Raw genomic sequence first — 72089 nt, 5'->3', positions numbered from 1 at the left:
GTCAGAGCCCCCTTGGTACCTGGACAGGTGGGAAAATTAGCTCTTCAGGTAGGCATACCACCTCCAGGCTCGTGCCACCCGTAAGACGGGATGCTGTGAGGTGGACATGATTTTCATAAGTAGCCATCTTTGTGATGGCATACTTAGGAATTCCGGGACACAGGAAGTGGTCATATAGGGGGTGTAGTGGCCCCAAGGGTCAGTAGCCAATTGGCTAATACCCTACACTCCCCTAACTCTCCTAAATTCAGTATTATGGAGAGCTCCTGGCATCAGAAAAGCCGATCCGGGCGAGAAGAGAGAGACCACCACAGAGCCACATAATCAGAAGGGAGAGACGAAGCAGCTGATCTGGTACCAGTACCTCCAGCCTGTCTGCATCACTCGTCAAAAACTGTGCCAAGGTTATCTTGTCCTGAATTTGTTGACTCCAGAAACATGGGAGGACTGCCTGGCTTCAAAAAAGACTCAAGACCACCTTCCCTGAGTAGCGGGCCTGTTCTGATAAAACTCCACAAAGAGAAGACTCTGAGGCCTCTGGAACTGCCAACAGCCAACACTTGAAGCCACCACTGCAACTGTTGTCTCTGGCCCAAGTTGCTGTGGGCCTCCAGTGTCAACAATGTCCCCCAACCAGTGGCAGCTGGTAGATTTCAAATGTGGTGTGGCGCAAGCAAGACTGAGTTGAAAGAAGTCATGTGAATGGTGCTCCCTCTCCTGGATGCAATTGTGTATTTTGCTTAAACATTTTTTTTAAAGGGTGCATATGTTACACTTCTGCATGCACCATACTGCACACACAGATCCAAGTCTCACCCTGCACTCAGACAGACACATAGCTCTCTGTGCCCTCACTCAGATGCAAAGCTCACCCTGCTCTTACACAGCAACACTGCTTTCTGCACACTTACACAGCTTATCCTGTACTCCTAAAGAGACACAGCTCACCATGCACTCACACCAGTACACAGCTCACCTTGCATTTAAAAGGACACATGAGTCACATCAACACCATTCACCATGCACTCACAAAGGCTCACTGCTCACTCTGCTCTCTCATAGATACTCACCTTGAACCCACAGGTACACTGCACAACCTGAACTCATACAGGTACTTCTCATCGTGCACTCACGCATGCTCAGTGCACTCACACTGGCACATTGTTCATCCTGCACTCTTAAAATTCAGTAATGAAGCATTCCAGTACTCTCTTGGTCTGGATTAGGGAAGGACAAGATCTGCAGCAGGAGAGAAGCTGATTTATGTCAATAGTTCATGGAATCCTGGATTCTGTTGCAGTCATTGCTGTAGAATAATTGGTGTCTGCAATAAATGCAATTCACCATGGTTCATTTGTTAAAAGGAAGTCACACAGAACATTTAACAAATGCAGTTCTAAAAGGCACATTTTACTAAATGCAGCTCTCTGTGGACAATTAATGCAGTTACTGTGGAGCATTCAACAAGTATGTTTGACTTTGATGCAGTCAATAAATAAATGTGGCCTTTGAAGCATGCTTTAAGGATTAGTGAGCTGATCCCTCACTACTTACCAATGCAATGAACCAGCGGTCATGAATTCAAATCAAATCCTGCCAAGGCAGACATTCATTCTTCTGAACTCAGTAAATTGAGCATCACATTAGATTATAGTCACAAATCTTACTTACAATGATCATAAAATGCAGAAGTCATGCATGAATAACTAAATAAAAAATGAGTTCAAAGTGTTGCAGTGGTCTCCTCTAAGGTCCCTACTTGTGTTGATGTCCCCAAGCACCCTGATCCTCAGGGCCAGGCTGACAACCAAAATGTTCAAGCCAAGCCTACACACTGCAGGATGCTACAAGTGGAATCAGGCTAATGGGGCCTGTACACCATGACAAGACTTTTTAGGGTCGGACTGACTGTAGAGCTATCAGCAGTGCCTGACAGGCTGGTCTCATAAGTCATTGTGGAGGCCAGTGTTTTAGAACTTTGTGGGCTTGTTCCATGAGTTGCTGGGTCCGTTTTTACTGTTACTTTCTCTGATATTAAAACAAAGATTCCCTGCAGAATTTATATTTAAAAATTAACCTACCTCAAAGATTTTACTCTGTTGCCTAATCATATATAAAGGTAATTGGTATTTTTATAAATTGAATCGTGTTGTCATTTATTGATCTTTGTGTGTGTTTGCAAATGTCTTGCACTCCTCTGTGTTGGGAGTAAGATTGCTCGACCAAGCTACCCCATAATAGAGCACTTTGAGATTGCACAGCAAACCCCTGTCCACTCGTCAGGGAACCCCTAGTCTTTTTACACAGTATATCAGATTCTTGATACATCACATAAACAGCCAGCTTCCACCTCGTTGCCTCCGCTTTTCCTGTGCTCTGGCTGACAGCTTGTGCTTGCTGCCACTAAGACAGGAATCTGTACCCCTGCTAGGAGGTGTGTACCCTCCCAGGGGTCAAAAACAATAGCCTGGAAGAGAAAGAGGTCATATCTCTCTCCTGGCAGGCTGGTTGGTGAAATGGCACATCAAAGTGGTGAGCTTCAAAGTCTGCACAGTCTGTGATATGCAACCAGGCAGCCTCCCAAAGAAGAAAACAGTCCTCCTTCTGCCCCCAGGCACATTTGTACCTGGGCAGGTAGGAAAATTATATACTCAGATGGTGTGTACCCCCAGAAGGCTAACAATGCCACTAGGGAGGGCCACCTGGTCTGTACCATTATTGAAGACTACTGCCATTTTTAAAAGTGGTAGAATAGTGGGTCCTGGGTAGAAAATGAGACCTACACACCTGGATGTGTTCACCTCAAGGGAGTATTAGCCGCTGGGGCTAATACCTCATTGGCCACTTGCACCCATACCCCTAATGCCCTTAAATCTTGGAATTAAGGGCAACCCTTGACACCATAGCTTCAGCTCTGCTCTGACTTGCATCCAGGATAAGAGAACTGTGTCTGTGCCAACAGGGCTGCACATACCAAAGTAGTGATAGTCTGCACCTGTGGTAACCTCCTGGAACTGTACAAACAAGCTTTTTCCTGGACCAAACTCGGTTGTCTCAAACAGAGGGACCCCTTTGAGAGACAAAGGCATCACCGGACTGCCCTGGATTAGTGGTAGTAGTCCCTGCACCCACAGTTAAAAACAATTTACTGGAACCAAAGACTTGCTGGCCATTGGGCCTTCTGAGGGATCGCCCAGAAGTGGATGGTCTAGTGCATTTCAGGAAATGTAGTCCTGACCTCCACAAAGTTTCAGGCAGCTACCTTACTCACCAGGACCTCAGGATGTTGAATAAACTTTCTACTGTGCTTACTGCTGCCAAGACTTGTTGGTCACCAGTCTGGCAATCACCCCCTTTACTCAATGCTGCACCTCGAGGCAACTCCGCAAAAGTTACATCAGCAGTTGCTTCATTGTCTACTTTTTGCACCCTGTTCCCCACCAGCATCATGTAAGTGGTAAAACAAGCTCTCCGTGGCTCCCTCTTCAGCATCAATGACCGCCAGGACAACTCGGTACCCAGGCTTTTCAAGCCAGGAAAAATTGAACTGACTGTCATGCCTTGGTCCTAGGACCAGTTTCACCTTTACCCTCCTTGGGTTCCTTGCAACTTGACTTAGAAGGTACCGATTTTCTCTACCACTTTTTCCCATTGACCACAATGCAAAGGTTCTGCAATAGTGAATTGCTGTGATTTGTGTTTTCTTCTAAAATCCATACCTCCAGCTACATGCATCTGATTTTGTTCATTTTGGTGTCTGAATTAGGAGAAAAATCTGCATTATTTTTATAAATTGGTGTTGGATTTCTTTCTAGTCGTGTCAATTACTTATCGTCCATGTTGTTACTCTGAAATGTTTAACAAATGTTCCTCTAGTAAGGCCTGACTGGTCTTTGCTATTTAACCAAGACTGAGCAAAGGATTTATTATTGTGAATCCAAGGACCATTTTTGGGTTATTGTGAGGGTATTCCAGGGTGAAGCCTAACCCCTATCATCACATAATACTCCACCTTTCTACAATCACCATTTATTAGTATGGTTGCAGACACCACTTTTCAGTAAAGATTGCTTGGAAAAAAAGCACCCCGGTCCATCCCTTTGGTAAGGGCTGTGTGGTTTTACTTCTTGATATACTTTATGTCTCTCATGGGAAAATCTACACATTAAAGAAACCCAAGGTTAGGTATTCATCAACAACACTTTATCCTTCTCTAGTAATCTTTTATACAGGCTTGAATTTAATCAAGTGAGGTGACTTCTGTTATTTTACTTTAATTACTTAGCTCTGTATGTAGTTGTGCTACATCTGACACCCTAAAATGTTTAGAAACTATATTAAGTGTTTTCTTACTTTTATTCTTATTGTTATATAATTGCTTTTCTTGATACTGCAAGACAAGTAGCATTTCTGTAATGTTTACGAGTGCTACCATCTTTTAAGAAACGTAATCCAAGGTGGAACTATTGCTGCACAATTAGCATCTGATATACATATGGATATACGCTACATTAAAGGGTCAAGAAACATAAATCATCCAAAATAAGGCCCTATGATGAGTCATGTTAAAGACCAAAATAGAATAGAACTGGTTTACCTCTGTGTAAATCTATAATCTTTGTATTGTGTTAGAGGCGAATTTGTTTTTGGGAGATATAACAAGCAGCTGTATAAATGGTGCGGAAAAACACTTTGCTGGGCATTAATTATCACTTGTAATTGTTTTCATTCTTTAGTACAGCTGTGTCTTTCACTAAGAGTTGAGTGTAATAGATTATTTACAATTTCATATTAATGATTTGTGACCATCCAAATTGGAGGAATAGGTCATGTGAACTACATAAGAGTTGTGTTATACTATTCAACATTTCGAAGATTGTGCAGATGTGAATGATTAACATGTCTAATATGACAGTGACAGTAATAACAACATATGCCAACAAAGGGTAGCAGTGGGTCATTAGTTAGTTAGCTCAAATCATGTATCTGACAGAGGGGGGACACCCTACATAGGATAGTGAATCCAATCTCAACTATGTGTTGTGATGCTATCTCAATGTAAGTATATTTCCTGTGTAGAAAGATACCCATCAGTTGTCGATCCTGGTCGCCCTATTCATCATTTGGGTTCCTTCACACCGGGAAGGTAAGTTATTAAATGTCCACTGTAGACAGCAAGAGCTCACACCTTTGTCTGAACAGTGGAACCCAATAGGTGTTATCATGTACTAAGGTATGAAGAGACAACTGTAGAGCAGTGCAAGTGAAAAGTGAGAACAGTGAAATGTGATATGAGCAAATAAAATTGGGTAGTAGAAGGATAAGAAACTTTATTAAACACCTTAATACTCCCAAGTCAATAAAATGCGTGCGATAATAGTGGTTTGAACCTATAACCACTAATATTTAGGTACGGTCAACATGTTTCTGCAGACTTAAAGTGGAGCCTCAAGGGTATCCTGCTGCTTTCTTCAGGACCATGATCGCGACTGCTCAATAAAAAGGTGAAAAGAAGAGACAAGATATCACCTGGGTATTTAGTGGATCTTCATTCTCCTCGCTTTTGTGTTTTTCAAAAGTCATCACAAGAAAGAAAGGCGCCCACACAGATACATGAAAGGAGACAAACAACCAAACAACTCATTGGTTACATAATCCATAAGTAATGTGCATCACTAATTGATTAACAAAATACCAATCTTATGTCATGAAATTACATCCACACTTTCCTTTTCGTAAAGTGTCCACTCTCACTTACCTAATTAGGAGGAGAGAAACGCTCCACCCCACCTGGCCACAGCTCAGGTAAATGGAGCCCCGCACTGGTGAGCAAAAAAGAACATTAAAAGCAAGGGTTACTTGGACATGTCAGAAAACCTGACTTCATTACACTACCCCAATTGTAGCAGACAAATCGGTTTTAGCGCCTCTATGTACTCATGGATAATGAAGAGGCGTCATCACTAACTCTGAGCACTCGTATTTACTTTTATGGCGTATCTTCCTATACCCATCAATTTATTGACAAAATATAGGTCTCACACAGTTAAAACAGACATCCGACATAGTGTAATGAAGTCAGGTTTTCTGACATGTCCAAGTAACCCTTGCTTTTAATGTTCTTTTTTGCTCACCAGTGCGGGCTCCATTTACCTGAGCTGTGGCCAGGTGGGGTGGAGTGTTTCTCTCCTCCTAATTAGGTAAGTGAGAGTGGCCACTTTACGAAAAGGAAAGTGTGGATGTCATTTCATGGCATAAGATTGGTATTTTGTTAATCAATTAGTGATGCACATTACTTATGGATTGTGTAACCAAATTACCGTTTTGTTGTTTGGTTGTTTGTCTCCTTTTATGTATCTGTGTGGGTGCCTTTCTTTCTTGTGATGACTTTTGAAAAACACGAGGGCGAGGAGAATGAAGATGCACTAAATACCCAGGTGATATCTTTTCTCTTATTTTCACGTTTTTATTGAGCAGTCGCGATCATGGTCCTGAAGAAAGCAGCAGGATATCCTTGAGGCTCCACTTTAAGTCTGCAGAAACATGTTGACCGTACCTAAATATTAGTGGTTATAGGTACAAACCACTATTATCGCATGCATTTTGTTGACTTGGGAGTATTAAGGTGTTTAATATAGTTTCTTATCCTTCTACTACCCAATTTTATTTGTTCATATCACATTTCACTGTTCTCACTTTTCACTTGCACTGCTCTACAGTTGTCTCTTCATACCTTAGTACATGATAACACCTATTGGGTTCCACTGTTCAGACAAAGGTGTGAGCTCTTGCTGCCTACAGTGGACATTTAATAACTTACCTTCCCGGTGTGAAGGAACCCAAATGATGAATAGGGCGTCCAGGATCGACAACGATGGGTATATTTCTACGCAGGAAAGATACTTACATTGATATAGCATCACAACACATAGTTGAGATTGGATTCACTATCCTTTGTAGGGTGTCCCCCTCTGTCAGATACATGATTTGAGCTAACTAACTAATGACCCACTGCTACCCTTTGTTGGCATATTGATTGTTTGGGGGCTGTAGCGGTGAGAGGTCTTTAAACATCCCCTTGGGCCCTCTTCTCCCCATTTGTAGTTAAGTAATAACAACATACAATATTTCAGTCCAGTTTCTAAAACATTGAAGGTGTCCCAAATTTGGTAGAAGACTAAGGGCCAGATGTAGGTAATCTCAATTTACCTATTCTTAAATACCGAATTTTACAGATTCGGTATTTAAGAATAGGTAAATGGGATGTAGATAATTTTTCGATAAAAATTACCTAATCAGTAAGATTCGGTAATTGGTATTTACTGATTCGGTATTTACCGAATCGGTAAATACCGATTCAGTAATTCCCATTCATTCCTATGGTCCTGGAGGCCCATAGGAATGAATGGGTATTACCGATTCGGTAAATACCAATTCGGTAAATACCGAATCGGTAATAGGGGGAACCCTTTCAAGGGTGGCAGGGTGTCACATTGACACCCTGTTGCACCCCTGAATAGTGCATGGGTGCATATGTGGCACAGATACATGCCCTAAGGGGATGTATGTCTGCCACATGGCACTGAATAAAAAGCAAAAAATTGCATTTTAAAAGGAATTCGTTATTTACAATCAACTAATAGTTGGTGGTAAATAACCAATCCTTAAATGTAAGAAGCACTCACTTGAGTGCTCCCTACATTGCAGATTCAGTAATTTAGTGATTCTGTATTTTAGGAATTTGGTAATTTGAGAGACGCGCGAGCGCGTCAACCAAGATGGCCGCCGCCACCGGAGCTCCGTGATCCTCGGAGCCTTTAAAATCAATTTAACGACGAATTCCTGTCATAAAGTCGGCGGAAATACCGGCGCTTGCCTCCTGATGCATATTCTTACCTGTGGAGTTGTTGTCTGTCGAGTTTCTACCCCGGAAATGTTTTCTCCAGCCTCCATGGTTTCTGCTCCCAGCTGCTCCTCCAGGTATTGCCGGAATTGAGTGCCTGGGGGCGGAGTAATATTTATGACGGAGGCTGGCTTGGGCCTAGCTCCGCCTACTGTCCTGTTTAGCTGCTGCACCTGGGATTTTACAGAGTTTTTTTGGCGTTTTTGTCCTTATTTACTACTTTTTTCTCACATTTTGAGGTTATTTTTCCTCATTATATTTATTCTACGTCTTAAGGAATATTTTTTCACCTCAAAATGGATTCTAAGAACTTCTCCACTAATAAAAGGAAGCAGCAGGTTTCTCCTCCTCCAACCAAATCTAAGGTGGTGGAATCCTCAGAACCTTCTCTTGCCCTAATTTTGGAGGAAATTAAAGCCTTACGTATGAATACTGACACCATTGCCTCAGAAGTCAAAAATGTTCGTAAGGATATGGCTTCTATTTCGATGAAGGTGTCAGATAATGTCATTAAAATTCAAGATAACAAAAATAAGTTGGACGTTTTTACACCTTTAATGGCCAAAATTATTCCAATGCACACTCAGCTGCTGGACTTGGAAAATCGCAATAGGCAATATAATCTTCGCATTTTTAATTTGCCTCAATAAGTTGAAGGGATCAATTGTCGGCTCTATCTTGAATCTCTTCTACCTGGTCTTTTGAATATTAAATTCACAGAAAAATTTGAGATTAACAAAGCCCATAGAGTCCCTTCACACAGGAATCCTCGTCATACAAAACCACAGCAAATGATTTTTAAGGTGCTGCATCATCATCATTTGGTTATTATTCGAAAAGCTGTGAGAGAAATCCTGTCATTGTTGGTGAATGGAACCAAAATCTTCATCCATCAAGATTTTGCTAAAGAAACTGTGGCTATTCATAAAGAATTCTCTTCCCTTCATCCACAGCTGAGGAGCCTTGGTTTCAAATATGGACTATTTGATCCTTCTTCAATGCGTGTCTGGAAAGACAATGTCTCCAAATCTTTTCAGCGTCCAGAAGATCTTCGTCTTTTCCTTGAACAACAAGCTCCTCCATCCATGGATACACAAGATCCTAATTCTTGAATTGAGTTTGCTGACTTCTTGAGGCACGTTTATGCATACATTTCTTCATGGGCTCCAATGGTAGCTGGCCATGCTTGAGGAACGGGTGTGCGTTTCCTTGTCTTTATTCATGTAGCTTGTTTGTGCCTTACTCTCTCTTTTATGTTTCTCCCTCTCCTATTTTTCGCTTAGAGTTACTCTTTTAACCTGTCTTTCTCTTCCTTCTTCTTGTTCTCATTCCTTTCTCTCCTTTCTCTTAAATCCTAATGGCTAATATTTATAATATTAAATTTGTTTTTCTTAATGTAAAAGGTTTAAGACACCCAATAAAACGTATGAAAATTTTTGATTATTTAGGTAATTCTAAAGCTGATATTTGTTTTGTCCAAGAGACACACGTTGAAGATAAAGTTTTAAATTATATGAACAAAAAGTGGGTAGACTCTATTGTCTCTTCACCTGCTAAAGGTAAAAAGAATGGGGTCGCTATTTTCTTTGCCAAAAGACTACATTGTCAAATTTTAAATAAGATTTCAGATTCTGAAGGCATATATATTATAGCCAAAGTCAAAATTCATGACTCTATTTTCTTTTTGATTAATGTGTATGGCCCTACAGCTGATGATCCTGTTTTCTGGGCTACTGTTACGACTGAAGTTCTAAAGTTGGGGAAAGTTCCCTTGATTTTTGGGGGAGATTTCAATGTTTTTGCGGATCCCTTGTTAGATAGATTATCTACCTCTAGATTTAGACCATCCAAGACTTTTCATGCCTTTAAGACTTTTCTTCATACCACCAAGTTAGCTGATATTTGGAGATTACACTATCCCACTGGTAAAGAGTTTTCCTTTTTCTCCAATCCTCATAATTCCCATTCCAGAATTGACTATTTTGTACTTTCCCCCTCTCTCATTCAATTTGCAAATAATCCTACCATTGGTACCATTGACATATCAGACCATGCAATGATTTCATTTGTTTTAAATGTTTCATCTTCTTTTGCTAAACAATCAAGATGGCGTATGAATACTGATATTGTCCTTAATGACACTCATAAACCCAAATTGTTCCAAGCGATTCAGGGTTATTTTACATTCAATCCGGAAGGCTCTACCTCTATTACTAATCGATGGGATGCATTTAAAGCCTATGTCAGAGGTACTACAATTTCTATTATGGCACTTGAAAATAAGAAATTTAATTCTAATGTCAAATCTTTAGAGAAACAAATAGCTCATTTTGAACGTTTATTTATTACGTCTAGTGATCCCCAATATAAACTAAAGCTACAAAAACTAAGATATGAATTTAATGCTATTCTTAGTACAAGAGCTGGGATTCAGCTTTCTAAGTCCAATGCTAAATTCCGCTTTAACACCAATAGGTCTGGTAAGCTTCTTGCTAATTATTTACGTATCAAAAGGGATAAAACATAGATTACCTCCATTCAAGGCCCTCAAGGTAAAATTGCACTTTCCCATAATGATATTGTTCAAGAGTTTTTAAATTTTTATTCCACATTATATAATAAACCAGATTTTTGTGATAAGTCTATAATTGATGCCTTTTTGAAACATTCTGATTTACCTCATATTTCTACCTCTGATAAACTTGGGTTAGATTTGCCTATTACTAATGATGAAATCCTATCTGCCATTAAATCGCTTCCAAAAAATAAATCCCCTGGTCCTGATGGCATCCCTGCCGAGTTCTATAAAGAGTTTCAACATCATCTTTTACCTTATTTGTACCAGATTTTTTCTCAATTTCTTCATCAGGTACCATTTTGGGCTCTTTTTCTGAAGCATTAATTGTTGTACTTCCTAAACATGATAAATACCCTACCCTTGTTGCTAATTATCGTCCCATTTCTTTGATTAACCAGGATTGTAAATTATATGCTAAAATTATTGCCTCTAGGTTAGCTCCTGTCCTTCATTCTATCATCCACCCTGACCAATCTGGTTTTATGAAAAATAGATACTCAGCTAACAATACGAGAACGTTATTACATATTATTGAACAAAGCTCCACAATTCCTGTACCCGCTGGAGTTATGGCATTAGATGCAGAAAAAGCTTTTGATAAAATTCATTGGCAATTTTTATTTAAAACTTTACTATCTTTTAATTTTGGACCATCTTTTATTCGTATGATTCCTGCTTTATACTATGCTCCCACCGCGCGATTATTTATTAATGGCCAGATTTCTAACCAATTTTCCCTTTTTAGAGGAACTCGTCAGGGTTGCCCCCTATCCCCTCTTTTATTTCTATTGGGAATTGAGCCATTTCTTAATTTCTTTCGTAATTGTGAAAACATTCATGGTATCACTATCAATGATGTTACTGTTAAAACTTTGGCTTATGCTGATGAAGTGTTATTATTTATTAGTAATCCTGCTTCATCTGTTCCATTTTTGCTTGATATTATTTCTAAATATTCAACTGTGTCAGGTTATAAATTAAATGTTAGTAAAACTGATTTTTTTCCGTTAAATATGTTATGTACTCCTGATATGTTATCTTCCCCGGATATTGTCTGGCAAAAGAGTAAGTTGAAATACCTTGGAATATTATTTTCATCATCCCTCCATGCTACCTTGAAATTAAATTGTGAGTTCATTCTTGAGTATATTAAGCAAAAAACTTCCAAATGGTCTTCCCTTCATCTTTCCTGGTGGGGGAGAATGGAGTCTATTAAAATGACTATTGCCCCAAAAATATTTTATTCTATTGCTATGATACCAACTCAATTTCCACTCAAATTTTATAAAGATATTGACAAACTATTATCTAAATTTCTATGGAATAATAAACCTCCCCGTATTTCCTATAAAAAATTAAAGATTCCTAAATGCCAAGTTGGTTTTGCCCTCCTTAATTTCTTTCTATATCATAAGGCATTTATCCTAAAACAATGCTCGTTATGGTTTAATATTTCCCCTATTGTTAGTCCTCCTATCTGGTTTCATAATGAGACTTCCCTTGTAAAACCTTTTCCTTTACTGTCCTTGTTAACTATGTCTCCTACCTCTAAGATTATACATTCCTCTTCCATAATCAAATCATCAAGATTAATATTTAATGATTTAGACTCCAATTTTGCATCCCCTTTACTTTCTACGGTGCATTTGTCCCTATGGCACAGCGCCTTAATCAAATTATATAGGAATGTCTCTTTTTGGTCTTCCTGAATTGCTAAAGGTATTTTTTATCTTAAAGATGTTTTCTTAGATGATGCATTTATTCCATTTAATCAACTCCAATCAAAATTCAATTTACCATTATCAGATTTGTTAAAATATCAATTTCTTTGGGATTCTATTTTAGATTCCTTCCCAAATGGTATTCCTTCTACAGTGTCAGCTGATTTTTTAATTTATGTCAATACTGTTTCTTTGTCTTCTAACCTCATAACGGCTATGGAACGTCCAGCTCCAGTGCTGGACGTTCCATTGCAGCTATGAGGTTCGAACGTTCAACGGCCGACGGCAGCACTCCTGAGGTAGTGGTGCCGTCGGCCGCCAAACATTCGAAGCACTTAAGAGGTTATAGCAGTTTCTGTATTTTATAAGAAACTTACCGTCTCTTTAGGCTCCAATGTTGATACAAATTCCACTTTTTGGAACACTGAGCTATCTTTGTCTATATCAACGGATTCATGGTCATTAATTTGGACTAATAGTATTTCTGGATGTTTACCAGTGTCAATTTATCAAACCAATGCTTATATTTTGTTTAATTCTTTATGGACTCCATTGCATTTATTTAACGCTAAATTATTACCATCAAACCTATGTTGGCATTGTAATTTACATCCTGGTTCTTTACGTCACATGTTATTTGATTGTCCTATTATTATGACATTTTGGTCTGAAGTATGGAATGTGATATTGAAAATGTTACCTCTTTCTGACGTGCTCTCTTATAATTTGATCATATGTAAATCAGTTGGTTTGAGTGTTCCCCTTGAAGATACTGCAGCAAAGTTATTTAATTTTTTGGTTTCAGCATAAAGCATCCTCTACCATGGTGGAGATGTTATTTTTAATCCTTTTGGTAGGATCTTCCTTTAAGGGGTGATAGGAAATTATATCTCCTAGGTGTCTAAGGCATTCCGAGCGATATGTATCAGTATCCAAGATAACTATAGCGCCGCCTTGTCCGCTGGTTTTATTGTAATGTGGTCATCGGACATAAGGTTGCGCAAAGCCACTAGTCCTTTTTTTGGTAAGTTAGAGTAAGTCCTCTGTTCTTTCTCAAGTATACCAGTAAAGTCATTACTTACTGCTTTTTCAAACCTAAATACTTGTGGTGGAACCATTTGGGTAGGAGGATAGAATGTAGATTTTTGTCGTAGACCAGTGTTGGTTTCTGTGCTCTCTGATCCCTCTTCCTTATCTTTGAAGAAAAGGTGTAACCTGACTTTTCGAAAAAAATTAGCTAATTCCCATTTGGTCTGGAAAGCGTCTCCACTAGCTGAAGAGACAAAGCCTAGGCCCCTGTTAAGAACACTTTCTTCGTCTTTACTCAAGGTCCTGGAGCTGAGATTCATAACTAATCTGTCTTCACACTGGTCCCTGCTTGTCCTGCCTGTTTCTTCTTGGAACTGCGAAGACAGCGAGGAGATGGTGGCGGACTCCAATGAACTTGGGCTCTTCGGTTTCTGCGTCATCCTCTTGGAAGGCCCTGGCCAAACCCTAAAAAAGGTTGGTTAGGATAGTTCCCCTGGAAATTAGATGATTGAAAGGGCCCTATTGGTCCCATGGGACCCATTGAGGTAGGAAAAGGTGGTTGCCAAGGGTTAGGTTGCCACCATTGTTGAAATGATTTGGGGGGGCCACCACGCCATCTGGATCGTTGATTTCTGTTGCGCCCTCTACCTTGTTCGTCACTCTTCATGGATGTGTCTGAATCACTAAAATTGGACCTATCCAGGGCTCAAGTCCTAAAAAAAGAAGTGGGGGGACGCTCCAAGTTAGGTGGTGTCACCGGACGTGACGTCAGGAAATGTAGTCCCCTCTAATTATCAAAGGTTACAAGGCGATGGGGGCAGGTTGAAAGGGCAAAGCAGAATGTTTACTTTGGAATTCATCACCGTAGGGGAAATTAAAGCTGCGCTTGTTCAGTGCGTATTTATTGCCCACAGTAAATTTGCCGGTCTCCGTCAATAATGCTGAATACATACTGACCTTTTCTAATATACGGCTACGAGCGCCAGTATAACATACTAAACTGCTCCATCAACGTGAAACAACTTGAAGAGCTCTGTTTGTCTTCTCTCGACAATAGGAGGTGAGGTTTGGTGAGTGCTGAGCTTGTGTGCAGGTGCAGACTCGGGTACCAGCTCTATCTTTTGGGCAGGGGGGCGGCGTCCACCCGGTAAAAAGCCAGTAAAATAAGCGGGGGTGCCGTCCACCCGCGTGGTACCCCGACTCGAGCCCTGGACCTATCCTCAGAAGAGGATGAGCCATAGGAGGATCCTAACCTATGCCCTTTACTATTGTATTCTGGGGGAGTGTAACTATCACTAGAATATGGATATACTTTCTCATGAGCAAATTTGGCAAGGTCTTTTTTAAATTTCTCAATCTTTGTGAAAAGTATGCTATCTTTGAATTCCTTATTGCTTTTGTTAGATTCATCCTGATTTTTCTTAAAGGATTTGCTCGTGATAGTTGTTTTAATTTGAGCTTCTAGTACCTGAATCTCTATTAAGATGGTGTCTGCCACCCGCTTGGCTGTTTTAATAATTAAAATAAGCCAGTCGCGCGTACAGCGCCATGCAATCAAGGACCATTCTTTTTAAAACTGTTTATCAGTAAGGAAGAGTCTTGGAACATTTGTAACCAGTAAGCCTGTAGGGGCACAGTTGCCTCTCAAATATTCTGCCATCACAACCCCATGGATAACTGTGCGCGAGTGTGATTTTTTCAAACCTAGTACTTTATACCAATCATCCTCATTACTAGTTACGACTGAAGGAAGACTGTCCAGAATACTAGGGTTCAAGGATAGAACTGACTTTAGTTCATCATCATTAAAGCTAGGCCCCAATTCTCAGCCATGACTAATGTCAAACGTATGAAAGCCAACCAAATATGCCGTGAACAAACAATAAGAAAAAACAGAGCAAAATCGCACCACATGTGCAATTTTCATACAAGGTCTAGACCTAATGCAAGACCAATACCGCAATGACCCACAGCCATGGCTGCTCAAGAACATAATATAACACATTTTAGGTAGGGTCAGAGGCAAAAGTTTAAAGACCACCGGGACACAAAGCCCCTCAATCATAATATAACAACAACAATGACCTGGAGTCTAGATATAGATGGAGAAACATGTATTATGCAAAACCCAATAATATCCTAAAAAAATATTCAATAAATTTTCGGATTCCCATCACTCACCATTCCAGGTGACATGCTTCATCATCTGGGTCTCCTTTAATAGTCAACCTAGTGACTATAAGGGCTACAACTCTACCCTATTGATGGAGGAGCCCAAGGATGTTTTATAGATCTGTACTTAATAGTTCAGTCGTACAGATGTGAACAGATGTATTAATTGAGTGAATGGGAAAAGGAGAAAAAGGGTGTATTGAATATTTTTCAGGATATTATTGGGTTTGGCAAAATCCACGTGTCTCCATCTATATGTAGACTCCGGGTCATTGTTGTTGTTATATTATGAATGAGGGGCTTTGTGTCCCGTGGTCTTAAAACTTTTGCCTCTGACCCTACCTAAAATGTGTTATATTACATAATGTTGTATGGCAAGTTCTCCTAAAAGGCACACCATGGTCTCAATAGGTATGGGCTTGAAACAATTCACTCTCAGTGGCACAGCATTTTGCAGGACTCTAAAGAAAGAAACATCATGCAGTAGCTCAGAAAGTCACATTACATCTTAAAACATCAAAATAATTTTTACAAATATGCCTATGCATTAATAGTCTGTGTGTTGGGTGAAGCAGAAGTTAAAATGTGACTGTGTACTAAGAGATGGTCATTTTGAAATCATGGCCTACACTAATAAATGTTAGAATAAATGCCTTCAACTTCACATACATATTAATTACTTTCATGCTAAGACTATTACATAAAAATACCTTAATCAATTCGAATGAGCACTTGAGGGTATCACAAAGAGGTCCACCCCTTGATTAGCAGGCCAAAACATGGACAATATGTTGTGGCAGCCGTTACATTCCCATTGTCTTCCTCAGCAATGAGGGAAAATAATGTATATTCTGAGCAAGATATGTACTTCTAACTGCATCGGTATCCAATCAGTTGATTCTGCAGTGTACTAGTGTAGCATCCTGCAGTGTTTTAATAAACAACTAGAGTGCTAATATTCTTATTCATTTACAAAAGTATGGCACATTTGAAGCCATCTTGATGTAATCCTAGCTGTAAAACTGAAAGCATTTCCTACAGTGGATACAGCGTTAAATGAAGAAATTAGAAAGCTTGATAACAAAAACATCCCCCAAGATGGCTGTCCAAGAAAGGGAGCTTTGAAAATAGAGTCCAAATATCTCCCAGATGTACCGAAATATAGTTCAATGACTGAAGTCTGCAAAAAGCTTAAGTAATTCATGCAACAGATATTCAATTGAGTGCCCCGCCATGCACTGTTAATTACCTCACACATTGCTTCACTCCAGACATGCTCTATAACACCATTCATAACATAATTGCAACATCAGTAATGACATCATTAGTAAAACTGCCTGGCAGGACATGAGGTATAGTTATTTTAGGGCATGAGTTATAGTTACTTGAAATTACTATAACTGCTGAATTTCTGTTGTTATGTTAGTTTAGAATGAATGTTTTAACTGTCATTTTCAACTAACTATAACATCTGTTTAACATTTGTTTTTTTCAGTGAATTTCTACGGTTGTTTTTTTTAATGTAAAGTAAGTTATTATAACAATTTGTAACTATTATGTCATTATTACCTTTGTTTTTTTCAGATTTTCCATGTCTGTTAACCAAAAATAATCTTTCCATTGCCATGTGTGATGCGGGGTTGGGCAATCGGCCTGCACCCAACCCCCACAAGCCCCGCAGGTGCCCAACCTTTTGCTGTGGATGACCTTGGCTGTGCATGGTGGGGGGTTGAACACAGGGTCTGGCCTGCTTCCAGGCCCTCTGCCCAAACCCTGTGGGTGACCAACTCACTGCCACGCACAGACTTCAGCCATGTGTGGTAGGGTGTTGGGATCCCAATCCACACAATCAGGGCCTGCATCCAACCCCACTTCCCCTGCAGGTGCCTTACCTCCCACAGCACAAAGTCACGCAGAGTGGGGTTGGGTGCAGGGCTCTGCACCCCAACCCCATGCACAGCTGGCTATGTCATGTAACAATATAAAGGGTGTAATTTTAAGTAAGGAAGACTGACTGACTTTGTCAATGGGTCCAAATGACTGACCAATTGGCTTTCTCTAGGAGTCAGTACATCAACATATAAAAAGGAGACCATTCGGCTTTGTCAAAAAATGACCAATATTTATAATCAAATATATATTTCATAAACTGCACTGTTTTGTCACAAAATATTTTCAATAAAGCATATATTTTTTTTTTATGAAACATTTTCATTCTTGAGTATTTTTTATTATTTGTCAGCCATAGAACTAGTAACTAGAGATAAGCCCGTTCAAGTAAGAGCAGTGGGGCTTTGGGGCCGGGTGGGTGGAGTTCAAAGAACGAAGGAAAATGAATTATTTATTTAATTTTCTCTTGTGGGTCGCCTGTCGAAATACCCCCACCTGGCCCGCCGCTCTTAGCTTCACGGACCGCAGCAGGTAGAGATCCCTGCACACCAGCCAAAGAGCATGCAACCCCAGCTCGGAGTGCTTTAAAAAAATATGATAAGCTCTCCAGGCCCATGCATTCAATGACCAAGGAGACTTACTGTGTTTCTAACCTCCCGACTTTGACACCCCTCCCCATCAAAGGTAATACCGCTGGGGGTTGGGGATCCCAGGGTCCTGGAAAAGGCATGTGCCACCTGTCCCCTTTTAAAGCATTATGCACCCGCCCCGCCAGACCCGGGCCAACCCGGGGGGGGGGGGGGGCGGCGTTTAAATCGAGGGCACCCTTTAAATATGTTACAGCAGATCCATCACTGCAAATCTTTTTTTTAAATACATTTTTTGCCCTAATGAGGGTCCACCCAACCAAGCCTAGGGGAGCAAGATATCCCTTCCCTGCCCCCTTACATGTTTGTAAAACTTATTTCAGGATAGGAGACTGAGAGCCTGAGCCCCAAAATGACTGCCATCACATCTTTGTTGTCTCGAAAACTATAGACTGAAATTACACCAAATCACAAAAAGCAAGCTTACTCAACCAAGATATTGCTTTCTGCCAAATTCAGTGTAATTCTGTTCAGACGTTTTGGCTGTAGCTGTGTCTAATTTTCCTCTTTAAAAAATGATTGGGGAAAACGTGTTTTGGGACCCCCCCTTTTTTCTCAACCCCGCTTGCCGGATCACCCCAAAACTTTCCAGAAAGAAGCCATGGTGGATGAATTTTTTATGGAAAGTTTCTTGAAGATTCTTCAAACTGAGCCAAAGTTATAAGCAAGCATAAAAAAAAATTCTATGGAAACATGGTCTTAACAAGAACTACCAAATACCTTCTAGTGTACCCAAACCCCTGCTGCACATGTATTTTTGCTGTGCACAGCGGGGTTTTGGCACATTGCCTGGCTTCTGGCCAGGCCCTCTGCCCAACTCCCTGTGGGTGCCCAATCTCCCATGGGCACAAAGTCCCCCACAGTGCACTGACTTCAGTGGTGCACAGCAGTGAGTTGACCTTACGGCCAACTGATTGCAGGCAGCCAACCCCAACTGTGCATGGCCTAAAGCCAGCACAATCAAGGTTGTACACAAGGTGCTTGTATTTGTTTGATTTTTTTTGTATGACAGTATTGATATCAGTTCCGTGGCGCCATATGCTGGCCTCACTGGGAACAGTGATACGAGATGCTGGCCCCGTGGTATCCGTGACTTAAAATAATTTTTATATTTTTGTCTAAAGAAGATGTTCCTTTAGGATCTCCCCACATGGCCCTCTGGGTCGGGATATGGCCACTGTGCTCCCTTATTAGGTATTTCAGAAAAAAATCAGGTCTTTGGACTAGGTCCCTGAGTTCTTAATGGTAGCTGCAGTATTTTGTCAATGCTACAGCAACCGAACCAGATAATTTGTTATTGCAGCAACAGTACCTGGATTGCAAAAGCAAAATGACTGCCAGGAGCAGAAGCTCCCTCAGAAAAGCAGAGAGGGCTATTTTTGTGTATTTTTTTGGATCCTTAGACGAGACCAACTGTCAGGACCACTAATTGTTTTCTGAGGGTTAATACCTTCATGCTCAAACCCAGGTCCTCTTGAAACGCTAATTTGTCAAAAAACAGTAGAACAGATGTACACAAAATCACAAAACGCATGCTTTCTGAGAAAAGTTCTAACTTTATTGCAAAATTAGGGTAATTCCGTTCACCCATTTTTTCTGTCTCGGAGAGCAAAGATTCTTATGAGAATTAACATGGGAAATTGCACTTTTGGGAAATTGTGTTGCTGGATCAGTGCAAACTCTTCCATGAAGGAGCCAAAGTAGTTAAACTTTTTTCGGCAAGTTGTGTGCAGATTGATCAAATGAGCCAACATTACTAAAGAAACAAAAATACCGTTTCTAAAGAAAGTCTGGTCAAAATATGACTACACAATAGAGATAATGTGTGGTTGATATTTACTCCCAGTGATGTCATGGGATTTAAAAAGAGCAAATTATGTCAATTCTGGTACTCCTATGATTTTACGAAATTAAGCCAATGAGTTTTAATGACTGAGTTCAGGGATGCCTTACAGTTGCAAATTGATGAAAGTTTATTTAAACAAGGGGATGAAAAGAGTAGAGCCAAGCATAGCATACTTTCTACCTTGTCTTTTAAAGACAGAATAATGCAGGGCAGTAGTGACAAGGCTGCAGAATCACAAGAAAACGTTCTAAAGATCTTCGTACCACACCCAACCCAACCCATATAGGGCATATCTCAACCCTACACTTGCCCAACAATTCATGCTGGCTCAAACCTGCAATCACTCTGTACACGTTACAGCACTATGATGCAAGTGCCTGTTACACACTGTAAAGGTGTGCCAGATATTATAACATTACCTCCTACTTCCAGCTGATTGGTTGAGGCATGTCACTCTGTGCTGGCACCTTTCAGCTGCTGATGCAAATGTTGTCAGATAGCCAGGAAAATTAAGCTTGTGTTTTCAGATGGAACACGATGTACACTTCAAGCAAAATACTAACAGCAGCAGAGATTAAGTCGTCCCAATGTCATTTGTGGGAACGTAATCCAGTCCTGCCTTTTTACTTAACAGGCCTTTGTATTGTATAAAATATAGTTACACATGCGCCACTATAAATAAGTGAGTATTAATTAAAAAATGGAAAGTGCTTTTGGAACAAGACCCATGAATGTTACTCGACCTTATCACTTTCAGAGGTCATTGGTTGCAATGGTTTCACCCGATTTAATATTATAAACTTCCATTGTAGTAATTGAGCGACCTACAATGGATGAAAAACTGTGTCATCTACTCTTGTAATGAATGATTGTGTATAAGACCTACATTTGTGCAATGCGACTGCTCAATTACCTATTTGGTCTATAATGAGTTTATTAGCTTCCAGACAATTACATTCTGAGTTGCCCCTATCTACATTCAAGCCTTTGATGTTCAAGATACACTAAGATCACCATCAGCTCGGCACTCTTCTACTGAGATATTTTGCTTCGGACTTTAATGTGCTGTCTTATCTTTTTCCACCTGCTGTCCACTGCTCTCTCTCTCCCTCTTTCCGAACTGCTTTCCCTTCCTAATGTTTTTTTCTGGATTTCAGCTGTATTTTGAAATTGTATATCGCTGCATTTTAACCCTAATTTCCTCAAACCTTGTTAGACTCCTCTGGAGATTCATGATTCAGCAAACGGATTCGGACAGATTCAGGAAACAGGAGTTTTGTGACACCCCTTAGAAGTTCAATTAAACACACACATGTTTTCTTAGGTCTATCTTGATGATGCAGCTATTTGCAGGAGCTATTATTTCCAATTTGCAGAGAGTGGGATTTGTGTCAGCTCTCTTCAGCCATTGGCATAATCGTATCAGCAGCCATATAACAGTTGCTTAGAGACTCTGCCAACTACATCTTCGATTAGCCCTGTGGAGTATTCTTCTCTCAACTCATGGTATTGGCTGTTTGGTGTATATTTCCACCTCCGTGAAGACATTCCCCATTGAAATGAATGAGGGGCTATTTGACATCTGAAAAGTACATTCAGTTATCACACTTTTTTGTCACGTTCAATCATATATTTCATATATAGATTCCATACATCAATAAGTCTTTTTTTTATTTTTCCACTGCTCTGAGGGTTTTTAATGCTTTTGTTAGGACTAGATTTAAATCCGTCCAAAACATTGTGGCTCTCACTTTCACATGGAGACAGCCTTCTCTGAGTAAAGCAAATACAGATCCTCTGGCTCCAGCTTTACCAACCACTCATGGTTACATGCAGGTGGCTAGGAAGAGCTATAACAAGCAATGACAATACATCGGATTCACCTATGTAGTGACTAAAGAGCTGTTTTCATCAATCATTATCCTGAAGAAGGAAAGAGCTCCCTGACAAATAACACAGGAATGGAAAGGATGTGGCACATCGGCCAGAGCTGCTGACTCAGAGAGCCGGGGATCCCGGTCCAAGTCTTGTTCAACATGCTGTGATTTTATGCCCATCACTTAATCTCTTCGGGTGATAAATTGTTATATAAATATGCTGCAAGAGTAAAAGGCAAAACTTTATGAAAATATAGTTCCACGAAAGTGGATGTTAACAGTATTTTGGCATCGAGAAACTGGTAAGAGAAGCATATGTGAAACAAGCATTGGTAAAAGCAGGAAAATATGCTACAGCCAATAGAAATGGAGAAAGGGTAAGTGGCACGCACAGGAACCAATGAGAAGTCAGAAAAGAGAGGAGGTGGAGTCCCTTTTGAGTTTATATTAAAAAAATAGATTACTCAAGCACAGTGCGAGTGCTATGCAGGCGAAACCTAAAAATTAGTATGGTTTAAACAACTTCTTCCAAAACCTACAGGAGGTGTACTCAAAGCAATGATAATAACAATCACTAACAAAATCCAATATTGGCATATTTATTTAGCCCATAAAAAACTAGCACAAATCATTGGACTATTACAATGGAATATGAAAATAATGTGTTGAAGGAGCACCCTCTCTATGATCCGCCATGCTCAATACAAATCCACAGTCGATTTGACTTGTCTTTGATCAGTTTCACTTTCAGCACAAGGAAACATTAAAGGGGGGTCTGTTCTACTCGTACTTTTCTGTTTTTTAAGTCTGAGGCGATAGCAGTGGTGTTGTCTGGGACCTCTAATATTGGTCACAGGTACTGCTGCCAGGTACACCAAGGACTTTTCTATCACTTGACGGGGCCATCTAGTGATGGCTTGAAGTGCTGCACCTTCGTGAAACTATCTTTGAGCATTGTGTGTCTCCTCTTAAAGCATTTGTACCCAACTCAAGAAGGGCATAAAGTAACAGCTTGTGGGACTGCACCTCTGTGAAAGACTCTTCCAGCACTAGTGCTTCATTCAATAATGACATCTAGTAACAGATTGAGTAGACCAGCAAGCTCTGGCAAAGCCAATAAGTCTGGGTTTATAATGCTAACAAATGCAAATACAACGATGCACAATGCACTAACACATGGAAAAACTAACTTGAACGCACACATAAGTTTGGATGTGATAGTATATTAACGCCACTGCCTGTTTAAAACTATCTGACATACATCCTTTATAGGCCCAATATGGGTGATATAAGTATCTTTCACAAAGACGTACAAGATTGCAGAACCAACTCAGGATACATATACTTTCCAAAATTACACAAAGTATACATAAATGTATTTGGAATACTTGTATAGTACTTGTGATGATCCAAAGCTAAGGTATGACACAATTGTGAATCTTTGTACTTTCCGGGTAAAAGGGCCACTGCCACTATTTTCACCAGTAGGATTGTTGCTCTTTAATGAGTCAACAGGCTGCTGCATCCAGATATACTGCGATGACCTTCTTTCCATACTGCTGTGCCTTGGGTACAGCAGGCAGTTGAATGTTCAATTAGAATGAAGCTTCTTGACGCTGAAAAAAGATCTATTAACCCGCAGTGGTGTCCTTCAGTCTCCCCAGCACTGCTTCAGTTCTTGAAACACACACATGCCCTGCGTTCACTTTAATTCTTCTATACAAATATATGGGAGCCAAATAGCTATTGCCATGAAACATTACAATAGGTAGTGCCACTGGAATTAACGAATTCTGCAGCCACGTCGTTTTCCGCATGATTATTAATTTGCCGCATTTGTCACATAATCCATCATCTGCTGAATAATTAGCAGATTTTACAACAACAACAAAAAACACTTTTTGTTTCTAGCTCTAGGATCAAAAGTTACTAAAACACAACAACATGTGCTGCTGCGCAGTGGAAGTCCCTTCACAAAAGTTGACCTACCACTTTTTAAATTGCATGGTGCTGCATGTGTTAGACTGGTATTAATGAGGTGTAATCTTCGCCCAGACAGTGTTAAAGACAACATAATTCAGTCAGACTGTCACAATATGTGTGGCATCACGCTGCATAATTTGCCTATTCTGGCCGCATAATTTAGTCAATCTGGCTGCATATTTTGGTTCTCACTGTGGCATAATTCCAGTGCCCTGGCAATAGGTACCAATTACTCCATGCATTTCCCTTGCTCCCAAACAAGTTTTTTTGTATCTGTGTTCTGACATCAAAGCAGTCTCTGCTCTCTGTATACCGTGTGTTTGCACCCTTGGGCTGACGGACTGTTGAAGTCTGCTTTAGTGACAGTTGTACTTTTCCATGGCTTAGACATAATAACAAGCATATGAAATGTGTATCTTTTTGTTTGACATATTTTGCCTCTGTACTGCAATGTAAATCAAAATCTGCATCTTTCCCCCATGTAGTCTAATCCATGCACACTAAAACTCAGACACATTTCTCTTAAATGCCGATGAGAATCCTTTCCTGTTTCTTTCTAAGTCAAGGTTTCCGAGGTGGATCTGCCCTGGAACATAATTCAGCACAACGAAAACATGATTATCTGTCTCACCTGTCACTCTTTCCCGAAAGAAGCTCATTGGGAGGAATTTAATTTCCATACTAAGCGGCTGGCTTCATACATAAAAATGCACTCATTTGCTCTCCCACTTCAGTGTCATCATGCCCAGCTTCTTCAGCAGGAGCATACCACTCCAGGACGCTTTGCTCAAAGCAACCAATGGCCACCAGGAAATGGGCTAACCCACTTGACTTCCTTGACACTCGACAGTCTCTGTTCCAGTTGCAGAACGCCTGCAGAACCAGCACCCAAGGACGTTGTCAGTCCGTCTTTTATTGTACCCACCTGAAAACATTAGGACAATCAAAATGAGTTTTCACAATTGTTTTTGCAAAAAAAATTACTTTATAATAGATAGTTACCGATTTTATTAAGAGTATGTATTAGGAGCTCAAAATGGTTTCCACTAGATAGGGTTGCAGAGTTAATTAATAGTGGGGCCCTGAGCCCTAATGAAATGAAGAGAAAGGGACCCTTATGTCCATGGGCGCAAGCACATATGCACCAGATATTGTATTCACAAGTTTAACATCTCGTCCATGACACTTCTAGAAGAACAATGATTGTGTGATTTTACCAGCAGTCTCCGAATCTATGACTGTTATTGTAATGGGGGGTGTGCTCTCAGGTAAAAAGGGCATTTCCATGTCTCTGCCACCCCTAGGAATTAAAAATTGGTGACATTTCCACCATATTCGATGCAACAGGACCCATTATTTTCATATCCCACTGAGGATTTCTCACTGTCCACCAAAAGGTGTGGCAATAGCTACCAATGTCACGAGAGCCACCTTCAAACAGCCCTTATTTTAGTCCCCAAAACACACTGGGTTCCTGTACTTGTAGTTTTGATTTAACTGACATACATATTGCTGTTGCCTGAAAGCATGAGTGGCTAGAGGTGGCCATTTGTACAGGTGACAAGTTAGAAGCTATGTATTCCTTCTAAGTTTCCCCCAGGGTTAGCTGTGCACGTGTCTCACTGGCTCTCCGCTGGGCTTTTGCAAAGACCTTCCATTCATCCTTCAAGCCTCACTCTCTATGGACCAGATATCTGGCCATTATAAGACCCTCCAAAACAGGCAAGATCTCTCCAAAGTCTAACTTTGAAGGAGGTATTCTGCCAGACATATGCCCTAGATGTAGGATGTGCCAATTAATCTCTTTAAGCAGAGGTGGCTATAAGCATCCAGAGGTTTATACCACAAGGAGAAGCTTGGCTGAAACCAACCACCTCATAGATAAATGTTAGAAAGAGCAGTGTTCCAGATAGGCACAAACAAATGTTAAGACCTTTGTCGAAAGGGAGGCAGAGAAATTAAGAATACCCCAAAAGACACATAGCTACAAGAATTTGAACCCACCACAGCAAACCACAAACATACCAACAATGCGTACAAGGTGCTGGCCCATAGGACATGACAAGAGGAACAGATAAAACAGCAGAATGTCCCTCGTGGAAACTTTTTGCCCTTCTTCGCTCTAACCAGCTTTACATCAGCAGACTTGGACATCCACATCTAACATGCCAGTTCACCCCTTCTAGGGTCAGTTTAGTAAAGGCAAATTGCAGGCTAAAGAGAAGGGGCAAATCTGACACCACTCTAGCAAAACTAGGAAAAAAAGATTTTCAGCACATCCTGTACTACTAACCATGGAACCATACGGAGATGGACACAACACTGAAAGGAGGAATATGAGCATCACAATCAACCAGGTAAATTGATGATAATCGGGAACAAATAATTAAATCTGCACCTTGACAACTCCGTAAAATGTCCCAAAAACTCTGCCATGCTATGTGGAGTTCAGAAAGTGGCGGAGTGCGATACATCACACTGCTCCGATGATTTTTTAGCACCAGGAGTTTGTCCTGTGCTGCAAAATCGGCATGAAAAGCACTGTAAGTCACGCCAGAGAGCCCTGCTTCTTTCTGCCGCTCAAGTAGATATTCTACACAAGCAACAGCTTCCGCAATGTGAGCAGCAGATTTCTCAACGTGAGCAGTTGCGATCCACCGTGACCCCCCACGTTGTGAAATCTCACTGGGAGGAGGTTTAGTGCGCAATTTTTCCCGCTCGCCAACTTAACATTGGTGAACCATGTGAGAGAAAAAAACTCTGCACTGCGTCAGTTCGTGGACTCTTTCGGAACTCTGTGCTCTGTGCGTATTTGGGCAAAACTCTGCGAATTCCGCGGTTGGAGCGGAATTCTTCACCCACAACTAACTGCAAGGGATTTACTGTAAAAAATATATTTTATTGGCAGTGCCTTAATTACTGCAAAGAAAATCACTTGTTGATTTGTCACATCAGAAGTGATGAAACAAAAATTCATTCTTGCTCACCATGCAACATAGACTTGTTGGACCACTAGATTAGTCTTTTGGTTCAGACATTCGTCCAGACACCACTTATCTAACTCTTTTTATGTTATACTCTCACCAAAACCAAATTTCCTCTTCCCTTGTGACTCTCCCTCTCTTTTCCCCATCTTGCATTTATCTTCTGTACTGTAAATAATGTTAATGCTTGTATGTTAAGTAAGTATGAGCTTAAAATCCGTTCCGCTCGCGGATTTTGCGAATTTTCGGTAAATTCGCGATCCGCGAACTCCCGCGAATTTACCGAGAATTCGCAAATCCGCGAGCGGCGCAACCGGGGGCAAAAGTTGAAGCCTGGCCTGTTGTAACTATTTTACGATGGCGCCGGCAAGCTGCCAGCGCCATCCTACAATAGTTACTAAGTTAGCTTCAACAGGAAGCTCTAATAGATAAAATAAAGCAGGTGCTCAATTTTATCTATTAGAGCTTCCTGTTGAAGCTAATTTAGTAACTATTTTAGGATGGCGCTGGCAGCTTGCCGGCGCCATCGTAAAATAGTTACATCAGGCCAGGCTGGTGTGCTTTTTTTCCCAAATGTACCTTGGAAAATCAGATGTGATGCTGGATAGAGGCTTTTGCATCCTTGACTTTCACGAGCGCAATACCCGTGCTGTTCCTGTGACCAGGAGCTTTTTCTCTTCATCTGCTGAACTGATCTTTCTCTGACCTTTTATGCACACAAGAGGCATGTGAACTCGCATGGAAGCCCCGCACGTTTGGCCCCGCGCACACACTCGCGGTTTGCACCGTCTTCCCGCCATTCACCCACTATGATGGACAGCTCACTCAAGGGACCCCTGCCCCCTTCGGGGCGATTGCATAGTAACACACACATGGTCGCTCGAACTAGTTGATGCTCAAATTCAGTGACTCATTCATTAGCCCAAAAACAATCGTGAGCGTCGTCGAGGCTGGACAGGTGTGCCTTTTTTCCCAACTCTACCGTAGAAAATCAGCTGTGATGCTGTATAGAGGCCTTTGCATCCTTGACATTCACGAGCACAATACCCGTGCTGTTCTTGTGACCAGGGGCATCTTTCTCTTCATCTGCTGAACTGATCTTTCTCTGACCTTTTATGCACACAAGAGGCATGTGAACTCGCATGGAAGCCCCGCACCGTTGGCCCCGCCCACACACTCGCGGTTTGCACCGTCTTCCCGCCATTCACCCACTATGATGGACAGCTCACTCAAGGGACCCCTGCGCCCTTCGGGGCGATTGCATAGTAACACACACATGGTCGCTCGAACTAGTTGATGCTCAAATTCAGTGACTCATTCATTAGCCCAAAAACAATCGTGAGCGTCGTCGAGGCTGGACAGGTGTGCCTTTTTTCCCAACTCTACCGTAGAAAATCAGCTGTGATGCTGTATAGAGGCCTTTGCATCCTTGACTTTCACGAGCACAATACCCGTGCTGTTCTTGTGACCAGGGGCATCTTTCTCTTCATCTGCTGAACTGATCTTTCTCTGACCTTTTATGCACACAAGAGGCATGTGAACTCGCATGGAAGCCCCGCACCGATGGCCCCGCCCACCCACTCGCGGTTTGCACCGTCTTCCCGCCATTCACCCACTATGATGGACAGCTCACTCAAGGGACCCCTGCGCCCTTCGGGGCGATTGCATAGTAACACACACATGGTCGCTCGAACTAGTTGATGCTCAAATTCAGTGACTCATTCATTAGCCCAAAAACAATCGTGAGCGTCGTCGAGGATGGACAGGTGTGCCTTTTTTCCCAACTCTACCGTGGAAAATCAGCTGTGATGCTGGATAGAGGCCTTTGCATCCTTGACTTTCACGAGCACAATACCCGTGCTGTTCTTGTGACCAGGGGCGTCTTTCTCTTCATCTGCTGAACTGATCTTTCTCTGACCTTTTATACACACAAGAGGCATGTGCACTCGCATGGAAGCCCCGCCCCAAATCCGCGGATCCGCAAATCCGCAAAATCCGCGGATTTTGCGGATCCACGATCCGCGAATCCGCAAAATCCGCGGATCGTGGATCCGCAAAATCCGCCCATGCTTAATGTTAAGGTAAAAAACCATCACATGCACACACAAGTGACAAGGCGGTCGATTGTTACTCCTTTGCTGGGTTTAGAGAAAGTAGAGTGGACAGGAGCACACGTCTTCTATTAGCACTGTTGTGTGAGCCTTCCATACCCAATAAAGAATCCCTACAGCAAGGCTAGATTTATAAAAATGCTGCACCTTGTATCCAATGTTTTAACAATTTGTACTAAACAAACCATGTATTCTTTACCTTCTTCAATCTTTGTAATATGTAAGTCACCTCTCTCTCCTTAACCACGCTAACTGTCTTGTCCTGCATTAGGATTCACGCTGTGGCACGTTTTCTAGGAAAATGTAAACTGGTGAAATCAGCAAGATAATCACCAGGAGAGAGAGCATCACAAGTGCACCTTTGTCCTAACTTTACTTCCCAGTCAGATGGAGAAAATCACCAGCCACACACAAAAGTACCAGGATTCCACTGAAGAAAAAATCACTGTAAGACTCTCATTCTTAGGCAGGCATTCCCCATTAGAAGGGAGCACATAAACAGTAAGAAAGCTGGTGGAACATCAATCAATCAATCAATCAGTAGATTTGTAGAGCGCTTCTTGTCACCCGTGAGGGTATCCAGGCGCTGGATCCCCTCCAGTACCCATTCATTCAGAATTACTACATGAAAGACCCTTTTGCATCAGTGGTTGTAGCTGCTGGTTATTTCTACAGAGTGCAAACGACCTTGTCTCTACGTCATTTAAAAAAGTAGTTGTTCATTTTAACCAACTAACTGGTTCTTGTGTGATCTGCTTCGGAAGTATAAAAGGCTCTGGGAGCCATGTTAAGACGAGAGGCTTTTACACACCGGTATCTGCCAGGGGTCCTCAGCCTGCTGGGCCATTTAATTGGCTGATAGGCTCTCGTATATAGCCCCTGTTGAAGAAACAGTGTTTTTTTTCTAAAACATAAATAGGTTTTGCTGCATTATTAACCAGATCCGCACGGGTTTATACTGAAAATGTGTGTTCAAAAACAAGGACTGTTGCCTAGTTAGGCGTGGAGGGCACTGACGTCTACTCAAGCAGGTAAACTAGTTTGGCGGTACATCACCCGAAATATATATGTTGTGTCTGAGGTCGGGAGAGAGCTCATGCAGTAGCATGTCTGGGTTGTGTGCTGCTGACAGTCGTGCATGTGTTTGTATTCATTGTGTCCACACACCTGTGTCTGCTCCTCCCTGTCTCTATGATCTTCTAAGGAAGTCATTGTGGAATTTCACACTTTTGATAAATAATCACAGAAAGTAAAGTTCTAGATCTGCACTGTGAAGCTCCATCTCGTGTGTGTGCGTGTGTTTGTGTTTGTCTGTGTCTGTGTGTGTGTGCACGAGCGCACTTGTGTTTTCTGCAAAAGCCATTCCTAAATATTTGCTATACACTATAAAATGTAATTCTGTATTTTGAAGAATGTCTAATGTGTGGCGAGTATTGCAATGTTGAATATTTGTGACACCAGTAGAAAAATGTCTTCATTGTCAACGTTGCAAATATATTGTATAGCTCCTATCAAGATTTTAGAGTGCCATGCAATCCCCGGGTGTGTACAGAGACAGGTAGAACAGAGAGGAGAACAAAGTGGGTGTCTATGTGTGTGTGTCTGTGTGTCTGTGTGGGTGTGAACACAGAACTCAAAGTCTAGAATGCTTGTGTGTGTGTGTTTGCCTGAGGTCGATGCCAACGTTTTTTCATCTAAAGAAGCAGAAATCCTCAAAACCAATCTTTGCAAAATATAGCTGTCTCCACAGCAATCCTCTCATTAAGTCTTTCTCTTTCAAATTGGGTTAGTCGTGTTCCCTGCAGAGAAACACACACAGCCTTGGGTCTGCAAGCCTAAAATGTAATTAAAACCAGAGCACGTCCTATTTCAGCTGCAAATATACTATTGATATTAGGTATAATTCCTTGCATGCACATCCAGAACTTGGCCACTGAGCTTCATGTCCTACCCCATATTGTCAGTTACACGCATGCTTCCTTTTCCTGAATGACGTTTTATGCAGAACACAGTGGATAACAGGCAGTGAGGCGGGAATAGCAGATCTAACAACAGACGCCTGGAAATATATCAAAAACACCATACTGTGCTCAAATCAATTTCTCCAAAACAAGAGAACTGAATAACGTATTATATTATGAAAAGAATTATAATCCACGTGTGCTGCATTCATAGATATTAATGTTTTATTTCTTTTTAATTACATATACTTACAAACTGTTTGCAACAGTTTAACACTGTCAATCTTTCCCACGAAAATTGAACTTGAAATGGAATTGTCTCATAGAAAATGGAAAGCATCCAAATGCAGGCATTACATGAGGATTGGCACCTTTTATTTGGAAAACACACATATAAATCATGTTATGAGTCCAGGGACTAGAAAATGATGTTAGAAATTGACGACAGCAGTGTGAATAGACCAAGGGATCACTTCTTTTTCGCTACTACATCAGGCAAACTCAAAGACCTAAAACCTTTTTTACTTAAATCCAAGCCCTAGAGAGTGTTGTCAAGGCTAGTATCCGGTGATCACCACTGGGAAATGCTGAGCACCTTGTAATGTCAGAAGGTACTCTTCCTCGTCAAACAAAAACACAGTTGTCGGATAGCGATATCCTTCGGCAATTCCTGAAGGCACATCCGTCGGTTGGTGTGCCCGCTGTGTGACTGACACAGGTATGGCTTCTCACCTCTGCCTGGAAAAGAGGTTCCTGAAGGCGTTATTGTAATTTTTGTTAAACGCTGTGTAGATGAGAGGGTTAAAAAATGAGTTTGAGTACCCCAGCCATAAAAAAATGCTCTTCCAAATGGGCGGGATGTCGCAAGAGCAGAGAGGGTTGATCAGTTCAGTGATGAAGAAGGGGATCCAACACAGTACAAAGACCCCAATCAAGATGCCCACCATTAAGGCAGCTTTTTTTTCCTTCTGCTCCCGCCAGGTGTCCCCATCTGTCTGGAAAGTGACGGTGGCGTGGCGAACCGTAAAGACCATCTGGGGCTGATGGGAGGCTTCTTTCACCTGCAAATCAAAGCACTGTTGTTACTAAGAGGCATTGGGTCGACGTGGTACACCGGTGCGACCTAGAAACTCAAGGAGCTCACAAGCTATGCATGCAAAGGGATAGTGACCAGAAGCGAGGACCTTTTGCAGTGCAAGAAAACGCTGAATCAGCGTATCAGATTGAACCCTTGCTTATGGATAACGCCCTGTTCCCCTCTCCTGTGTCTTTCCCTACATTTAACTTATATTTTGAGCCTTTGTTGGGAGGTGAAGTTAAGTTTTTGAGTGAGGAGTCAAATTTGGAGAATGAGACCTCTTCTGAGTTTTGTGAGGGGTTGTCAGTGCTTAATTTTTGCAGGTGGTTGCAAATGATCAAAACAAGCAATTAATGTTGGCACCCAGGAACTCATTTTTCACCTTTAGTCTTTGACCCAGAAAAAGGAGCAAGATGAAGGAATATAAAGATAGGAAAACTTTGACAAAGGGAGAAAACAGTGATGTAAAAGAACCTGCAAGAGTGAAATAAAGAGACATGTAATGTAGGGTTATTAAAGAAAGTGGTATGAAGTAGAATCAAGATTAGAAAGCTATCAGCACCCGTGGAATTGTGCAGCTCTGGTGGTGGTCCCCGAAAAAAACTTTGGACTTCTCTACTTATATATTTTTTTTTACAAATTAAGCACAGAGATTGTCAAGGACATGTGTTGATACCGTATGTCATAGCACGTCAACAACCCTCATGGTTTCTCTACCAACTACCCAGCAGTTGTTTGGTCAGGAAAGGAGGGAGCAACTGTAAAGGCATGTGGTTTTAGTACTTATTGGTAATAATATCATGAGCCAGGACTGAAGGGCAATATGAGATCACTTCACTAAACAGGATGAATCCTTGATCAGGAAAACCAACAGTTAATGTCCAAACTGCTGTTGATTCCCAAATATCTGCCAAAGCATGTTCTACCAGCTCCGTGCTTGACCCGGAAGTAGTCTATTTCAGACTAAATAGGTAAAACTGTGGGTTCTAAAGAATCTTGGGCTCACTTTCTTCCAAGATGATGTTTCTCTATCATTTTCTGCAAATGCAATTATTCTCAGTTGTTTATTCAGTAACATATAGAACACATGGAGGGCCAATTAGGTGTGATGTTTGATTATTCTTGCTCGAAGGGGAAAGACAAAGCGGCAGCAGCGTGCAAGAAAAGCAATATGTTTAAGTCCCTACAGAGCTAAAAAGAAATCTTCTGAAACCCCCTCTATTCAGCCTAAGGCCAATGAATATATATTGGAAGCTGGCATCTTAAGGGCTTATCACAACATTGTGCACGGTGACCCAATGATTCGTATCACGGCACAGGTCGGTCATATGAACAAAGAATCTGTATGTTGCTTATTATTCAGTAATGTGTAAAGTGCACATGGAGGTGAAATTGCTTACTGTATGCTACAATGGATACATTATTTCTGTTTTTTGTACTCTCCTGAAGCAACACAATTCACTGACAACAAATGGTCATTCACTACATTGCACTACTTTTATTTAACGAGTTTATGTTTTGCTCTGAAACCACCCTTTTATTTGTATTTTTTTGCATTACTGCATTCAATTGAGTTTTTAATACACAATATAACTTTAATGCCATTGTGTTATCAATCATTTGGCAAAACTTCTCAGATGTTTGTCACAGTCTTCCAATCCAACATGCCTTGTGCAGCGTGGGTCACTGGAAATGGTGGTCAAATGGAGATATGGGGGCACAATGCTACTTAACACACTCAAAAGGACAAATCTGTGAAAAGGACCAATCTGTGTTTTAACCAGGTTCCAGGCTACTAACACTGTATTTTATTTCCTGGCAAACACCTTATAGTTACGTCTGTATATTATTCATTAAGACAACCTGAAAATGCATACAGTGGTCCCATAGCAACAAAGTACTTCTCTTGAATGGTTCAATTACAACATTGATCATAAGTACGCATGCTGAGAAATCAACAAACCTCAACAACCTCCGGCATGGGTGTGATGGTGTTCGTCTTCCTTGATCCAATCCGAAATTTTGCAGCTTTGTATATTTTCCAGTACACAAAAAGCACTACACACAAGGGGAGGTAAAATGCTCCAAAAGTTGAGAAAATTGTGTAGGAGGGTTCTTGACTGACTTGACACTCTTCGTGGAACTCTGTGTAGGTTTCGCCCCAGCCGAAGAGAGGGGAGAGGGAAATCACTGCTGAAAGTACCCAAGTCATGCCAATCATGATGTTGGAAATCTTTTTTCGGGTTTTTAGGGTGTACTCGAGATGTCTAGTAATGGACCAGTAGCGATCCAAGGCAATGGCTGTGACGTTCCAGATGCTGGCCGTGCAACACAGTACATCGAAGGAGATCCAGACCTGGCACAGCACGCGGCCCAGCTTCCAGCGACGACCATTCAGTTCATGAACCAAGCTCAGCGGCATCACGAGGGCGGCCACCATCACATCAGAAATAGCCATTGAGGCCACCAGATTGTGTGGCACGCGGTGGAAAGTCCTCACTCTCAAGATGGTCACCAAGACAAGCACATTCCACAAGAAGGTGGCGATCACCAGCATAGCCAGCAAAGTTAGGATGAGCACACTGAAAACTGAGAAGGGGTACCTGCTTAGGTCTCTGGATCCCGCACTGCGATTGGTTGAAGCTGTAATGTTCCATTCCATCCTACATTTACTGCCGACATGAAAGATGGACAGAAGATAAGAGGTTTTCGGGGAGACTTATATCAAGAGCATTGGAAGCCCAAATATTGGGAGTCAGGTTTCACGCCGAACATGCACGGCTTGCGAGCCACCCTTTGTCAGGAGCTGTCAGAGTCATGGATGCTTTTCAGGGTTCACCCAGGCATGGAGACAAAGTATGCGTAAAGAACACATTTCTTTTGCGGCCATGGTCATTCGAGATCAGCTTATCCTTACACGAGCAAAAAAACTGGAAAAAAGAAATCAGCGAACACGTTATTAAACAGCAAGATCCATTAAACATACATTAATCTCACACGAATTTGCTTTGATTTGCACTCAATCTATAGCAGGGTAATTATGTCTCGGTCTCTGCACAGCATGCATTTTCCCTCGCTCATTAATCGTGGATGGTTTAAATGCTCCTTCTCAACTATAAATACTTGTGCGAGGTAGACCATATCTTAAACACTCCAAATTCAATTAGCTGCCTAGTCGCCAATTCTATAGCCACTCTCGGAGCACCTCGCGCAGTCTGATTGCAATCCCACTGCAAGAAGTCAATGCTGGCGCGAGGACAAGCGATCACCTTCCGCCCCCCCCTCGCGCGCGCTTCTGTTGCTCACAGTAATGAATGGATCTGAAGCCAGCCCCAGTTTTCGAGCCTTTAAAAACGAGCTTTACGTCCAGCGTGCCCCATCAAGCGCACAGCTCGCGCCAGATTGATAAAGTGCGGCAAGTGCCCAGCAGTGGCTAATATCCCCGCATGAACTTACCTCTGCAGCCAGGGTGCTTAGTCTATGAATGTGGTCTCCGGTGCGTCAGAGTGTCTGGCTGAGGAGCCAAAACCCAGCCGAGTTCCCGAGAATGAATGAGATACACATCTTTGCTTGAACTTAACGATCTAAGATGTGATGGACGTGCTACGAGGTATCGCAGCTGTGGGGTGCTTGCTCAGGGGTTGGTATGCTATTTTGGTAAGATCTGTCTGAAATGGCAAGTAAGTTCAGCACTTTGTCCAAGTTTCCCTTCTATTAGCTGAGATGCACTTCTGCGAAAGCCTGTCTTAGCGTCCTGCAGAATTTACATGCGCGACTATTTATGTAATGCCTTTATATAGCACTTTTCACCGCTGCCAAGGCTCTGAAGCGCTTTACGCAGGAACAGGACAGCACGCTACTCTGTGGGAAGCCTACAACAATCAGAGACTTTGTCAAGCGTATGGAGTTTTAATTGACATGATGTTTATCATGCACATTATTTTTCTATTATGTCATGCTGTTTACTTCTGTTTTGGCTAACATAGCACCTCCCACCTCATAATGCCGCCTCTCTCTGTATTCATCTGGTGCTGCGTGTACTCACCCTCTCTAGCCGTCCCTGCTGCTGATTGAATCAGTTGTCCTTTCATCCTAACCCGCTCATTATTTGCCATTCTTTGAAATTGTCTCCAGCCTCTTCCAGCGCCGCTCTGCCAATGAGCAGTACCTCAGCCTGACACCAGGCAAGCCCTGCCCGCCGCTTCTAATACAGAGCCGCGTTAACTCCTTCATGCCCGAAACCAGAGCTGCTCTGCTGGTGCGGTGTCTCCGGCGTGCAACTTTTGCACCCCCAGCGCAGCTGGATTGAAAATGAAGAAAAATATTCATCCTGATAGATCGTGACTCGGGGCTATTTGTCCGGTAAGAGCACGAGGATTGAAAATGTACGGCTCTCTGGACTGTATTTCCAATCAACAAAGGCATTCAACATAACAAATTAAGACCCAGATACGAATTTTAAAGTGCGTGTTCTCTCGCAACGATAGTGCAAAACTACATTGAGACTCTTTATTCATCAAGGCGTATGATATATATACAATAATATCACGTAATTTTAACAGACTGCGAACAAACAGAATACGGTGCAAGGTATAAAAAGCATTGATAAATACAACATGCCCGACGTTCCTATATATTATAGTTAAATGGTGAGCGTGTGTGGTTCGGCTGGTGGTTCAATCGGTGAATGAAAGAATGAGTCAACTGTTGGTTGGATGGATGGAGGCATGATTTAAAGGGTGAGTGGCTGAGGGTATGGGTGGTTAAAAGAGTGAGTAACTGCTTGGGTGGATAAGTGAGTATATAGATGTGTGATGGATGAGTACCTGAATGAATGAATGGGTGAATGAGTGCAGCGATTGCTCGATGAGTAAGTGTCTGGATGCCTGAATAGTTGGGTGCAGAAATGGATAACTGAGTGAATAAGTGCATGGAAGAACAGTCTTGCCTTAATAAAGAATGATATACAAACGTTGTTGTGTTGAAAACAATCTGACATATTTACTCAGCCCACACAATTATACCCAACATCCTTTCTCAGTCATCACACTGTATTTACTCGTCTGCATAGCTATCAAGTCTCCCAGGTCTGTGCTTGATGTGCTGCTCTCGTCCAGTTCACTTTTCTTTTGTATTCTGGGACTTGTAGTCTTGTTTTATATTGGAATAAACAAGAATATGAATCCCATAAATCCATGGAAAAAAACTGAATCAGATCAGCACATCGCGCCTCCCCTAGAAAACTTGGCTGAACATCATCTGTCCGTCCTCTGAAGTTTCTAAAAGGCAAAACGTGGGGCTTTAAAACTCTGTAATAAACAAGTAAACAAAAGAATGAATGAGCAAGTGCATCAAATAATGAACCAGTGATTGAGCGGTTGGACCGCCGAGTGAGTGTGTGGCTGGATGAATGGGAATGGCCCTTAGACCTGGATTCACAAAGGTGTCATACAGTGCAGTACAGCACCCACAGAGGCTGCGCTGCGTTGCATGAAAGGGAGAGAGCAGGAGAGCAACATATTCACAGTGATATGGCGCTCTCCTCCCGTCTCCTTAGCACCAAAGCTGATTTGTGCAGCTGTGTACAAGGTACACATCTTAGCGTCATAGTGCAAAGGTGTGTGTGTGTGTCTAGCATCGGTTTTTCACAGAAAGCATACCCTTCCTGTACAAAATACCATGGCTAGAGAAGTTTAAAACCTTTTCCTACTTTGTACGTGTGCAGTACACATGCAAAGACTGAAAAAACAAGGAGTACTACCAATTTGCGTTGGTTTGTTAATCCCCAAGCAGGTTTTAGTCAATTCAATTCAAAATAGTCTTTATTCGATATTTTTCAATCATAAAAAGACATTCACAAAATTGACCCCCCACACCCAGCAAAATACAAGATCCACGAAAAATCATTTCAGTTTTATCTAAAATTATCAGACTAGCTCTTCACTATTTACAACATTTTTAAATATGTTATATTAAAAAGATTAAAAACAGTTATTAAAAAACGAAATTCATCGATGCAAAATATATCAGTTGCTTAATACAGTGTGCAAATTCGGATAGCAGCATATAACGACCAGCCCTGGGTTATTCTAAACTCATTTTACGGGCCCGAATTATCCACATCCAGTGAAGAAATTTCGACATGGCTATAACAACTGGCTGGGAGGTATCAGTTCGTAAAATCCTAACAGCCTCGCTAGCAGTTATAAAGCCCAACTGGGCGCAAATCGGTTTTAGCCATGATCGCCTGGGTGCGTTATATTCTGGGCAAGCAAACAACACATGCCCAATATTTTCCTTTTGATCAGGACAGAAAGGGCACCCCGAAGTTTGGTTCTCATACCATTTTACAGTTAGGGCATTTAATGGTAGTGTCCCCACCCTCAATTGATGATACTTCTTCCGGTCCCCTGGGACAGTAATCCAATCCCAATAAAGTTCTAGGGCCGGTGCATGCTTGAGTTCTAGGAAGTCTGTAGTAAAGGATCGTTCAATACGACATCCAAAACACTTAGCCTCAACCATGCTCCAATACAGATCTCGTAGTATTTTCTTAGGTGGGAAGACATTCCTTACAGGGTCGTTTCATAATAGAGATAAACCCATAGCCATATAAATAGTTTTTACCTCTCTCATCCATAACATTTTATGAGCTTTGTCCAAAGCTCTAACCTCGAGGAAACCCTGGGCATACTGGGAGAATTCTGGGGTAACCCATAATCTCCTCCAGTAGGCTATTGATCTGTATTTGGCTATATCCTCAAAGCTATGAGTTCCCAAATCATAGTGGAGAGGTATCAAAGGAGTTGATATTGGTAAGCCAGTAATGTTGCAGAGAAATTTATTTTGGGCTGCCGTCAACTTTCTAAGGTTACTGGGCCCCCAGAGTTCAGCCCATAAAGGACCGCTGCTCCAACTTTTGCATTATAAATCTTTAAAACCGGAGTAATAGGTCTAGTATGTGAGGAAAATAATTCCTTGGTGAGTGCTCCTGTCAGTTGTGCATGCCTCGTAACCAGCTGGTTGGTGTGCTGTTTCCAATCTATTTTGTATGACAGGGTGATGCCCAGGTAATTAAAAACTTGGATCTGTTCTAGTTGCACCCCGTCCATGATAACCTTCCCTCTGATATGTTTCCGTTTGTGCAGAACCATGAATTTTGTTTTAGTTGTATTGATAACAAGACCATGGTCTGCACCATGGTCTGCACAAAACGCTTCAAAGACTCCAATGGCCTTCTGAAGTCCCTGTTGGTTTGATATTAGTAGGGTATCATCCGCAAACATCAACAGGGGGATCAGTTTTCCGGCCAACTTAGGTGCGTCGGTCGGTTGTTGTTCGAAATACCTGATCACCCTGTTGATGTATAGCGAGAAAAGAGTTGGGGCTAGCACACATCCTTGGCGTACTCCCCTTGCAATGGGGAATTTATCAGTTACGCTACCCTGCTGGTTCCATCGAACTTGCGCAAAGTTGTTCTCGTGCAATCTAATTAGTAAGGACAGAATTTCATTTGGGATGCCCTGTTCTTGTAGCGCGTTCCACAACTTAGCACGAGGAACCAGGTCGAATGCTGATTTTAAATCAACAAAGGCTGCAAAAAGCATCCCCCCCCCAAGAAGCACTACACGCCAATATAATAAAACAAATCTAAAAACTTGATCAATGGTACTAGTGTGACTACGAAACCCTGCCTGTAAGGGTGACAGTATGTCCTGTTCATCTATCCAACCATGGATACGCTGCAGTACAAGCCTGGCCAATACTTTTTGTATGCATGCGATGAGGCTGATAGGCCTATAATTGCCTGGGTCCGAGCATGCCCCCTTTTTAAAGATTGGGATAATCTCGGCTCCCTTCCAAGTCTCCGGAATAGGCGAACCCTTCGCAATACCATTGGCTAGCAACTGGATATAGGAAGCCCAAAGATCCTTGTCATGCATAAACAGATCTGCAGGAACAGAATCCAAGCCTGGAGCCCTCCCTTTTGGGATGTTATTTAAAATTTTTAGGACATCAGCTTTGGTAAAAGATAGGTAGCTAGCACTCGCAGTTGTATTTATAAGTACTTCGCACCCTTCTTCATCTCCATCCTCAGGAGCGAACTGGGACGCATAATGGGAAACCCATGCGTCTGGTGACACATGGTTCGTGGGTTCACCTCTTTTGGCCCCCTTCCCCATTTGACGATGTTCCAGAAGGAGGTCATAGATCTTTCTTTACTAGCACTTAATAGATCTCTCCAATACCCTCCCTCCCATTCCCCCTTAGCCCTAGTTTGTGTTCTTTTATACATGACTCGGGCTTCCTTTATCTTAATTATATCTTTTGTCTTTACTGCATCAGACAGGGCCCTGTAGGCAACCCTACAGGATTTATCGTACCATTGATCCTCCTTCCTCGCTGCCCTGCACTGTTTTTTAGCGACTTTTTTGACAAAGAAGAATTTCAATTTGTTAAAAAACACATCATGGATCGTACTAACATCAGATTCCGGAGTCTCCATAATGGAGTTACTCCTTAATTCTATGAAAGCCTGGGTTGTTAGGTCCCTCATAGCTGTAATACTTTCCTCATTAGTTACACAGTTGGACCATCTAATACGTCTGTTATCATTTGAAAGAGCTATTTGAATGTTATCCCTCGATTCATCACTTTTCAATAGATCAAACAATTTAAATAACAGAATTAATGGGTCGTGGTCACTTTCGGCCCTTTGCTCTATCCACATATCAACGACACTGGACCAGTTCTCCTTATTGGTGAGAATGTAGTCGATACGGCTATGTGATATGCCATTATTAAAAGTAGGGGCACCCTGTTGATCAGAACTCGTTCTTCCATTAGTGGCCCGTAGCCCATGCTCCATACATAGAACTTTTAGTTGTAATGCGGCCTCTGTCCACTTTTTAATAGGTATTAGAGACAGCTGAGGGATTTCCCAGATATAGTCCTCTTCTATCGTAAGATCTATATCATGGTTATCTAGGGGCTCAAAACAGCAATTAAAATCACTGCCAACAATAACATTGGCGTTCAAACAATATTGTTTTAAAAGAGAATCTAATTGGTCAACTGCCTCAGTTGATTTACAAATTGGTAGCCCCCTTGAGTAAATATTGAAAATATAAAGGTCCTTGCAGTGAGGTCGCTGTAATTTAACTAACAGAATATCGGGACTATTAGTAGCCAATTGAAGAGCAGAGTGCCCAGTATTCTGTTTTACCCATGTCACCAGGCCTCCCTTTGGCCTTCCCCTTAAACTCAGTGTAACCGGGATAAAGAAATGTAAATATCCTTGTATAGGTTCTGGGACTTTCTGCCAAGTTTCCTGGAGAAGGATTTACAGCCTGATTCATGAACAGGCCGTTTTGCGAGGCTCAAATAGCGAATCATAAGGAATCGCTATTTGAGACTCGCAAAACGGTATTCATGTAGGAATCGCAATATTAATTGCGATTCCCACTGATTCCTTATTTGCGATTAGCTAATTGCTAATCGCAAATAAGGAATAACTCCCCATGCATTCCTATGGGCCAAAAGGCCCATAGGAATGCATGGGGAGTCATTCCTCATTTGCGATTAGCAATTAGCTAATCGCAAATGAGATTGCGAGTACAAGGGTGCCAGGGGTGTCCAAAGGACACCCTGTAGCACCCCTGCAATGGAAATTAACACAGGTGTTGCACACACACATGTCCAAAGGACATGTGTGTGTGTAACGTGCAACTCAGAAAAATGCATTTAAATGCATTTTTCTGAGTTTTCGCAATTTACCACGAGGTTTGACCTCGCGGTAAATTGCGGCCCGAAATTGCGATTTCGCAATTGTAAAATGGATGATGAATTACATTTAAGGAATCTCAAATAGAGATTCCTTAAATGTAAATCCTCGCAAATATGCGAATTAGCAAATAGCGATTTTTGCATTTGGGATGTTGAATCCCAAATGCAAAAATCGCACTCGCAAAGGGCCAGATTCTCAGAATCTGGCCCTTTGCGAGCGCTATTTTCATTGATGAATCGGGCGGTATATCCTTTATATCCAGGAAAGTTAACCAGTCCAACGATATCCTTTTACTTTTTAGACCTGCAACATTCCATGACACCAAAGTATATTGTGCAGAAACATTAGCATTAAGGGGTTCCGTGCTAATGGATTGACTGACCATATGTTGTTGAGATGGAATGCTTTCACTCATATTATTCTCGATTATCACCAAGTTAGAAAATGTTTTTACATTTGAGCTATAATTAGTTATGTAGCCAGATCGGCCAGTTGGGTCATAAGCTTCCTCTGTAACCACCAGAGTATCTTGTCTGCTCCTCACTTCTATCTGAGATGTGGGAATATCAACTTTCACAGCGTTTATCTGGACCATCGGGTCTCTCACTTGGTAATCACAAGGGGGAATGAGGCAAGCAGTGTTACATCCCCTACCGAGTCAATCACGGTCATTTAGCCCCAATAGAACCTCATATCTGTTTCCTAGAGCCATTCCCCATTCGTTACATGGAACCTTTATTCCTCTACTATTTCTAGCAATGTCCCACACAGGTCCTGGAGTTTTGGGGAATGTTACATTTTGTTGTTCGCCATAGAAAATTTGAGAGTAAGTGGGACAACGGTCCCAGATCTTCTTTGTGGCAGAAAAATATTGGTTAGGACATTAGGTAAAACAGCCGGGTGAGAAAAAGTCACTGTGACACCGTCTGCTCTGAACCTTTTTGGTTGATTCCCAATCCAAGCAACCCTTTTCACCGTCTTAATTTCACCAGGCCCATCCGCTCGGCCGTGTGGAGCCGCAAGCTGCTCACCCGAGCTCCGCCGTCCTCCTGCGATGCGTCCAGCACACCTTCCGCCCGTCCCTGCTCACGAAGTGTCCAGCCTGCCGGGAAACCCCGGTATCGCCCAAGCCTGCACAGTCCCTCTGCCCCCACAACCAACGTCCACGAAGCAAATTGTCCGTAATGTCCATCCTGCGCAGGCCATCCATTTTCTTGATACCCCGGGTGAGTTTTCACAACCAACGTCCAATTGTCCCAAAAAAAATTTCCCCCACAAAAATTTTCCCCACACCAAAACCCCCGCCCGGCTGCCGAGACACCTCACTAACAATGGTGTCTCTGCTGCGTGGCTGGGCGGGAAACCACCGCCCAGCCCAAAAGAAGCCCAACCAAGCCCCGCCCCCCAGCCCAAAAGCTACCAAAACGCCCAAACCGTCCCCGGGTGGCGCCGTCTCTACCCCCCCCTTTTCCCCGGCCCCAAATTCCCCCGGGCGGGACAGGCCTCCCTTCGGTCGGCCGCCCCCCCCCAGGACCCCATTGTGGCAGAAAAATATTGGTTAGGACATTAGGTAAAACAGCCGGGTGAGAAAAAGTCACTGTGACACAGTCTCCTCTGAACCTTTTTGGTCGATTCCCAATCCAAGCAACCCTTTTCACCGTCTTAATTTCACCCGCAAGCTGTTGCTTTCCTCCTGGTGCCATCTGCATATTTCCTGTTAGCCAGTGGAGTGCCTTACTAGACAATGATGCTGGAGATTCCGTTTGACCATTCACTAAAGGTGGTACATTGGCCAATACCAATACCACCGGAGAGGCCTCTTCTATAAATTGAAGGGGATCAATTTCTTGACATGTTACAGTCGGTATATTTAATATTTCAGGGCCACCATCTGTAGCCACAGGATGGTTGTTAGTACTTGTTGGCATTTGAGCTGGGCAAACAGATGGCGTCGGGCAGTTCCCCTTCTCTGTAGTGCTCCCCGCGTTATCCTCAGCTGATTGAGCCGCTTTTGTTACTAATGTTGTTAATTTATCAACCTCATTCACAACCTTGTTCTGAATTCCACTCATTCTTTTTACCTCTGTGTTGGAACTGGGGTCACCAGTCCCCTAGGGTAGCATGGCACGAGCGGGTAGGCATCAGAAAGCATATGTGTTAAGCGACCATGCAGCACACGCAACCACTGAATCAGAAACATGGGCACGCAATTAGTGACACCACTCCAGTGAGCTTGTGTAAAAACTCAAGTCAACTTTATTAAGATAGAGCAGGATCAGGGTTTTAGGAATTCATTATAAGATTAGCTTATTAGCTTTCCATTAAAATACATGTGTGAGAACACTTGGCAATAAATACTGGATGCATAAATAATAAATATTAATTATTAAATAACCACAGGCCTGACCTTGGCCTGGTTCCTCATCATCACCTGTAAGAAATACATTTTTAGTAAAACCCAGGCCTGACCTATGCCTTGCTCCTGGTCAGCACCTGCATCAAATATATTAAGGAGTTATAACAGGAAGCATTTCAATAAATATGACACTAAAGAGGCAAAAACATTTCATTATAAATAAATAACCCCTTGTGTAGGTTTAACCATCTCCCTATTTAGGAATAAAACACCTCACTGGGGAAAACCAGCATTTCATTTAGGCATTTCAACATAGTATACATAAAACGTTCCCTTAAAGGCAGAGCATTTCTCTATGTGACACTCTTTGTTAGAAGTTAGGCCCTTCCACCTTACGTGAGTGATAACCAGCTGCTCAATAAGGAATCAGGAATAATCTTCTGGTTTACCCCCCTTGGAGGTAAGTAATCAACCTTTACTTGCAAAACACACTCCTGCAGGAATAACGTTTTCTTAGATAACTGAAAGGCATCGCACTAGGCAGAGTTAGACATTTAACTACCCAGTGCCAAATATTCCTATAGGGCTTTCCATCCTAATATGCAACAGTGCATTTCATCACTCCTCTAAACAGGAATACACATTTCCTTACCCAGGAATCAACATTCTGTTACCTACTCTAAGCATATTTGAATGAACCTTTCATTGGGCATTCACTAAGGCATTTAGCTAGAAATAAACAGTTCTCTAGGCAAAGAGACCCAGGCATTTCCATTCTATGCACAAGAAATAGGAAACATATCTTAAGAACCATTCCCCTCATCAGGGGGTCAACTCCTCTAATAAGGTCAGGTCCCTGATAAGACTCTCTCAGGGCTCTAGCCCAGTTCCTCTTCAGTTAGGGGCTAATTGGGGCCACCAGGCCCAGTCACTAGTTTTCAACAATTAATGAGGGCCAACGGGGCCCAGTGACATCTTCCCCCGGGGAGGGGCGAACACAGGGCCTTACCCGGCCTTCCGCCCTCCTCCCCTGGGGGATTACCTTTTTCTTCGGCCCTCCGGGCCCTTGCGCAGGTTCTGGAGGCAAGGGAGGGGTTCCAACCCTCCCGTGGCTTCATTCGGCCCAGCGCGGTGCAAATGGGCCGGATCCGTGATGTGGGGCAATCGGAGGGGGCTCTGGTGCACGTCGGCCCCCTCCGCGACGAGTGCTGGCAGTGGGGGGGGCTCTGACACTCTCTCGGAGCCCTCCCCGTCGTTGAATTGAGGCCCGGCAGATTAGGGATAGCCCGGGGCCTCTGATGCAGCAATGGAGGCCCCGATCCGCCAGGGCACAGTCTTTCCAGCAAGTAAGTGCCGGCCGCCGACCACAGCGCGGCCGGCAAAGGCGCTTGACGCTTGCAGCCAATGGCTGCGCGGCAATGGGCGGGGGTGCGGCCGATGACACGGCGCACCTCCGTCACGTGAGGTGAGATCGGGGCTTCACGGCCTGTCAGGCCCAGCGCGACCTGACAGGAATTCCGGCGGCCCCCTCCTGACACCGGGGGTTGCCGTGGAGACTCCTTCTGCTTGGCCTGGGCTGCGGCGGTGATGACGGCTCTCTGATGTGGCGGCGGCCCTCTCCTGGCACCGAGGGCCGCCCAGGCAACTTCCACACGTCGCGAGGCGCTACTGGTAAGCGCTTGGCACAGGCCGCGCCTGAGGGGCACTTCGACGCTCTGGGGCGACCCAATGGCAGACAGAAGGGCGCTGAACTCTGACAGCGCCTGAGGCAAAATATAGCGCTCCTCGGGGGCACAGGATACGGCGCTTTTCAAGGCAGGTCAATGGCTAGCGCTTCACAGAACCTCACATTCTCGGGCACCACAGCGCTTCAGGCGTGAGGGGCGGGCGCCAAACAGTACAGGACACAGCAGCTCGTGGCACCAGTGCCTGGGGCAGGTATAGCGCTTCCAGTCCTCCACGCCAGGGTACAAAGCAGAGCAGCACTCAGTGTTCACACCAGTGGAAGTAATCCTGGGCACAGAAGCGCTTTCTACCACAGCGCCAGGCAACAGTCTCTCAACTTCCCAGCGCTTCAACTAGGCCACCACATAGGGCAGTCCAGCACTTGGGGCACTTCACAGCGCTTTACAGGGGGGGCAACTTCCACAGCCCTGCAGGCAATTCCCAGCGCTCCCACAGGACACAGCAATTCTTCACCAGTTAAGCGCTTGGAGGGCAATGTAGCGCTTAGGCAGTTTTTAGGTTGGCGCTTCATCAGCAGTTGCTTTAAAATAGAGGCAGCTCACAGGACATGCCACACAGCAGCGGTAGGTTAGCGCAGGGACCCCAGGTGGCGTCAGGGGGCACAGGGAGCAACACAGCGCCAATACCTGGGTGGTTCTTCAAATGTCCTGTGGTGATTCAGTCTCTTCTTGGCGTTTTATGTTCCTTGCGCCTTTGTAAGTTTCTTGGTTACTGGTTCCTTGATTTCTTCTTGGCGCAGCTGTTTCTTGCGCCCTTGTAAATAGCAGTTGGTTTCTTGTTTCCTTTGGTTTCTTATTCCTTGAAGGGGGGGGGGGGTAAATTGGTGGCTGGTGTTCCAAATTCTTCTCAGCCAATCCCTTCAAGTGGTCCCTGGGGGTTCCCTGCCGCGGGGCTAGGTCAGTGGGGGGGGGGAACAGGATACCTCAACACTTGTAAAGCAGCACACTAGGCCCTGTCATTCCAGCATCATAAGACCCTGCCCTGACCCCCACTGCCTATCCTCCTGCGTAGGTACTACCCCAGGTCTTCCCCTCAGCTTCTCTCCTCAGGAAAGTTCCCTCCCTTTCCTTTTATAGTGCCAGTTGACAGTTGGTAGTGTCAGTTGGTGTCACCTCACCTCTCCCAGAAGGTTCCAGAGGCTTCCAGGAGGTTCCACCATTCTACCTGTGGACAGGCTGGCAGGCTAAGATGGATACATTGCCTGAGGGTTCCAGCCAGCCCCTGGCTACTAGAATGCGCCCACTAAATCACGCTGCTGCAGCAGTGGTCTGTGGCGGCCATGTTAGGGGTAGGAAGTACCTGTACTTTAACACTAGTTTTAAACTACACAGGGCATTCTCCACCCCCCAAAGCCTATACAGTGTTGTTTCAATAGGGGCATTCTAAATTAACAGGGGATAAAAAGCGAAAAATTTCTGGGGAAAGGGCCAAGTCTCACACATCTCCCCCCCAGCCAAAAGCCAGGGTAGACTGATCATTCCCTTGACGGGCTTCCCTGCTTGGGGCGGAAAAAGGTGGACGCAGGCCCAATACCACCATGACATCCTCGCTAATCCAACCACCCCACTGGTGTTCCTAGTGGTATGCGGCCAGGACAGACCTCCAATCCAGATGTCTCTGGCCCTTACTCTCTCTCAGAGTGGGGGGCAGTCGCCCCAGGCCCGTGGTACCTTTTTCCACTCTCCTCCTCAACCTAGGGTCTAAACCCTTAAGTTGAATTGGTGACAGGGGCGAGACCTACCTCTCCCTGCACCCCCTCCCAGGGTTCCGCACCCTCCCTCCTGGATGACACATCGGGACAGCCTAGTCTCCCAACCTGGGGTTCTCTTAAAGAACACTCCAGGCCCAGTGACCACAGCTGGGGCACCTCGGGACACCCCTGGGAGTCACAACCGGGGGAACTCTGAATACAGAGATTCCTCCCGCCAGGTCAGGCAACCCCTGAACCTGGCCACCCAACCCAGGATCTTAACCCCGTGGCTGGACCGGTGCCAGAGGAGAGTCCTTCCTCCCTCTGCACCCCCTTCCAGGGTTCCGCACCCTCCTCCCCGGATAGGTACCCCTGGAAGTCACAACCGGAGGAACTCTGAATACAGAGATTCCTCCCGCCAGGTCAGGCAACCCCTGAACCTGGCCACCCAACCCAGGATCTTCGCCCTGTGGCTGGACCGGTGCCAGAGGAGAGTCCTTCCTCCCTCTGCACCCCCTCCCAGGGTTCCACACCCTCCTCCCCGGATAGGTACCCCTGGAAGTCACAACCGGAGGAACTCTGAATACAGAGATTCCTCCCGCCAGGTCAGGCAACCCCTGAACCTGGCCACCCAACCCAGGATCTTCGCCCTGTGGCTGGTCTAAACTCCGAACCTCGGGTACGCTGCCACCATTGGAAGCACCTGGTACACATAATTCCAAGGCCTTCAGCTCTAACTCTTCTAGCTGAAGCCTGTGCACCAGCTTCCTCTCATCCATTGCAAGGCTCTCACTCTCCCTCTCATGCTCTATCATCTTAGACGACGCATACCCCCAGTTACTCTACTCCCTGCCCCAGAACATCCTCCCGGTAGCACATTGTCAGACACAACAATTTTGAGTAGGCCTGGGTTTTCTGGTGTGCCCGCCTCCCTGGGTGTGACCTGCCCCTCCTGTTCCCCATCCCCTCTCCCCTCTGGGTGGGCTCCTACCCGTGCCCCCAAAGTGGTATGGAGTTCCTTCTTCCCTCCGCCCAACAGGCACCCCCATCCCCTGACAACACTCCAGTACGCCAGGTGGGGACTCAGATAAATCCGGGAAAAGATACCAGGACGTGAGTGACAGGATTAGGTCTAACAGATCTTGATACACTCTACAGGCTAGACAGTGGAGGGGTCAATTCCTTTGGCTTACACACAATAATTGTGCAGCCCAATTGCTGTGCACCCTGTCCCAATGGAGGGTGCTGCATGGTCACAAGTCCTGGAACCCACCGCTTGACACCAATATGTTGGAACTGGGGTCACCAGTCCCCTAGGGTAGCATGGCACGAGCGGGTAGGCATCAGAAAGCATATGTGTTAAGCGACCATGCAGCACACGCAACCACTGAATCAGAAACATGGGCACGCAATTAGTGACACCACTCCAGTGAGCTTGTGTAAAAACTCAAGTCAACTTTATTAAGATAGAGCAGGATCAGGGTTTTAGGAATTCATTATAAGATTAGCTTATTAGCTTTCCATTAAAATACATGTGTGAGAACACTTGGCAATAAATACTGGATGCATAAATAATAAATATTAATTATTAAATAACCACAGGCCTGACCTTGGCCTGGTTCCTCATCATCACCTGTAAGAAATACATTTTTAGTAAAACCCAGGCCTGACCTATGCCTTGCTCCGGGTCAGCACCTGCATCAAATATATTAAGGAGTTATAACAGGAAGCATTTCAATAAATATGACACTAAAGAGGCAAAAACATTTCATTATAAATAAATAACCCCTTGTGTAGGTTTAACCATCTCCCTATTTAGGAATAAAACACCTCACTGGGGAAAACCAGCATTTCATTTAGGCATTTCAACATAGTATACATAAAACGTTCCCTTAAAGGCAGAGCGTTTCTCTATGTGACACTCTTTGTTAGAAGTTAGGCCCTTCCACCTTACGCGAGTGATAACCAGCTGCTCAATAAGGAATCAGGAATAATCTTCTGGTTTACCCCCCTTGGAGGTAAGTAATCAACTTTTACTTGCAAAACACACTCCTGCAGGAATAACGTTTTCTTAGATAACTGAAAGGCATCGCACTAGGCAGAGTTAGACATTTAACTACCCAGTGCCAAATATTCCTATAGGGCTTTCCATCCTAATATGCAACAGTGCATTTCATCACTCCTCTAATCAGGAATACACATTTCCTTACCCAGGAATCAACATTCTGTTACCTACTCTAAGCATATTTGAATGAACCTTTCATTGGGCATTCACTAAGGCATTTAGCTAGAAATAAACAGTTCTCTAGGCAAAGAGACCCAGGCATTTCCATTCTATGCACAAGAAATAGGAAACATATCTTAAGAACCATTCCCCTCATCAGGGGGTCAACTCCTCTAATAAGGTCAGGTCCCTGATAAGACTCTCTCAGGGCTCTAGCCCAGTTCCTCTTCAGTTAGGGGCTAATTGGGGCCACCAGGCCCAGTCACTAGTTTTCAACAATTAATGAGGGCCAACGGGGCCCAGTGACATCTTCCCCCGGGGAGGGGCGAACACAGGGCCTTACCCGGCCTTCCGCCCTCCTCCCCTGGGGGATTACCTTTTTCTTCGGCCCTCCGGGCCCTTGCGCAGGTTCTGGAGGCAAGGGAGGGGTTCCAACCCTCCCGTGGCTTCATTCGGCCCAGCGCGGTGCAAATGGGCCGGATCCGTGATGTGGGGCAATCGGAGGGGGCTCTGGTGCACGTCGGCCCCCTCCGCGACGAGTGCTGGCAGTGGGGGGGGGCTCTGACACTCTCTCGGAGCCCTCCCCGTCGTTGAATTGAGGCCCGGCAGATTAGGGATAGCCCGGGGCCTCTGATGCAGCAATGGAGGCCCCGATCCGCCAGGGCACAGTCTTTCCAGCAAGTAAGTGCCGGCCGCCGACCACAGCGCGGCCGGCAAAGGCGCTTGACGCTTGCAGCCAATGGCTGCGCGGCAATGGGCGGGGGTGCGGCCGATGACACGGCGCACCTCCGTCACGTGAGGTGAGATCGGGGCTTCACGGCCTGTCAGGCCCAGCGCGACCTGACAGGAATTCCGGCGGCCCCCTCCTGACACCGGGGGTTGCCGTGGAGACTCCTTCTGCTTGGCCTGGGCTGCGGCGGTGATGACGGCTCTCTGATGTGGCGGCGGCCCTCTCCTGGCACCGAGGGCCGCCCAGGCAACTTCCACACGTCGCGAGGCGCTACTGGTAAGCGCTTGGCACAGGCCGCGCCTGAGGGGCACTTCGACGCTCTGGGGCGACCCAATGGCAGACAGAAGGGCGCTGAACTCTGACAGCGCCTGAGGCAAAATATAGCGCTCCTCGGGGGCACAGGATACGGCGCTTTTCAAGGCAGGTCAATGGCTAGCGCTTCACAGAACCTCACATTCTCGGGCACCACAGCGCTTCAGGCGTGAGGGGCGGGCGCCAAACAGTACAGGACACAGCAGCTCGTGGCACCAGTGCCTGGGGCAGGTATAGCGCTTCCAGTCCTCCACGCCAGGGTACAAAGCGGAGCAGCACTCAGTGTTCACACCAGTGGAAGTAATCCTGGGCACAGAAGCGCTTTCTACCACAGCGCCAGGCAACAGTCTCTCAACTTCCCATCGCTTCAACTAGGCCACCACATAGGGCAGTCCAGCACTTGGGGCACTTCACAGCGCTTTACAGGGGGGGCAACTTCCACAGCCCTGCAGGCAATTCCCAGCGCTCCCACAGGACACAGCAATTCTTCACCAGTTAAGCGCTTGGAGGGCAATGTAGCGCTTAGGCAGTTTTTAGGTTGGCGCTTCATCAGCAGTTGCTTTAAAATAGAGGCAGCTCACAGGACATGCCACACAGCAGCGGTAGGTTAGCGCAGGGACCCCAGGTGGCGTCAGTGGGCACAGTGAGCAACACAGCGCCAATACCTGGGTGGTTCTTCAAATGTCCTGTGGTGATTCAGTCTCTTCTTGGCGTTTTATGTTCCTTGCGCCTTTGTAAGTTTCTTGGTTACTGGTTCCTTGATTTCTTCTTGGCGCAGCTGTTTCTTGCGCCCTTGTAAATAGCAGTTGGTTTCTTGTTTCCTTTGGTTTCTTATTCCTTGAAGGGGGGGGGGGGGGGGTAAATTGGTGGCTGGTGTTCCAAATTCTTCTCAGCCAATCCCTTCAAGTGGTCCCTGGGGGTTCCCTGCCGCGGGGCTAGGTCAGTGGGGGGGGGGGAACAGGATACCTCAACACTTGTAAAGCAGCACACTAGGCCCTGTCATTCCAGCATCATAAGACCCTGCCCTGACCCCCACTGCCTATCCTCCTGCGTAGGTACTACCCCAGGTCTTCCCCTCAGCTTCTCTCCTCAGGAAAGTTCCCTCCCTTTCCTTTTATAGTGCCAGTTGACAGTTGGTAGTGTCAGTTGGTGTCACCTCACCTCTCCCAGAAGGTTCCAGAGGCTTCCAGGAGGTTCCACCATTCTACCTGTGGACAGGCTGGCAGGCTAAGATGGATACATTGCCTGAGGGTTCCAGCCAGCCCCTGGCTACTAGAATGCGCCCACTAAATCACGCTGCTGCAGCAGTGGTCTGTGGCGGCCATGTTAGGGGTAGGAAGTACCTGTACTTTAACACTAGTTTTAAACTACACAGGGCATTCTCCACCCCCCAAAGCCTATACAGTGTTGTTTCAATAGGGGCATTCTAAATTAACAGGGGATAAAAAGCGAAAAATTTCTGGGGAAAGGGCCAAGTCTCACACTCTGCATTCAATGTATCGATTTTAGCAACTAGAGGCTTTATGATAGATTTGATTTTAGAGTCTATCATATCAGCTATCCTGTGAAGCAAATCTTCGTCCCAGTTACATTTCTCGCTATCATCCCCATGTTCAATGGTTCTGACCTTAGTTTTCCCGGGAGGTGTTGCTCTTTTTTTCCTCATTCCTGATCGTAGACCTGTACTTTTTTGCTGAGTTTTCCTGCGTGTTCTCACAGGTCGAGTTTCCTGTTCTGAAGAGGAAGAGGGAGCATCATCTGAATTTTGGACACATGTCTTATGGTCGGAGTCAATATTGTTTTCTGGGTCAGTTAAAGCAGAAGTTGCTATATCGACTGCCAGGAAGCTATTTTGATCATGGTTGTGGCTTGGATGTACAGTGATGTCTATCAAGTCAATAGGAGCATCCAGCAATGGAGTATCTATCTGTGAGGAGGTTTGAGTTGGGCTCAGGGGCTGCAGATTGGGAGACTGACTTAACTCCAGTGACTGTCTCCTTTCGTTGTTAATTTTCGCAACCACCTAAACCAAGTAGTTGTCCATTGTTTTTGAAGCAATTGGAGTCTGTTTTTTAGGCATATTGTGCACTAGATAAAAAAATTACCACAATCAGTAAAGTAATAAAAAGTTCCCTTACTTGAAAGGCAGGGGGTATGGCCCAGTCCAGTCGCGGACAGTCTCGGACTATCTAAGACTGTCCGCCCTTTGTCCGGGCTTCGTCCGGGTGTCCCGCTCGCGTCCCACGTTGCGGGCGGTCCCCAGCTTTCTAGCGCCTCCAGGCGCAAGGTGGTGACGCGCTCACTGAGCGCCAAAGCAGTGCCCCCTGGGAGACCGAGTTTCTCCACACAGCCGTCGCAGGTGTAGTCAGCGCGGCGGCGGGAGAACTCGGCACTAGAAACCAATGTCCGGCGGGAAGCAGTGGGGAGGTGCAGTGATTGCCCTGAGGTCCGGTAAAAGGTACGTTGCCCCAGCAAGTTTTCAAGAAATGCCCAGTTGGTCGGGCGGTCCCCAGCTTTCTAGCGCCTCCAGGCGCAAGGTGGTGACGCGCTCACTGAGCGCCAAAGCAGTGCCCCCAGGGATACCGAGTTTCTCCACACAGCGGTCGCAGGTGTAGTCAGCGCGGCGGCGGGAGAACTCGGCACTAGAAACCAATGTCCGGCGGGAAGCAGTGGGGAGGTGCGGTGATTGCCCTGAGGTCCGGTAAAAGGTACGTTGCCCCAGCAAGTTTTCAAGAAATGCCCAGTTGGTCGGGCGGTCCCCAGCTTTCTAGCGCCTCCAGGCGCAAGGTGGTGACGCGCTCACTGAGCGCCAAAGCAGTGCCCCCTGGGAGACCGAGTTTCTCCACACAGCGGCCGCAGGTGTAGTCAGCGCGGCAGCGGGAGAACTCGGCACTAGAAACCAATGTCCGGCGGGAAGCAGTGGGGAGGTGCGGTGATTGCCCTGAGGTCCGGTAAAAGGTACGTTGCCCCAGCAAGTTTTCAAGAAATGCATTTGCATGAAAGGGAGAGAGCAGGAGAGCAACATATTCACAGTGATATGGCGCTCTCCTCCCGTCTCCTTAGCACCAAAGCTGATTTGTGCAGCTGTGTACAAGGTACACATCTTAGCGTCATAGTGCAAAGGTGTGTGTGTGTGTCTAGCATCGTTTTTTCACAGAAAGCATACCCTTCCTGTACAAAATACCATGGCTAGAGAAGTTTAAAACCTTTTCCTACTTTGTACGTGTGCAGTACACATGCAAAGACTGAAAAAACAAGGAGTACTACCAATTTGCGTTGGTTTGTTAATCCCCAAACAGGTTTTAGTCATGTGTGATTAAAAAAGTTTTGACTCTAACCCGCGTTAAACCTTTGTGAATCTAGGACTTAATTTCGACCTGAAATGATGCACTTTGAAGGACCTAGTGTTTATTAACTTCACTTAAGACCTCGTTAAGTTTCTCTGTAAATGTTAAGAAAGTAGCTCTCTCGTAAAGCGATGTCTATTTCAGTGAAAGTGGGGTAGAAGTCAATTGACTAGAAATCCAGCTACCGAGAGGGAAACGGGTCAATCACGGAATTTGCTCTTTAAAACCCCGACCAAGGCAGTCAGATTCAAATACAGATTGTATTCATGAGGTTGGACATGATTGCTGAAAAGTAACTGCTTAGTGACTCCATAACAACATAGCTACAGTGTCATTATGCAGATGTGCATATCGCCCGAAGCAGTAGAAAGAACACCTAACGGTGAAATAGGCCACCGTGTTGATGCACTAGGTACCATGATTTGTGAGTGCGCAACCTGCAGTTGACAAGTACAAATTTCAGGGTTATGCATCAAATTTTCTTAACTGAAGGTAAAAAAAACGAGTTCTAGTTAGCAGCAGTACTAAGAGAAGACTCAACAGAACAACCAGTTAATGTGATGAACTCTGGACACATTGCTAAGGGGTTTAATTGCAGTTATAACTGAAATGTGCCTAATAAATCAGAACATAATTGGGCGCCAATAATGTGGAAAATGTCGGCAAGACGTCTTACAACCCGCATGAACCCATTGCCATACAATCTAGATTATGAAGAAAAATGTTTCCTTCTCTCCCACATAGATGAGCAGGTTCACCTCTGGAAGGTGCACATGACGTCATGATGTCCCTTTGACCATGGATGTATGGCAGAGGGACAGTGGTGCCAGACTCTCAAAATAGAAGTTCTGAGGGCCAGAGTGATCTACTGGTCTGCTCAGAGGTCACCAACTGCAGCTCATGTGCATATTGTGCCATCTCATCCCTCTTACTCTGTTGTCTCCAGCATCCTTTTTTGCTTCGGTTATCCTTATTCATGCCCACAAAACTTGCTAAAGCCCTAGTTTCCGACTGTCTGACTTTAATCTGCTGTCGGTCGGGTGCTATCTGGCATATCCTTATTTTTATACAGTGATCGAAGAGCGCATCATTACACAATTACCTATTTCATTACAACTGCGAGCCTTTTCCAAACCTACAACAGATGCAGGAACTCTGGGACCCAAAGCCGGTCTACACAATGTCATTGATCTGGGACTTTCAATCTTAGGAGTGCAGCATTGGGCCCAGGTAGCAGAATTGGCTTACTTCTGCTCCCCGTCTGCCCCAACCTGGATGGGCCACCCATTCCCTCTTCTGCCATCCACTTCTGGGAATTGTGAAAAAAATAATTTGAATTACTAACTGTGTGCTTCATGTCCTGGATGGCAAAGCTTCAGGAATCGCCTGTGCTAGGCTTTTAACTTAGAGAGGGGGCAAACTCATAGCCACAGAGAGAAAACAGTCTGTCCCCTAAATTGATGCTGTTTGTTCCCATTTAGTACACTTTTTTTCTTTGTCTACTTCCTTTTCTTCTATCCCCTCTCGCCTGAATCTCCCCCCTTGCCTGCTCCACCACCTAGCCCCCTGTCCTTTTGTGCCCTTTGACTAAGCACTCCTTCTCCCCTTGTTGGGGAAAGAGCCAATATTTATACTCTGGAGTCTCAGTGAACCCGCTGAGAGAGTCCACAGCACCAAGGGAGCCACTCACAGTTGAGGTATGATAAGGCACCCCTTGCCAAAGCACTCCATCTCCCCTTTTTGGGGAAGGATCCAGTATGTAGGCCTTGTAGTCTCAGAGACCCCTCTGAGAGATTCCACTGCATATAGGGAACCTCTCGCAACAGAGATGGGGAAATGATACCACTTCCCCTAGGATCACAGCTTACTGGACTTTGGACGCAACTTTGACTCGTCTACCGGTTTGTGTCCCCGTCACCCTCCCCCTCCTCTTTCCATGCTGTGTCTCTCACACTCCCCTCCTCTTTCCCTCCTTCATTCTCTGTGTACTTCCCTTGCTCCTACCCTCCACCCCTGAATCTCTCCCCTTGCCTGTTTTTTCCCTTACATATAGGTCCTTTTTTGTTTGTTTCGACCTTACATGTAGCTAAGTTGCCATGTTCTAATAACTGTGTAACCTTTGTAACAATGTAACCTGCAACGATGGTCTGATTCTCATGTAAAGTGCTCTGATACCTTCGGGTCTAGCCAGCGCTATATAAAACCTTTAAATAATTAAATTGTGCAGGACACTCTGAGGCCTCCTCTGCCACAGAATACTCACTATTTAGGATTCATATATTGCGCCGTGCTGTTTTCACCTTCCCTGTAAGCAGAGATTAATTTGCAAAAGTATAGGTCCAGGGCCCTAAATTGTGCTCCGAAGCCTACAGTCTGCAATATCAAAGATTAGGTGGCTGAACACCAAGCCTGTGTAGTCTTGTGTCCATCTCCTGCCTCTTTAATCCAGCACCAAAAGCTCCCTTCCTCTTTGTCACATTCTTGTAGGCTGTCTGCCCCTTTTGTGTTTTCTCCTCTCTTCCTCTGGATCAAAGTTTTTGGAGGAAAAATAAGTGCTAGTCTCCAGAAATCAGTGGCAGTCTGTGCAGGTAAGAGTGGTGGGGTGGGGAGGGAGAGGCGGAACGCCGACAGATGACAGAATAGGGACAACTAAATAAATAACCAAGTTCTATTCCATCGTTTGTTGAAATCCCCATCGCGCTTACCTGCAGGGCTCACTGTTGACAAACATGAGTGCTATTTGGCTCCACCTGCAACCACTGGCTCAAATTAAGCACTCCCTGTATGCACAGATCTGGTGCTGGAGGAGGTGTCCGCTTAACCACCTCTTCTGGTGATCCAGAAGCATGCGTATGATGTGTCAACTACTATTCAATGGTGCCCCTCTCCACTGGTGCACATGAAGAGATGTTGGTCTCCTTCCTGATACTCCTTTGTCCTGTTCCAAGGTCTCACAGCCTGCTTCATCTTCCACTAGTCCATGCATGGCTGACACTGGGTGAATTCATCAATAAAATAAGGCACCTAGGTGTTCATCTCTTCTCAATGGTCCTGATTAGGTGCGCTGATGTGTGGACCCACACTCCCTTGCATATACCGAAGCTGACTTCAGCCATGTGATATATACAATGTGGGGAAGGGGTGAAAGACAGAGAAGACTGATGCTGCACCTTCCACGTTTAAATCATAAATCAATGTGTCTGCTATAACTTTCACTGAATCTGAAATGGAAGCAGATTACAATTATTTTATGTGCTAAATATTGAACAACAATCTCATAAACCAGAAGTTCTTAACCTTTGACTTATATGGACTCCACTTAACCATTACAGGAATCCAGGGACCCCCACCAAATCATTATTGGAAATCCAGGGACCCTGGCTAAGCACTGGTGAAGATTTTACCTGCAAACCAATGCATTAAAATACTGAAATAAGCATTCATCAAACACATTTTTTTAAACATTTCTTTATTAGGTTTATATCTCCAGATCATTTAAACAAGCGAGGTACAAACATTCAGCTTGACGGCCTCTGCTGAGGTGGTCAGTAAATCAGCAACAAAGCATAACAAGCCATATAGCGATGATTATGCTTGTGGAGATTGCATTGTCTACCATATTCGTAGCTTCTTTTTCATTGAAACATAACACAACTGTAAGAAAAACTCACCCCCACCCCCCAGACCCGCCACCCCCACTACGCCCCCCACCTCCCCTGCTGCCGGGTCTATAAAATTGAGGTCTAAGTCACCTAGTCCCTATGGTGGGTCGCTGTGTGTCTTTACTTCGTGGTCTGGAGCCTCCCCTTCCCCAGAGGGCGTTGACTCGGAACTGTCCTGTGTCGACTGGGAGTCCTGTCCCACCATCTCCTGAAGCATTGCCCCCCCAAGCCAGTAGGTCCTCAGGTAGTTTGCCATCCCTCCTGGTGTTCCGCATGTGCCCCTCCTCCGCCAGTGTCCACTCCCGCAGATCCGCCCTCCATTTCACCCGTGACGGGTCCTATTGGGACAAACAATGGATCGCAATGCGTCGCCGGGCTACAACTAGGCCCAACATCAGAAATCGCCTGCTTACTTGCCGCTTGGGATCCCGAGGGATCAAGCCCAGGAGACAAGCACGCGGGTCCAGGTCTACTATCCACCCCGTCACCCTTGTCAGATCCTCCAGGACCGACACCCAGTACGACTATATTACCGGGCACGCCCACACCATATGTATAAAATCCGCCTGTGCACTGCGACGGATCACTGAAATATTATCAACGGACACATTATCGACTTACCAAAATATCGTTGACAAATTATCGACGACAAAAATATCGACTTACTATACCTATTACACAAACTACAAAAATATCGAGTAAAAAATATCGAGTACTAACTATATCGAATACATAAATATCGCTTAAAAAAATATCGACTACAATTATATCGTTGGACATGAAATTAGCCCTAACACTACAAAAATATCGACTACAAAAATATAGACTACCACAATATCGTTAAAAAAAAAATATCGAGTTCATGTTTGCACACTTTTCTTTCTAAAATACCATCTTTATCATCAATAAAAGTCATTTCTCACTAAAAAAAACGTTTCACATATAATACCTGTTTCTTACATAAAATTACTATTAAACCACATTTACTATACATTCTATTACATGCATTTTATCATTTTCTATTATTCTTTGCATTTAACTAACATTTTCATTACTTATTTTGACATATAAATATATTTCATTTAAACACGAACCTGCTTTAATGCGGGAACAACCACATACCACCATTCTCACATCAACAAACACTCCAATTAACTTAAAAAAATTCAAACTAGCCTATACTATGCTTCCTTACATCCTACAACCAATCAAATCAAAGCACACATAACACATATACTATAAAAGGGCTACATGCATTCTACCATTTGTTGCTGCTACCTCTCTGGAAAGTAGATGCCAACACTTTGAAGATTTTGTTGCAGAATAAACATCTTTAAAGATCCAGCTTACTAACTAATTAATCAAGTAAGTAACACAGCATTTTTGTAGAAAACTAAATTAGAAGTGCACTATTTTCCTTACATCTCTTAAGTCTTACACTTATTTTATTTTCATGTCTTCCTACTTTTCTGATAGAAACTACTCCAACACAATTCCTATTACATGGTCATATTTCTTCATGTGCAAAATCAGATAGTAAGTATATAATAATTCTCTGTTACACAGCAACTGCTTTTTTTAAACACTAATTTACAAAAGTATTTATTTTTCATTAACATTATATTTACAGATATACAGAAATTGTGCTATTTCTACAGCAAAAACGATAAAACTACACTAATTACACATGTAAGTATAGATGTGTTTGTTATGAAACGGCAAATTTCATTAATGCACATTTTTAAACAACATATCTTGCTTTTTACATCTTCCCTATAGATCATTTGAAAGATCCAAGATCAACTATAGCAAAACACAAGAATACCCTTCAGAAAAATGTAAGTATAATTGTTATTTGCTAAAATGTGGGCACAAAAAACGCTAACTATATTCTTAACACCATGTTATTTATTTTGAATTGCCTCTACAGATATTCAGAAAACATCATACATCTATTCTACATATCATATGAAAACATCCTACACAAAATATACCAATATTGAAGAATAGCCTTGTAAAAAATGTAAGTATATTTATCATTTCTCTAAAACTGCCGAAAATAACACAGTCTATGTTCTTAACAACATCTTATCTATTTTATATTTCCTCTACAGATATTCTGAATACATCATACAGCTATTCTACCTACAACAAATAAAACAACATATGTAGAAGTTAGTATACATTTAAATCTGTTACATTTCCAAACGGTTCAGTATTAAAATTATAATATTTTGCTTTTATTTCTTCTATCTACTCTACAGATCATACCTGTACTAAATTGATGAACTCCACCAATTACTACTATTCTACTATTTAAACAAGTAAGTATATGTAATGCTTACATCAAATGCACTAGTAGACAAAAATGACAACTGCTTTTGAGTAGGAAATACGTTTGTTATATATAAACATTAACGTTGTTTTTCTATATTTTCATACCAACAGCAAATAAAGACATACATACAAGACCATCATTCAAAAGACATTTCTGCTTCTGTGACTACTACTTTGATTAACTGTAAGTATAAATGCATCACTAATGATGTTAGCACCACATAAGTAAAAAAATGTGTACTGATTTTGTTTCTTTCTACTCTTTCCTAGAACAAGTAAATCAAAATGACTGAAGGTGCAGAATTTGTCATGTCTCAGAAAAATAAATTGCTATTATGCTACATGGGTTATGTGTATAATCAGGAGAGACAAAGTGGTAGAAAGGTTTTTTGGAAGTGTACAAAATACTACTCCAACAAATGTTATGGGAGGGCCACTACCGAGGAAACTAATGTGCTATTTACTAGAGAACATAATCATCCCCCAAATGTCACCGAAATTGAAATTAGAGATGCCTTAGAAAGTATTAAAAGTGCTAGCACACAAAGTGACAAACCCACCACCCAAATACTTAAAGAAGAACTGGTAAAAATCCCTGCCCATGCTTCAGGGCAACTACCCTCTATTGACTCCCTGAAACGCACTATTGCACGCACCAAACGACTCACTAGCACAACCCAACCCAACCCAACTTGTTTTGAAGAAATTATTATTTCCCCCGAAATGGCCATCACACACAATAAAGATAAATTTATTCTTTTTGATAATGAAAGCAGTACAAACAGAATAATTATGTTTGCAACTGCAAGTAATTTACGAAAAATCCAACAGTGTCCCCAATGGATGATGGATGGAACATTTAAACCCTGCCCAAAACCTTTTTACCAACTGTATTCCATCCACGGTTTATACCATCATTCTAACATACCTTTCATTTACTGTTTGCTACCCAACAAACAGCAAACAACCTACACCGAAATTTTAAATGTTCTCAAAACGGAAATCAATAATTATTTTCCCGAAAAAATAATTATTGATTTCGAATTAGCTATGATAAATAGCATTTTGAGAACATTTCCACACACAGCAATCCAGGGTTGCTATTATCATTTTAATCAGAGTATATGGAGGCATCTCCAAAAATCTACTTTAAGTGTACTATACTCTACAGATAGCACCTTTGCCTATCAAGTTAAAAAGTTAATAGCCCTGGCCTACGTCCCTGTTACAGATGTTGCTGAACATTACAATTTATTAATTGACAGCGCATATTATAAGAGGAATGAGGATAAGCTAACACCATTGCTAGACTATTTTGAAGACACTTGGGTGGGAAGGTTGCACAGATCAGGACATCGACGCCAGCCCAAATTCCAAATCCCTTGGTGGAATGTCTATCTCAGTACTTTAAACCAAGAGGCGAAAACCAACAATAGTGTTGAAGGGTGGCATAATGCTTTCCAAGCAACTACAAACAGAGGCAAACCCACTTTCCACAACCTTCTTGAAGCTTTGAAAAAAGAACAAAGCTATCAGGAACTAAGAATGGAACAATCAGTGTCACAAATAGGGCCCAAACTCACTAAACAAACCCAACAAATGTTCCGACTACTTCAAAGTCAAGTCACATTATACCCTACAACTAGAGGTTTAGAATACCTGGCAATAATAGCAAAAAGTCTTCTATAAAAATGTCAAGTAAATATACGAATGTCTTCTTACAATACTAATAAAATTCACATGTCATAAACATATATAATGAATTATAAATAAAACATATTTGTTTGACAAACTTTTAAAAGTTATGTAAAAAAATTTGTAACAAATATGCAATGTTTATAAATTTTTATAACATACACATAACATTAGAAATCGACATTTCCCACCCAATCAAAATTGTAAAATAAATACTTACAATTTTTGGACTTGAGAGACGCAATCAAGGAAAAATCAATCCATACAATCCAATCCAATATCTTACTATTCCAATATGGGATAACCCTCAAAAACCCGAAAATTAATTGTAAAACGTAAAAAAACGCTCCAGGAAATCCCGAAAACAGTAGTGTGTACACGTTAGGATTTAAAGTTATATACACACTATTTAAAAAAAACGGTCACGCATATCAATGTATCAATCCGATTCGAAACCCTCCAAAAAACCCGAAAAAGGTTTAAAAAGTTAAAAAAACGGTCCTGGCAAACCCGAAAAATAGGAGATAAAATTCAAAATATAAGCATAATAACTTAAACAGTTGTTTCTCCGTTACAAAACACGCTTCCTTCCATGTAGTTTTCATGCGAGGAACCGAAACCTGTAAAATAACATACATAACGAAAGCCACCCACAAATACCCCCTTCACATTTGTAAATATACTAACAATTAACATTAACCATGTAAGAAGACATTTCCGAACACTTAAAATTAGACTTGAAGGAAAAAAAGCACGACACATCTATAACGGAGACTTTTCACCCAAACGCTACTTAAACTAATAATACATACACCAAAAAACACTACAGAGTTTGATTACACCCTCAAACATGACCACTTACTTATAATTTGTAGTTAAAAATAACCTTACCTCTCTCCACGCGAAGCAACTCCCAACCGCGAGCTTCTCCAGTCCTGAATGGAGCGCAATAACCTTACGCGGTAAAAAAGTAGTCCCCTTAACCCATTTGTGTAAAGGGATAATAGAATAAACAATGTGAAATATAAAATATATAATACATACACATGTATAATGTAACAAATTAATACACTATACTCATGACAATTTTCCTTTATTTAAAAAAAATAATATATTTAATATAAATTAATATATAATATGTATTATATATTAATAATATTAAATAATTATGTAAAACTTTGAATAAAAGATGTAAATATTTAGTTATTCTGTATATTTATATGAATAATTTTGTGTATAATTTTAATAAAACATTATAAATGTTTATGGGAATAATTAATAATGATAAATAATATAACTTATTTATTGTTATTAATATAACAAGTAGAACCATTTAGTATATAAAGAATGGCCTGAAAAAAGTCTCTATTTTATCTGTGAATGTATATATTTTTGTTAATAATAAATGAATGTTTATGTTTATTAATTAATAATAATAATAATTAATAAAATAATTATTATTTTTATTAATTAGTAAAAAAAGATTATATAATTATTTCTAATTATAACAAAATTATATAATTGCTTTACTACAATTTGATAAATACAAGATATTATAATTAAACATATTGTTTCCCTATACAATTATAAATTTTACAACCAAAGCGATTTATATGTTTTATGTAAAAACAACATTGTGTGAATTATACACCAAGAAAATTTATTTTTGTATTTCAATTTATCCTAAGAAATGTAATAATAGTCATGTTACTTGTTAAAAAGAAATATGTATTATATATTTTATTATATTAATATTTAATATTAACATTATTAAATATTAATGTAAGAAATATATAACAAATCATTGTTTAATGTATTTCTATATAAATACTTTAAATTGTAAATGACTGATGGGAATATGTAAAATTTACTGAAAGAATCTAGTAATCCAAATAATTTTTTACATTGACCACATGTATATAAATGTAAAGATGTTATTGTGTGAATAATAAAAGTAAAAAAAAAATGTGATGTTATATTTGTTTTTGATTTTATTGTAGTACACAATAAAAAAATTTTAAATTGTTTAATAAACTAATTTGAAAACATCTATGTTGCATAATTTTTTATTATTAAAATACAGTAATGAACAAATGTATACAAATGTGCTGCACACTGACCAATTTTATATGTATTGTTACTACTCCAGACAATCTAAAATGATAGAAGCTGCAGGACAGTAGCAAAAATTATTTTACTATTCCTACTACACTCAAGGTAATACCATAAAATGTGGTGGAGACTAACCAATGTATTTTTATTAATCCAACTCCAGTGTTGATAATATTACTGATGGTGCTGGACACCAACCAATTAATAATTAGAATTCCAACTCCACTATAGCTACTGTCTGGAAACATGCTAATACATAAATTGTTTTTATCTAAATAAAGGGTACTAATGTAAAGTTATAATAATAGCTATTTTCGTGTAATAAATTTAATGTATCACTGTTAAGTTAAACTATACATCAGCACTCTAAAATACCCAAAACTGTCCCAAAACACTAAAAAGACCCCTTCACCCTAAAGGCCAAAACTGACCCAGAACCCTACAAATACCCCTTTATCAACAAACTGAAAACTGACCCTGAACCCTACAAATACCCCTTACCCACAAACTGAAAACTGACCCTGAACCCTACAAATACCCCTTTACCCACAAACTGAAAACTGACCCTGAACCCTACAAATACCCCTTTACCCACAAACTGAAAACTGACCCTGAACCCTACAAATACCCCTTTACCAACAAACTAAAAACTGACCCAGAACCCTACAAATACTCCTTTACCCACAAACTGAAAACTGACCCTGAACCCTACAAATACCCCTTTACCCACAAACTGAAAACTGACCCTGAACCCTACAAATACTCCTTTCCCAACAAACTGAAAACTGACCCTGAACCTTACAAATACTCCTTTCCCAACAAACTAAAAACTGACCCTGAACCCTACAAATACCCCTTTACCCACAAACTGAAAACTGACCCTTAACCCTACAAATACCCCTACACCCACAAACTGAAAACTGACCCTGAACCCTACAAATACTCCTTTCCCAACAACAGAAAACTGACCCTGAACCCTACAAATACCCCTTTACCCACAAACTGAAAACTGACCCTGAACCCTACAAATACCCCTACACCCACAACCTGAAAACTGACCCTGAACCCTACAAATACTCCTTTCCCAACAAACTGAAAACTGACCCTGAACCCTACAAATACCCCTACACCCACAAACTGAAAACTGACTCTGAACCCTACAAATACTCCTTTCCCAACAAACTGAAAACTGACCCTGAACTCTACAAATACCCCTTTACCCACAAACTGAAAACTGACCCTGAACCCTACAAATACCCCTTTACCCACAAACTGAAAACTGACCCTGAACCCTACAAATAGCCCTTCACCCACAAACTGAAAACTGACCCTGAACCCTACAAATACTCCTTTTCCCACAAACTGAAAACTGACCCTGAACCCTACAAATACCCCTTTACCCACAAACTGAAAACTGACCCTGAACCCTACAAATACCCCTACACCCACAACCTGAAAACTAACCCTGAACCTCCCAAAAACTCCTTTACCCACAAACTGAAAACTGACCCTGACCCCTACAAATACCCCTTTACACACAAACTGAAAACTGACCCTGAACTCTACAAATAGCCCTTTACACAAGAACTGAAAACTGACCCTCAACCTAAAAAATACCCATTTACCCACAAACGTAAAAATTTTCCAAATCCCACTAAATACACCTTTACTCACGACTAGAAAAATGACCCAGAACCCTAAAAAATTAACCTATAACAAAAACTATGAAACAAAGCCAGAACACTATAAATAATAATGAACAAAACATTAAACATAAATATATAAAAAAACAAATATTTTTAAAAAAACTATTATAAAATATATTATCACATTAGCTATAATAATAATTTAGATTAATTAATATTGTTTAATTCCAATTAATTAATTAACATCAACATTAATTAACACATTACATTTAAATGTATACAATTAATGTAATTAAGTCATTATTATAAATTAATTACCAATTAATTTATTTAAATGATATGCAATATATTAATTACATCATTAACTAATTATAATTAATGTGTTAGCAATTAATAAATGTAAATAATATACTAATTCTTAATACAATAAATCACTAATTATTATTAATTAATAACCAATGTATCAATTAAAATCATATACAAATTGATTTTTAAAAATATTGATTATTAATAATCAATTAATCAATTAAATTATATTCTAATTAATCAATTAAACAATTAACTAATTAATATTAATTAATTACCAATTAAAATCTAATTAAAACAATTACCAAACATATATTAACTAATTAATTATTATTAAATTACTTCCCACCCTATTCCCCTATAAACCCACAACCCGCTCCTAAACATTAGGTACTATTTATTTATATAATATATATATATTATTTTATAAAATTAATATTTTCTAACATTTTCTCGATATTTTTTACTTTCACTATATTTCGATATTTTGTCTAGTCGATATTTTTGAGTCGATATTTTTGTATTCGATATTTTTGGGTCATTTTTGCAGTCGATATTTTTTTCAACGATATTCCTATAGTCGATATTTTGTTAATGTCGATATTTTTCCGTCGATATTTTGTCCATTCGATATTATGTAGTCGATATTATGTCCAGTTACCCACTGCGACATCTCGGGCAGTGTGAGTCTCTGGTGTTATCAATGGCCTGGAGCCTCTTGGGTGAGAGATAAGTCATATGTATAAAATGATATTGAATTTGCTTGAAGCGGTTACTCACCGACACCTTCCGCACACACTCGTGTATTTTTTCCCATTCTCGTGGGGTCATCTCCTGCAGACACACCTGCTGCCATTTGTGTTTTATCATCAGGGGACCTAACCTTTTATCCTCCCTCAATGCCCTGTAGAGATGGGTCACAAACTTACGTCCCCCTGCCATCGCTTTCATGGTAACCAGGGTGTGGTTGTGCCCTGGAGCCTCCGGAAACGAGGGCCATAGTTGCCGCGCTGTCGCCGCTATTTTGGCGTACTGGAGAAATTGCCCCTGTCCCAGCTCGAAGGAGGTCACCGCCTCCTGATAAGTGATAAATTTATTGTTGGATCGAGGTCGGACAGCATCAGGCAGCCCTCCTCCTTCCACTTGTCTATTGACATGACCTGTTCTATCCGGGCAAAGGGTGGCATCAGCCAGAGATCCATTTCAGGGACGAACGGCCTGTCTCGAATTAGGCGCAGTACCACTCGATTCCATATTGTGCCCACCAGCCGCACCAGTGGGGGGCTGTTGTCTCGTCGCCCCCCTGCCTGCCACAGCCGCGCTCCCAACTGCCCATTCCCATATATACCACCTGCCAGTAAGAACCTCCCCCAAGAGGGCTACGTATCTAGCCATGCGATAGCATGTTGCAGTTGTGACGCAAAATAATACAATTCTAGATCCGGGACTTCTAAACCCCCTGTGCCCCACCTATGTTCCAGAACCTCTAGACTCACCCTACACCTCTTCCCATTCAACAGTAAGAGGACCAGCAGGGAATCCAATTCCCTGAAGACCTGGTGCAGAAGTTCATGAAGAGAACCGTGCATTGTGTATAGACCACCATTTTTATTAAGGTGATCTTCCCCATCAGTGAGAGCTTAAGGGTATTCCAGAAGTCGATACTCCCCTGTAGACCCCGGATTATCCTCCCCATGTTATGCTGGAAGAAGATTCCCACGTTCCGTCCAATCCATATCTCCAAATAGCAAAGCATGTCATCTACCCATGGAAGTCCGATTTCCAGGCGTTGGACCCCCTCCCAGTCGGTCCGCTCTCCAATAGCGTAAAGCTGTGATTTTGTTTTATGACCTGCAAGCCCAGAAGCAGCCGTAAACTGCGACAGTGCGGCCAGCAGCATCGGCAGCGACTTTGTTGGCCAATTCAAGTAAATCAACACATCATCAGTGTACAGTGACGACAAGTGCTCCATGTCTCCCACTCGTATGCCCTGACCCTCTAGCACCGTGTGAAGATGACGCACCAGCGGTTCCATTGCTAGGGCAAAGAGTAAGGAGGAGAGCGGGCACCCTTGACGCGTCCCCCTCGTTATGGGTATTGCGTCCGACACGTATCGTCCTGTGCGGACCCTGGTCACAGGCTGAGCATAAAGCAGTTTTATCCAATTTACAAACCTTTCCCCTAATCCCATTTTCAAAAGTACCTGCCAGAGATAGGCCCAACGGATCGAGTTGAACGCTTGTTCAATATCAAGAAATACTAGGGTGTTCTGCTGGGCTCGTCCCCCCAAAGCTTGCATTACATGGGCTAGGCGACAAATATTCCGCAGCGTATTCCTGCCCAGAATAAACCCAGACTGGTCATCATGGACCAGCCGTCTGAGATATGGGAGGAGCCTACTTGCCAGCACCTGACTGATTATTTTCAGATCCACATTCAACATGGATACAGGTCTATACGAGCCGGGAAGAAGAGGATCCTTACCCAGCTTGGGGATCATGACTATCATTGCTGCCCGCATGGAATCTAGGAGCGAGCCTCGGTCGTGGGCCTCCACCATAATTTCAAGGAGCTTCGGGATCAGGACCCCTTTGCACTCTTTATAGAGTTCGGCGGCCAATACGTCCATCCCGGGGGACTTTGTTGTCTTCAGGTGGGCTATCGCTGCTCGTACTTCCTCCTCCAAAAGGGGTCCTCTCAATTCTTCCTGACTGTCCGCGTCTATACAGGGCAGCTGCAACCCCTCAAGATATACTTCCACACCCTTGGTGCCCGTGGGGGGCTGAGACTCGGAGTATATTTTACATAAATGGGACCGAAATACATCATTGATCTCCTGTTGGGTATATACCATCTGGCCCACCTCATTCTTCAGTGCCAGAATCGGGTGGGGTTGAGTTTCTGCCCGAATAAGACTCACCAGCAGCTGCCCAGCCTTGTCGCCCTCTGCGTACCATCTCCACCTGCTGGCCGTTCTATTAAATTTGCTGAGCGAGGCCCACGTGTCCCCCAGCTGCTGGCGCTTGGCAGTCCATTCAGGCAGCCTCTCCTTGTCTGTGGGAAAGTCTTTTTCCAACTCCACCAGACGTTCCTCATACCGTCGGAGATCATGCTCTAACACCTTTTTTACCCCCACCTCTGTCAACAGACAGATCCCTCGAATTACCACCTTCATTGCATCCCATTCAGTCACCCTGGTACTAGCTGAGCCCCAGTTGACCTGCAGGTATGCATTGAGCCCTTGTAATATAGCATCTTTGTAGGTCGGGTCACCCAGAGCCTCCGTGTTGAGCCTCCATAGTGGGACCCTAGGCCGTGGTCTGTCTAACAAGTACGTGAGCAGGAGCGGGGAGTGATCGGACAAGTATCGAGCCAAATATTAGATCTCCGCTACTCTGTGCATTGCCGTTCCCTGGAGAAAAAAAATAGTCCAGTCTACTATGGGTATTGGCAGCATGCGTGTGGCACGAGTACACCCGACGAGCGGGTTTGTGGTGCCTTCATGCATCTAATAAGCCATAACTCTGGATCATCTGGCCCATCGCTTCTCTCGTTCTAGGCTTGGCATCCAATTTCTGGATCCTGCTTAGTGTGCTTGGCCTTGAAGGGGACTCCCGGCGCCACCCAAATCAATGTACCTCTGGTGAACGAGAGTACGATGTGGCGAAAAACGACCCCGCCATCTACGTTGGACAAACTTGAGACAGTCCCCCCACAGGTGCGTCTTCTGTAACAAGGCTATGCTCACCCCATAGCGCCTAAGGTTGGTGGCCATCCTGATTCACTTAATCATGTTATTGAGCCCACTAACATTTCATGATATCAGTTTATAGCTTTGTGTATCACCCGTCATTTGTTAACAGTTGGTTATATCTCAGCCCTCATCTGTCATACAAGAGATCCCCTATAACATTGCAATGTGACCCCCAAAAAGCAAATATCTTGTGCGTCTCATAAAGCAGCTTCGTTTAAACCCTGCAGCAACCCCCACACAACCAACACAAGAAACCCCAGCACCTCCCACCCACAGGCGGTAGTACTGCATTCTCCTAACCCAATCCTGGTCAGAGGACTCGGAACCCCCCCCCCAAAGCTCCACCCAGCCACTAGACCACCCCCCTCAACTTGTAAACAATGAGAAGCAAAACACAATATTGTACCTTCTCAAGTTCGGAGGAATCCCTCTCCCGCCTGTTTTGATGTTCAGCCGACTGACTGGTACCGCGCAGCCCCGCCCGACCACTGGTCTAGGCTGGCCGCCTCAGCACTCTACAGCTGACCAGTTAAGTTAATATGTGGCGCAATAGTGTAACCTTCAAAAGAAACAGTTTCAAGCCCCCCCCCGCCCCCCCCTCTGTCCCTCGAGTCTACGGGCAAATGGCCCCTTTTACAAGTCCAACGGACCTGAACAGTTCCCCTTGGGTCAAAGAATAGAGATACTTACAGTGTCCAGGACCCCACTTTTCTCGCTCTTACCACCGGGTCCACCAGTCATTTGTCTCCTGAGTTCTCAACGGCCGGGCTGGGGGCACCTCCCAACTCCGATTGTGTTTCCTGTACCAAACATAATGGGGAGAACTGGTTCTGGGTCAGGATCACCGCCAGTTCCGCCCGGAGAGTGCCATCCGGACCCACTGTGATACGTCCTCCCTCTGTAAGATCACATCCTCTCGAGTGCTGATCTTCCTCTCCACACCGTAGGCTCCGCCCCCACCCACTCCGACGTCTCTGCTCCTGCCAGCCCTGTGTTTGGTCATGACCTGCCAGACCCAGCGAGTCCATCCACCCATCCGCGTCCAACGGGTTATCGAAAAAGTATGTCCTGTTGCTGTGTTGTACTCGGAGCCTGGCCGGGAAGAGCAAGCTATATTTAATATTCTGGCTTCGCATCCTTCGCTTAACCCTTAGAAAGTCGTTCCGCAGATCTTGCACCTTCCTCTTTTAGTCTGGGAAAATATGGATGTCGTGATTGTCAAATCTGGGGGGACCCGTTTTGCGGATGTGTAGAAGGATCGTGTCCCGGTCCCTAAAATTGAAAAGCCGGGCTATTATCGCCCTAGGCGGGGATCCTGGTTTTGGTGGCGGGTCTAGAGTCATGTGAGACCTCTCCACTGCAAACATTTTGGACAGTGGCAGGTTCGGGAAACCTTGCCAATCCAGTCTTTGAGGAATAGGTCTGCCGCCGGCCCCTCTGCCCGTTCTGGAAATCCCAGGAAGCGAAGATTATTCCTCCTGGACCGCCCTTCCGCATCTTCCGCCCGATCCTCCAGCCGGGCCGTGTGGTCCTGGAGAGCTGTGATCGTCTCCCTCAGCTGGTCGACCTCAGATTGCAATGTGCTCAGTTCTCCCTCCGTGGTGGTAACCTGTCTGCCACCTTCCTGAGGTCTATGCGCAGATTTTTGATATCCATAGCTATCCCGTCCATTTTGGTTTCCAACACCACCCTGGAGTCACAGATCACCTCTAAGACATCAGCTTTGTCCTGGGCTGCTGCATCCTGGTGGGTCCCCATCTCCCGATCCATTCTGGGGCGTTCCACCGATGTTGGGCCCTGGGACAGTGTTTTGCACGATTTTATTTGTCTGGGCTCCCCTCGTAGGCCGGTCCCTCCCTATACTCGGCGCAGTTGTCCGTGGGTGTTCCGTTGTGGCACGCATCGTCGGAAGATGGGGGATTCCACCCCCATTGCTGGGCGTTTCCGGCGGTATAGTCCACCCCACGGGCTCCCAGGCTTCCCCCAATCTCCGGTCAGCTGTGATCTGGCGCAACCGCGGCCGGGACCACCTCATGAGTCGTGGCCAGGCCTCTGTGTTGGTTACATAAATCCTGCCGTTCTGGCCGCTAGTCACCGTTAATGTCAGAACTGCACCACCACGCACCTGCGTAACCAGGGTACCTCAGCCAGGCCACCTACGGCATGGGTGTCCGCGCAGGTCCCCGCGTTGCTGTCAGGCCACTAGAGCTAGAGAGGATACTGGCCTCCACACACTGGCCCTGCGGGGACCCCACCTCTGCACCTCAGAATCTCGATCACGAGACATCCACTCACCAATATTCTGCTGCTCCACTCCGCCACTGAATTGGGGTCTACCAGAGCATACCATGTCACTGGAGGAGGGGGGGTCCTCTGGGCAGCCCGTCAGGCCACTATAGGTACGATCCAGCTAGTGGGCCTCCACGCCACCTCTAGGTACCGGCAGCCTGTGGGCAAGCGGGCCACTCCGCACTAGCTGTACGTAGGCTTCATCCCCCCAGTCACCAGGAGCTCCTCCGCCCAGCCATCCCTGCTCCCATCTGCGGGCCTGTTGACGACCTCACCTCAGCGTCTGAGGCACACCCAGGCGCACCAGCACTCCTCC

The 72089-nt window shown here is 43.4% G+C and overlaps 1 protein-coding gene across 1 annotated transcript; it reads right to left on the bottom strand.

Moving 5' to 3' along the window:
- Nucleotides 1-30907: 30907 nt before the first annotated feature.
- On the bottom strand, nt 30908-35939 carry HTR5A (5-hydroxytryptamine receptor 5A). Its single transcript, XM_086939948.1, has 3 exons — nt 35826-35939; nt 33744-34710; nt 30908-31763 (listed from the first exon to the last, which is right to left on the bottom strand). The coding sequence occupies exons 2-3, from the start codon at nt 34440-34442 to the stop codon at nt 31431-31433; spliced, it is 1032 nt and encodes a 343-aa protein (XP_086796074.1). The 5' UTR covers nt 34443-34710; nt 35826-35939; the 3' UTR covers nt 30908-31430.
- Nucleotides 35940-72089: the final 36150 nt, after the last annotated feature.

The sequence above is a fragment of the Lissotriton vulgaris genome, chromosome 10 (genome assembly GCF_964263255.1).
Source record: "Lissotriton vulgaris chromosome 10, aLisVul1.2, whole genome shotgun sequence".
NCBI lineage: Eukaryota > Metazoa > Chordata > Amphibia > Caudata > Salamandridae > Lissotriton > Lissotriton vulgaris.
This window is presented reverse-complemented; position numbering and strand designations above follow the sequence as displayed.

Excerpts from the sequence above, each read along its gene's own strand:
- HTR5A (XM_086939948.1), bottom strand. The coding sequence starts at position 34,442 with ATGGAATGGAACATTACAGCTTCAACCAATCGCAGTGCGGGATCCAGA. Across the intron at positions 31,764-33,743 it reads CCATGCCGGAGGTTGTTGAG|GTGAAAGAAGCCTCCCATCA; the intron begins GTTTGTTGATTT and ends TTTGATTTGCAG.